At 38.9% G+C, this 70,000-nt stretch overlaps 2 protein-coding genes across 7 annotated transcripts in view; both read left to right on the forward strand.

Annotated features, from left to right (window-relative positions):
• The first annotated feature begins 34,701 nt into the window (after positions 1-34,701).
• c9orf72 (C9orf72-SMCR8 complex subunit) lies at positions 34,702-49,917 on the forward strand. The gene is made up of 10 exons (XM_041264539.1): positions 34,702-34,789; positions 36,567-37,079; positions 38,741-38,836; positions 39,650-39,714; positions 40,672-40,744; positions 43,460-43,576; positions 46,173-46,408; positions 47,246-47,303; positions 48,159-48,268; positions 48,356-49,917. The coding sequence occupies exons 2-10, from the start codon at positions 36,636-36,638 to the stop codon at positions 48,540-48,542; spliced, it is 1,386 nt and encodes a 461-aa protein (XP_041120473.1). The 5' UTR covers positions 34,702-34,789; positions 36,567-36,635; the 3' UTR covers positions 48,543-49,917.
• Positions 49,918-62,239: 12,322 nt separating this feature from the next.
• Positions 62,240-70,000, forward strand: part of pigg (phosphatidylinositol glycan anchor biosynthesis class G) — a 119,840-nt gene continuing 112,079 nt past the window's right edge. For 5 of the 6 annotated variants that reach the window (XM_041264575.1, XM_041264545.1, XM_041264559.1 and 2 more), the window contains exons 1-3: positions 62,240-62,522; positions 63,269-63,474; positions 65,419-65,628. In XM_041264575.1, the coding sequence (XP_041120509.1) occupies positions 62,240-62,522; positions 63,269-63,474; positions 65,419-65,628 (699 nt within the window). The remainder of the gene's footprint in view (positions 62,523-63,268; positions 63,475-65,418; positions 65,629-70,000) is intronic. The other variant, XM_041264549.1, reaches the window with a different exon arrangement.

Here is a 70,000-nt window from a genome sequence, read left to right on the forward strand (position 1 = left end):
TGAAAAAATGCTGTAAAGTAAGAATGCTTTCAAAAATAGACATGATAATAGATTATATTTATCAATTAAAAAAATGCAAAGTGAGTGAACCGAAGAAAAATCTATGTCAAATCAATATTTGGTGTGACCACCCTTTGCCTTCAAAATAGCATCAATTCTTCTAGGTACACTTGCACAAAGTCAGGGATTTTGTAGGCATATAGTCAGGTGTATGATTTAATAATTATACCAAACAGGTGCTAATTATCAGCAATTCAATATGTAGGTTGAAACGCAATCATTAACTGAAACAGAAACAGCTGTGTAGGAGGAATAAAACTGGGTGAGGAACAGCCAAACGCAGCTAACAAGGTGAGCTTGCTGAAGACAGTTTACTTTCAAAAGTCATACACCATGGCAAGACTGAGCACAGCAACAAGACACAAGGTAGTTATACTGCATCAGCAAGGTCTCTCCCAGGCAGAAATTTCAAGGCAGACAGGGGTTTCCAGATGTGCTGTCCAAGCTCTTTTGAAGAAGCACAAAGAAACAGGTAACGTTGAGGACCGTAGACGCAGTGGTCGGCCAAGGAAACTTACTGCAGCAGATGAAAGACACATAATGCTTACTTCCCTTCGCAATCAGAAGACGTCCAGCAGTGCCATCAGCTCAGAATTGGCAGAAAACAGTGGGACCCTAGTACACCCATCTATTGTCCAGAGAAGTCTGGTCAGAAGTGGCCTTCATGGAAGACTTGCTGCCAAAGCCATACCTCCGACTTGGAAACAAGGCCAAGCAACTCAACTATGCACGAAAACACAGGAACTGGGGTGCAAAAAAATGGCACCAGCTGCTCTGGACTGATGAGTCAAAATTTGAAATATTTGGCTGTAGCAGAAGGCAGTTTGTTCACCGAAGGGCTGGAGAGTGGTATACGAATGAGTGTCTGCAGGCAACAGTGAAGCATGGTTCCTTGCAGGTTTGGGGCTGCATTTCTGCAAATGGAGTTGGGGATTTGGTCAGAATTAATGGTCTCCTCAATGCTGAGAAGTACAGGCAGATACTTATCCATCATGCAGTACCATCAGGGAGGCATCTGATTGGCCCCAAATTTATTCTGCAGCATGACAACGACCCCAAACATACAAGCAAAAGTCATTAAGAACTATCTTCAGCGTAAAGAAGAACAAGGAGTCCTGAAAGTGATGGTATGGCCCCCACAGAGCCCTGATCTCAACATCATCGAGTCTGTCTGAGATTACATGAAGAGAGAGAAGCAAATGAGGCTGCCTAAATCAACAGAAGAAATGTGGCTAGTTCTCCAAGATGTTTGGGCCAACCTACCTGCCGAGTTCCTTTAAAAACTGTGTGCAAGTGTACCTAGAAGAATTGATGCTGTTTTGAAGGCAAAGGGTGGTCACACCAAATATTGATTTGATGTAGATTTTTTTTCTGTTCACTCACTTTGCATTTTGTTAATTGATAAATATAAACTATTAACATGTCTATTTTTGAAAGCATTCTTACTTTCCAACATTTTTTCACACTTGCCTAAAACTGTTGCACAGTACTGTATATATATATATATATATATATATATATATATATATATATATATATATATATATATACACACACACACACAGTACAGTGAAAAAGTATTTGCCCCCTGTTTGATTTTCTGCACACTCAGACCCTGAGTGAGCAAATGCAAACACAAAATGTTGATACTTATTTCATTTATTTATTAAAGTTATGGAACACTCAATGCCCCATGTGAAAAAGTAATCACCCCCTTAGACTCAATAACTGGTTACGCCACCTTTAGCAGCAATAACTGCAACCAAACACTTCCCGTAGAGGCCATTCCAAAACTTGTTCTTCAAGCATTCTGATTTAGACTTGCTTGTGTGTTTTGGATCATTGTCTTGCTGCATGACCCAGCTGCACTTCAGCTTCAGCTCATGGATGGATGGCCTAACATTCTCCTGTAGAATTCTCTGATACAGACCAGAATTCATGGTTCCTTCAATGATGGCAAGTCATCCAGGTCCTGATGCAGCAAAGCATCACCAGATCATGACACTACCACCACCATGCTTGACCATTGGTATGAGGTTCTTGCTGTGGAATGCAGTGTTTGGTTTTCGCCAGAAATAACAGGGCCCATATTGGCCAAAAATTTAAATTTTTGCCTCATCTGTTCATAGAACAAAACTCTTGAAGATCATCCAGGTGCTTTTTGGCAAACTTAAGAAGAGCATTCATGTTCTTCTTAGTGAGCAGTGGTTTCCACCTTGCTACTCTGCCATGAATCCCATTTTTGCCCAGTGTCTTTCTGATGGTGGAGTCATGAACACTGACCTTAGCCGAGGTGAGAGAGGCCTTCAGATCACTGAATGTTGTTCTAGGGCTTTTTGTGACTTCCTGAACGATTTTACGTCTTGCTCTTGGAGAGATTTTGGCAGGATGGCCACTCCTGGGAAGATTCACTAATGTCCCAAACTTTCTCCATTTGGACAATAAGGCTCTGGCTGTGGTTTGGTGGAACCCCAGAGCCTTGGAAGTGGCTTTGTAACCCTTTCCAGACTGATAGGCATCAACAACTTTTTTTTTTTCCTGAGGTCTTCAGGAATTTCTTTTGATCATGGCATGATGTGCCTCTAGAACCTGTGTGCTGACAACTTCACTGTGATGGTAAGGGCCAAAGTTAGTCAGATGGGCAGGGCTGGCCCAAATCAGGCCTGATTGTTAACCAAAGTATTCAAACAGCTGACCCTAATTATCCCTTTAATTGGGTTGAGTTAACTAGGGGGATGTCACAAAGACGGTCGGAGTGGGGGACATCCGACCAGAAACAGGTAAATAAACAAAGAGAGAGGTGGAGTTTGGTGGAGCTCAGTGAATGGTTTCTCTCAGCATTTAATGAGTGAACAGAACAGACAGAAAATAAACAGTTGTAACAAACAAAAACACAGGACACGGCACTCGTCGCCAAAACAAAAAGACAAACAAAACAGACTATACAGACAAACATGGTGAGAAGATACTTTAACTATTCTTTTTAACTTTAACTATTCTTATTATCTTTACCTCCGTCTCCAATCCCTTTCTGCACTCACCAAACACACAACCCGAGTATGTGAAAACATGCAGCTTTTATGCAGCTGTACCGAGACTCGATTGCTAATCAATCATTCAATTGGAGTCGTGGTACAACTGCACGTGAATTAATAAAGTGCAATTCCCCGTGCTCACATATTATTACATTTTACCTGCACGTGAAGTGCTGTGCAATCCTTGTGCCTAAATACAAATATACCTTTTAAACCACTTATGTTACACAGACCCATTTATATATCAATGACTATACACCAGCATTAACACACTACACGTAACATATAACACAAATAAATAGCCCAGGGGCGGGGCACTTTGCCACAGTTGACAAAACAGGTTGTCTAATCAGTGTGTACGATCATTTGAATAGTAAAGGTAAAAAGAGACTGCACCACACAATTAAATGAAAATTCAATTAATACTATGTTCATTGCAAAATCAGATTAGAAAACTCAACCTACTGTATCTCTTGCAATTTATTTGTAGTTGCTGACCCCATTTGACAGAAATATGTATTTTTCAATATAAGTAATAACACATGTATGTGTTGGGGAGTTTGCCCTTGTGAAAGTAATAAAATATAATTGACCTTAAAATGTCTTGAGCTGCCTCTCTCAATAGATGGAATCATATGAAAAATGTAGAAAGCTCAGTAGTACCTGATCAATGTCGGAATGAAAAATAGTTTGTTTTTTTTAGACACACATAAAAATAATAACCTTGTTACAGCTTGAAAATCTTCAATTCCCCGTGCTCACATATTATTACGTTTTACTTGTACGTGAAGTGCTGTGCAATCCTCGTGCCTAAATACACATATACATTTTAAACACTCGTGTTAAACAGACCCGTTTATATCCCGTGTACCAATGACTATACACCAACATTTAACACACCACACTCAACATATAACAGAAAATACACACAGGGGCGGGCACTTTGTCACATATAGCCCCCCTGTGCAAATCACACATGGCCTCAATGGCCACCTCCCCCCTTAAAATCCCAAAAGTCTCGCTCAAAGTCCATGGCCAAGAATAGGGACTTTAAGGGGTTGATGGGTGGCAATGTTGCCAGTAGCCAGGCTGCTACTGGCCATACTGTCAGTAGACGTGCTGACAGTGGGGCGAATCTCTTCTCCCCCTGTACCACTGGCAGCGGAAATGTTGCCAATGGTGTGGCTGTCAGAAGATGTGCTGACAGCTCCCAGGCTGACTCCTTCAGCCGGGGCAAGTCCAGCAGCGGAAAAGCTGCTGGGGTTGTTGGTCTCCAGACCTCTCCCAAGATCTCCTGCAGTGAAACTGCTGCAGGGGAAGGTGGTCTCCTGACCTCTCCCCCCTTTATAGCCAGCAGCTCGCTCTGGGGGGACTCCAGCCCCCGGAACTCCTGCAGCGAAATTGTTGCGAAGAGGGGTGGTCTCCTGACCTCTCCCCCCTTTTCCATAGCCAGCATCTCCCTCTGGTGTTGCTCTGGCCACACTGACCCCTGCGGCCAAGCAGGGCTGACTGCAACCCCTGGCGAAGCAGTTCCAGCGACCCCAGGCGATGCGGAGCGGCTGGCAACCCGAGGCTATGCGGAGCGACAGGCAACCCCAGGCTATGCGGAGCGACAGGCAACCCCAGGCGATGCGGAGCGACAGGCAACCCCAGGCGATGCGGAGCGACAGGCAACCCCAGGTGATGCCAGACAGACATCCTTGGGCAAAGTGTGACAGGCATCCTTGGGCGAAGCAAGGCAGGCATCCTTGGGAGAAGCAAGGCAGGCATCCTTGGGCGAAGTGAGGCAGGGAGTCAGGACAAGCTGGGGTGCGGGTGTTGGCCCTCTTCTCGGCCACTGCGGCCGGGTGGTTCTTCCCTGTGCTTCCCTCAGCATGCTATGCAAGGGCTGTTGAGGACCGCCAGCATCTAGTCCTGGTCCTTCTGGTGAAGGGAGAGGCAGCTCCTGCTCCTCTCCCCCTGATGGTGGTGGAGGCAGAGACAGCTCCAGCTCCTCTCCTCGTGATGGTGGGGGAAGTGATACCAGCAGGCATTCATCCTCTGCTGGTGGGGGAAGTGATACCAGCAGGCATTCATCCTCTGCTGGTGGGGGAAGTGATACTATCAGGCATTCACCCTCTGCTGGTGGACAGGGACCCAGCAGGCATTCACCCTCTGCTGGTGAACAGGAGATCCAGCAGACATTCACCCTCTGCTGGTGGAGGAGGCAGAGGCAGCTCCTGCTGCTCTGTTCCTGCCGGTGGAGGTGGCGGAGGCAGAGGCAGCTCTAGCTGCTCTGCTCCTGCCGATGGAGGTGGCAGAGGCATGTAGTCTCTTGGCAACGAAGGTGGGAGCGGCCTGTAGTCTCCTAGTGGTGGAGGTGGGAGTGGCGTGTAGTCTACCCTTGTTAAAGGGGATTGGTGCAGCTCTCCCTCACTTGCAGGGGACTGGTGTGGCTCTCCTTCACTTGCAGGGGACTGGTGCAGCTCTCCCTCCTACTCTGGAGACAGTGGTGGGACCTCTCCCTCTGGCACTGGAGACGACAGCAACGGCTTCTTTCCCTCTGGTGCTGGAGACGGCTCCTCTCCCTCTGGCTCTGGAGGCGAAACCAGCAGGCATTCTTCCTCTGCTGGTGGAGATGGGAGCTGCATGTCATCTCCCTTCAGCCCATTGAGGATGCAGGTAGACGTGGCTCCTCCCACTTGGAATGCAACCTGCTGAGGCAGTCCCATATCGGCAGCCAAGCAGTTTATCACTACGGCTGCCGGGTTCATGAAGGGCACTGGGTAGAAATGTTGTTCCCAGCATTCCCAACGTTCCCCATCTCTGGCCCACAGTAGGTCAACAACCAATGGGAGGTCCTCCCCACTCCACTCTGGGTCCGACACCCAGTCCAGCAGCTCCTCAGATGACGGGAAAGGCTCTGTTTCCTCCCCCCGGGCTCTAGTTCCTCCTCCTCCTCCTGCAGTCGTTGCTGCTGCTTTACTCTCCTGCTTCTCCCCATTTCTTTATTTATTTTTATTTTATTTTTTTTGTAATCCAAAAACACTTTTTTCTTTTTTTTTCCCACACACCAAAAAAAAAAACGTCTTTTTTTTTTCCCCAAAAAAACTGCAGTCCCTGCTCTGGTCGGCGTCTAGGTGGCGCTGGTAATCCCACTACTAACACCACGTGTCACAAAGACGGCCGGAGTGGGGGGCGTCCGACCAGAAACAGGAAAATAAACAAAGAGAGAGGTGGCGATTGGTGGAGCTGAGCGAATGGTTTCTCTCAGCATTTAATGAGTGAACAGAACAGACAGAAAATAAATGGTTGTAACAAACAAACACACAGGACACGGCACTCGTCGCCAAAACAAAAAGACAAACAAAACAGACTATACAGACAAACATGGTGAGAAGATACTTTAACTATTCTTTTTAACTTTAACTATTCTTATTATCTTTACCTCTGCCTCCAATCCTGTTCTCCACTCACCGAACACACAACCCCAAGTGGGTGAAAACATGCAGATTTTATGCAGCTGTACCAAGACTCGATTGCTAATCAATCATTCAATTGGAGTCGCGGTACAACTGCACGTGAATTAATAGAGTGCAATTTCCTGTGCTCACATATTATTACGTTTTACTTGCACGTGAAGTGCTGTGCAATCCTCATCCCTAAATACACATATTCATTTTAAACACTTGTGTTACATAGACCAGTTTATATCCCATGTACCAATGACTATACACCAACATTTAACACACCACACGCAACATATAACAGAAAATACACACAGGGGCTGGCACTTTGTCACAGGGTACAAATACTTTTTAATGGTTCACACACACACAGAGTACTGTGAAAAAGTCTTTGCTCCCTGTTTGTCCCTGTCTGATTTTCAGCATTTTTGCACATTTTCACATTGAGTTTGGTCAGATCTTTTTTTGGGTTGTAGTAGTGTATAGAGGTAGTCTGGGTGCTTCTTTCATTTGTTGGTGTACAAGGTAACCCAACATGCAATCTTCAGGTGTGAAAAAGTTATTGATTTATTTTTGATGACTTTACTACAAGCGTTATAATTACATTGTGTGCTTACTTAAAAAATAACATCAAAGTAAGTTAAACAATATCATATTTATACTTTTGAAGTGGTAGCAAAATCAGTTCACATACCTTCTCAGTAACACAATCTAAAACTGGTAGAGAGGTAAAGTTGTTAAGGCACAGATTGTCTACAAAGTGTGTTGATCTGCAAGTAAAGAATCACATATTTTTCCTTTGATGGCAGTATGTTGACAGCTTATAAAGTGACATTGGGCAGCAGAACTGGCTTCTCTGCAAGGGAACATTTTTGACTATCTTGTATACAGCTTCACAGGATTTTGAATACCGTACTCTTGCGTGCCAAAATTGGATTTGGTATAAAACACCAATATACCGGTACTTGTCTTTTTTGTTGAACTGTTGGATCACTTGCCTACAGTGAGATATGTATGAAAATAAAATATACTACAGAGTGCAGGAGACTTGACGTATCTGGAAATGCTACGTTAGAAATGTGAGTTATTCTGACTTTTTCTTAGAATTCCTAGTTGCCATCAACTCTCAAGACCCACCTGTTCTCTCTTGCTTTCCATGCTCTTTAAACCTGATATTTGCTATTAGCTGCTGTGTCGCTGCTACTATTTTATGTATTATGTTATTATCATGTATTATGCACTTTCCACTGTATTTAATGTATTATGCATTGTTTGTTTGTTTTATTTGTTTTACTGTATATCATGTGTTATGCATTTCTCTGTATTTAAAATATTATGGGTTTTCTTGTTGTTACTGCATCTTGTAAAGCGCTTTGTGATGGAGGTCCACTATGAAAGGTGTTATATAAAATAAAGACTGGTTGATTGATTTATTTCTATACTAAAGCTATGGGATCACAAAAACGGGGAAAAAAAACTTTTATATAAAGCAGCTTGTCCAACAGTTGGCTCTTGGGCCACATAGTGGTAAAGGCTGAACATTTCTTAGTTTGTGGTAGAATCAAGTGAAAGTACAAAAACAAATGTGACAGTATTAAACATTTTTAATGAGCTCAAAAATACTGAAGGGTTGTGTAGTCCAGTTAAACATGTTCTTAAAACAGCTAGAGGCTTTGATTGTCTTTTATATTTAACTTTTTTGTTTTTATTAATTTTAACAAAAATGTTTTCCTGTAATATAAAAAAATGCAAATACAGCTGCTGTGATTACTCTTAGGCTCCACTTATCGTAGGTATTGCTTTTTGATTCCAAGTGAGTGAAGAGAAAATTATTTACATAAGAGGAGACATAGAGGTCAATCTGACCCATAGATTATTCAAAATATGTCTAGTAATTGCCATGGTAAATCATTTAGACAAGAAAATGAAGCGATTTTTGTCACAACATACTGTATAATGAAAAGCGATGAGATTAACAACTAATATGCAAATATTTATCTTCAAGATGCCTTAAATATGCATGGATTTCATTAAAACACAGATCCCTGCTTTAATTCTACACAGGAGATGACAGGACTTACGTGGGCTCTTGCACATTTTTGTTAAAAGGCCATCACCATTTGCAGTAATTATGTAAATTTCAAGAACAGGATCATTAAGTATATCCTGCATGCTCTTTCACAATAATAAGATGAAGATTAATTGGTTCTAACATGTACTGCTCTCAGAAACATGAGTGCAACAAAAATGCATAAGAGCCCCTCCAGGACATGAACACAGTGCTCTGCAGGATAAGGGCTTATTATGAAAAAAGACAATTTACAGATGCCAAATTCTTATCCTTAATAAATGGATCTTCTGATTAGAAAGGAAGAGTGGTCCTTTTCTGCTGAAACACAATCTTACAATGCAATCTGTATTATTAGTTAAGGGATAAGCCCGCTTAACGTGATTGAATCCCTTTACAAGCAAACAATGGGCCCATTAAGATTTGCCTTGCAGTAATACGGCCAAAAACAGAACTGAACTGGAAGATGTCAGGGAAGCCTCTAGCTTTGTTTAATCTTGACCTAAAGTGCACATAAGGTTAAATGTCTAATGAAAATGATAAAGAAACAATTGAAATGATAAAGAAAACTAAATAAGCTGGCGTGTCTCAGAATCATGTTCAGTTTTATATTAAAATGTATTTGTTCAGTTGGTAACAGTACATGCAAATGACATATGCCACAGGTCCATCAGTTAATAGAGGGTTTGGTATATTGCAGGGTCACATGTAACAGGTTCTACTGTAAAGCCTAATTAAACCAATGAAGACATACAACTAAAAAAAAAAAAAGTTATCAGTGTTGCATCTAAAGGTAAATTTCATCTAAGCAAAAGAGCCAGAGAGAAGCGGGACTAAGATAAAAATGTTGTTATTTTATTATTATTATTATTAGTATTATTATTATTATTATTATATTATTTTTATTATTATTATTATTATTATTATTAACTATAATAATTTATTTATTCACAATACACAGCATTGCATTGTAAAATATCACAGTACAAAGCATGGCATTGTAAAATATCACATTACAGAATATCATAATACAAATAAGAGCAATTATGAAAGTACAGTAAGATCAAATTCAAGTAAAAGCAAAGTAAAGAATATAGTAGATTATTAGTAAGAGCGAGTTTGACAAAAAACAGTTAAAACATATAGTAAATATTTGCTATGAGTAAAGTCCAGTAAGAACACGTAGTAAGTATGAAATGGATGAGAATCATAAAAGCAATTACAAAAAACGTGAGTATGGTTACCTATAAGAGTAAAATCAAATACAAGATATGGTAAGTAGTTATAGTTATAGTTGAATGCAGCAAAGTATGGAGCAGTTCAGTGCAAGTACAAACTGATGCAAGTACTGGTACAACTGGGTGCCATGTAGTCCAGTATGGTCAAGAGTTGTGATGTTGGCAGTATGGTCGAAAGTTGTGATGTTGGCTGTGTAGCACACAGTCAAAACAGTGTTCTGTGGATGTTCTTTCATTTTTTTAAAATTATTTCTTCACAGTCTGAGTAGCACTACACTATTCAGCTGTAGTTGTACCACTGACTGGTAAAGCAGCACGCTTTACTGGTTAAGTGTAGTGTAAGGCTTTTCAAATATATTGCTTAACGTAGCCCAAACCTGTGAACCATGCAACTCTGCATGCACACACCCACGCATGCCAAGAGAAGCAAGCTGATTTAACAAGACCAAGATGAACGGATATAACTTGGGTCTTTGTTTCCATGTTACTGCTTCAACTACTGCTTCCTCTTGTTCTGCTTCCTTCCTATTGAAAGAGCACACGTCTATCATTTGAAACCAGACATACAACTTGTACTGCTGCTTAACTGATCTAAGGTCTCGGGTCAATTTGTTTAACTTGACAGGCTTGACACAGTCTAAAATAAGTGACTTTTATAAACCACAGTAAATTCAAAAAAATAATAAGAAAATTAAAATAAAAGGTACAGTAGAGGTTTGTTTGTTTACATTTAGCACAAATGAAGGCCAACTTAAACTAAAGCATCATTTTTGTAAACAGTGTTTGCCTGTACATATTCAACATATTTTATTTTCTTTTTTTTTTTTAACTGCTTAAATGATAATGCTGTAGGCCACCTCACTATAGACCCTCACTATAACGCCTCCTTCGCTTTATTGCCTGTTCTGCCAATGGCCTTTACCTGGCAGTAAAAAGAGGGTTGACTGTACTATAACTGGATCATTATGCAATATTGTTATATATACTTGTGAAAATTATTTTATACTGTGCAATTAACATTGAAATAATTTTACTTACCTGTCTGATGGTTCTTGTTAATCTGTGTGTGGTTTGTGATGCTCCAACAGAATCTAAAAATTACCTGTGCAAAGGAGAAGAGAAAGAAAGTTAACAGTATATTACAATGTATTTACCAGGGTTTCCCTGTAGTCATACATAAGAGCAGTGGTGACACTGTCTTCATTTGTTTCTTTTAAACTGTTAGTTAAAGTAAATATTGATAGGTATGAAAATTTACTAATGCTTTGCTTGCCTTTGTTCTTGTTGTTGCACGTTTCAACTTTTCTTGGATGTATTGTTTAGTTTCTTTTGGCCATTTGAACATTAAAATAGTTATATAACTCCTGAGCATTCAACCACTGTCAGCTTTGTTTATTTTTGATGTAATTTCCTGGTGGACCGAAAGTTGTCCACTAAAGAAACAGTTTTTCTAAGAGAAGAGCATGTTATGTGCAGACGAGAGTCACGTACCAAACTTTGCAAGACCACAACGATAAATCACAATGTAGAATAATTTGTTTCAAGTTTTATTTTAGATAGCACTTTGATATAGTATTGCACGACAAGCCCCATATAACGGCAATAAATAAATTGATTATTTTGATGGGTTAGGGTGGAATAAGAACCAGTAATAAAACCTTAAGCAAGAACGTTAAGTAACGCAGCAAATTTCACTGCTTAGGTATATAAAGTATTCTGTGTGACAATGTCTTATGCACATTTTGTGTATAAACATAAACAGTCATATGGTTTGAGGTACACCGCCTGTACATCTTGAATCTTCGCTTTAACCAGATGAGGGTCTGTAAAGTGGATGTTGTGATTATACATGTCATGCCTATTGATAAACCTGCTCCCACTCCTATGAACATGTGTCGGATTGAGTGGGGAAGACAATGAACCAATCAAAATGCTGAACTTTGGGAGAGGGTTCGAGAACCAATTACATGTTTCTAATTCGATGTTCTGAATGCTTTTACATGTTTTACATTTAAGAGGTAGATAAAAACAAACATGGTGGAAAGACACAGTTATTTTTTTATTCTAATGCTATTTTTCCATTTTTAAATGCTTACTGTAAATTTGCAGCCTCAGAAAATCCCCAAGGTTTTAAATGATTTAAATAAAAATAGGTACAGAGGCATTTTTCGAAGTACACATCAAACACAAAGACCTTTGGTCAGTTATCCTCTTCGGAGTCTACACATATTATATATAATACCAGCACAGCAGACAGTAATCGTATCTCTGAAAAATGTAAGTACATTTGTAGAATTATGCTGTGTCACCAAACCTGGCTTTATGTATGTTTTCAAGGACAGGGTTGCTCCCAGAGAGATTCATTGAGTTTCAAATTACACAGGCTTTGTAATGCCATTTCTTTCAGCTAGTTTAAGGTCAGATTGTTGTTCCTGTCAAACAAGGGTTTATGTTATTTCACAGATAAAGATAAACAGAGCCTCTGGAAAACCTTGAAACGTGTTTCTAAACTGAAAGTATCCATGGGAATCCTCACAGTAAACAGAAGTTAGAAAACAGCAACATTATTCTTACATGACATTGGTTCTGTTGACAGGTTTAATTACATCAATGAGAACATTTATTTTTCTTAAGAGAACTGTTGGGTATCACAGACCCTGAAAGGTCCATAATTCACAAATGTTTAAATAATAAAAAACAAAAAACTTAATCATTAATAGAAAATATATATGAAATTAAGGCTTTATTTCAATGTTACACATCAACATTTCGCCAGACTTTCCAGAGAATGCTATACACACTCTATGCTATTAAAATGAAAAGGGTTTTTAGAATGTGTGTTGAGTAAGCCTATGAGTTCTGGTGGAAAGAGACTCTTCATTTTGCAGAATGAGTTTAAAACACAGACGTAACTTGCCACAGTAATGTTAGAATGTCAGAAGGATCCGCTCACCGAAGTAGATGAGGTGCAAGTTCACAAGGCTGACGCCATCAGTCAATCTAGAGAAAGAGAGAATCGCACTCAACTGTGCTCCAAAATATCTTTAATTCATAAAAACATATCACCAGAGTTTTGACAAGGAAATACCTTCATCAGGGTGCCGGGTGATTTTTTTTTTTTTTTTTTTAACACTGGTTGGTTGTGAAAGTGGCTGGATGTGCGCTAAGCGGAATGATCAGTGTGTATACAAGTTAACAGAATTGAGGTGCAATTCATTTCTGTTTGTTCTTTTTAATTCTGTCAATGCAGTAAGTGAACGACATAAATTAAAATCAGGCTCTTAAAATCTCATGACAATAAAAAATGCAGTCGGGAGCGTAGGCTTGCTTCCTGGCTGTGTGAAATTGGAGAGCTTAGCTTTAAACTGTTAATGATGCCTGTAACAGGGAGAGATCTGTGCTGACTCTGCTGGCGTGTTCACGGGCTGCAGGAAGAGGGCGGCAGTCGCCCAACAACCGCCTGTGAGTCATGGCAGTGACACGGGGAGGTGGGAAAGTGTGAGTGTGGACTTTCCCCCTCTCTGAATGGCCGAGAGGCGGGTCTTGGGTGATTGTCGGTCCTATAAAGTAACGCTCTGTTGTTTCCTCAGGTCTGCCCACTTAGACGCGCTAAGGGTGCGGACCCAAAATAATTGAATGCTGCAGGCATATATCAACTGAACTGCTACACCATTGATTCAGGACCGGGAATCAGCGAGACAGAGAGAGAGAGCGGGGAACCCTTGGGCAGACCCCGGCGTATTGTAAAAGAGCAGGCTAGATAGCCGACAGAGTAGGACGGTGATCCGGGTCGTGCGGGTAGCGGCGACCGGGATAACGCTGCCGAGTGCAGCACCTTTTATTTGTAGTTTTATTACTGTTTTATTTTCCCTTGTTCTTTTCGCCTTCTGTTTTCATTATTATTTCTTTGCGCACCTGCGAGTGCATTTGAAGGTCGTGTACCAGCTGTGGTATTTCCGTGGTGCTGTCTATCATCGTTGATAGGCAGCCCACGGTCAACAGTGCCCTCTACCGGAGAGAAAAAAAAATTACAAGGAAAGAAAAAGAGCCGGCCTAAAATAAAACTGGGCACCTGTGTGGTGTTTTCCAAATACACCTGTCTGTCTCCTTGTCAGTGAATTACCCACACCCCTTCCACACGTGGTGTCAGAAGTGGGATTCACTGGCACTGCCCCAAGCAGTGCAGCTATAGAAGGAGCAGACGAGCCATGGATGCTACGCAGTTTGCGGCGATGATGGACCTCCTGCGCCAGACGCTCACCGCAGCAGTGCAGGGGGCGGCAAGACCCGCAGCTCCAGACCCCCAGTTGCAACGCCCCACAAAAATGACGGCCGAGGATCGACCTGACGCCTATTTGGAGGTGTTTGAAGCTATGGCGACCTCGGCCGGGTGGGATCCAGCCCAGTGGGCTAGTTACCTGCTTCCTCAGCTCACGGGGGAGGCGCAAGCAGCAGCGAGAACGCTGTCCCCAGATCGGATGATGGATTACCCCACGCTGAAAACCGTCATCCTTAATCGCGTGGGGGCCACACCGGAGGGGTATCGGAAGAAATTCCGAGAGGAGCAGTTTGCGGTAGGGGAGCACCCACGAGCCATCGCCCACCGTCTGAAGGATTACGCACTGGGTTGGTTGAACCCGGAGCTGAACACCAAAGCCAGGGTGGTGGAAAGAGTACGCACTACTGAAAAAAAAAAAAGGGTTGGTTGAACCCGGAGCTGAAACACCAAAGAAAGCCAGGGTGTTGGACGATGATCGTAGTGGGAGGATAGAGCGGAGCGCTATCGTGGTGGAGCGCTTCCTGGAATGTCTAGCCCCGGAACCTCGGCTGTGGGTCCAGCGGCAGGCACCAGACACGCTGGACCGGGCGGTCGAGCTTGCCGAGCGGTACCAGGCAGCAGAACCAACGCCCGCGAAACTGCCCGGGAGGAGTGCGGCTACTGGATCGTCCCCTCAACTGGCCCCGGAAAGGGCGAAGGGACTGGGGGGAAGGGGTAGTCTAGGATTTGGTCGGGGGGTGTCGGCGGGAGCTCCCGGCCCGGGTACTGGGGCAGGGTGGGGATACCCACGGGCTGCTGCAGTGTCGGACCGGGGTCTCGCGCGGACGCCTTATCGGCGAGCCCCTTTTATGGCTCCTGTGTTTCCCCCTCTTTTCAAAACTTCGGGGAGAGAAGCCAGCCCACCGAGGTGTTGGACGTGCAGGGAGGTGGGCCACCTCTCCCGGGACTGCCCCGTGATGGAGTGTGACCTCAGCCGACCAGGTAAGCACGTTCAATTACCTCAGTCGCTTCAGCACACGGGTTTTGTTATTCCGGTGACAGTGGATGGTACAAAAACCCAGGCTCTCCTGGACTCAGGGTGTAGTCAGTCTCTGGTACAGGAGAGCCTAATCTCACCGGGGCATAAACGTATATTGGGACGGGTGCATATTAAATGTATTCATGGGGATGTCCGCTCCTATCCCAAGATAAATGTGTGTATGACTATTGGCCAGCAGGTGACGCAGGTGCAGGTAGGATTATGTCCTCGATTGCCGGTACCAGTAGTTCTGGGACGGGACTGTGAGCAGTTTAAAGATTGGTTGGCTGCTCTGACAGCCCCGTCTTCTTTATTGGCTAAGAAAGAGGAAGTAATTGGAGAGATTTTTCCCTTTCGCGATCCAGAATGGTTTTGCCATAGATTTAAACCCCGTAAAACTAAACGGGAGCGTCGGATCGCTAAGAATGAGGGCTGGCAATGGAGGGAGTCGGAGAAGTTCCAGGTGGGGGCGGTTGGTGAAGAGTCCGGGGGGGAGGTCGCGGAGCCAGCGCAGGCGTCTGGCTCGGCTGCCTCTGCTCGGGACCGACCTGACCCCGAGTTGGAAGCCATGGGAGCTGATTTCTTAGCTCGCTCCCGTGACTTCCGACTCGAGCAAGGGCGTGACGACGTGCTGGGCAGGCTCTTTGACCAAGCAGCGGTGGTTAATGGTCGGGTGGTCGAGCCCAGACGCGCCGCCACGTACCCCCACTTTGAAATTGATCGAGACCTACTGTACCGTGTTGATAAATTACCCCAGACCGGTGAAGTGCGTCATCAGTTGCTCATTCCTCAGCCCTTTAAGGAGGATTTGTTGCAGCTGGCTCACGCTATTCCCCTGTCTGGTCATTTGGGAAGGGATAAAACTAAAGCAAGGCTTGTGTCACGGTTCTTCTGGCTGGGGCTGGATGGCGATGTTAAGCGGTTTTGTGAGCGTTGTGGGGAATGTCAGAAGGCCAGCCCTAGAGCCGTTCCACGAGCCCCTCTGGTGCCTTTGCCCCTAGTGGAAGCTCCGTTTGAGCGTATTGGGATGGACATAGTTGGGCCACTAGAAAGGAGTGCGGCAGGATACACCCACCTACTTGTCATTCTGGATTACGCTACGCGTTATCCAGAGGCAATTCCCCTCCGATCTATGTCCGCTAAGTCTGTTGCCAACGAGCTTGTGAAGGTTTTTTCCCGGGTGGGGATTCCCAAGGAGATACTAACCGATCAAGGCACCAATTTTATGTCCCGGCTAATCCGCGGAACATGTAAGCTTTTGGGAATTAAGACCATTAGGACCTCTGTGTTTCATCCTCAGACAGACGGTTTGGTGGAACGCTTTAATAAGACCCTTAAGAACATGTTGCGCAGATTTATTCGTAGTGATGTGCGTTACTGGGACCAGCTGATTCCTCCCCTTCTCTTTGCGATCAGAGAGGTTCCCCAGGCTTCCACGGGGTTTTCACCATTCGAGCTGTTGTATGGGCGGAGACCCCGGGGCGTGCTCGATCTGGTCAGAGAGATGTGGGAGGAGCAGCAGGACAATTCGACCAATACAGTCCGGTATGTGTTGGACCTGCGCAAACGTCTTGAGTCTGTTGGGAAATGGGCGCATGACAATTTGCAGCAGGCGCAGCACAGACAGGAGACACAATATAACCGAGGAGCCCGGTTGCGCACATTTCAGCCGGGGGATAAGGTACTTCTTTTATTACCCAGTTCTGAGTCGAAACTCTTGGCTAAGTGGCAAGGACCCTTTGAGGTTACACGCCAGGTTGGGAAGGTGGACTATGAGATCTGCCAGCCGGAGCGACGGACAGAGAAACACATTTACCATATCAATCTCTTAAAGCCTTGGTTACAGCCAGAGGCGTTGTTAGTGGCGCATGCAGATGACGTCACGGACCTGGGACCTGATCTTTCTGTGTTGGCAAGAAAAGGATCGGTACAGATTGCTGAGAATCTGACACCAACGCAGAAATGTCAGGCTCACGGTCTGGTGGCGGAGTTTCCTGACGTGTTCTCTTCAGTCCCGGGGCAGACTCGAGTAGCCCATCATCACATTGATATTGAGCCGGGGGCGCTAGTTCGCCAGAGGCCGTACCGTATACCTGAGCGTAAAAGACAGGTAATAAAAGCGGAAATTGACGAAATGCTGAGACTGGGGGTAATAGAAGAGTCCCAAAGTGACTGGAACAGTCCGATCGTTTTAGTCGATAAGCCAGACGGGTCAACTCGATTTTGCATTGATTTCAGACGAATCAATGAGAAATCGAAATTTGACGCTTATCCGATGCCCCGGGTAGATGAGTTGCTGGAGCGTCTAGGCACGGCTCATTTTATGACGACACTGGATTTAACGAAGGGGTACTGGCAGATACCCCTGACTCCGGAATCTAGAGAGAGGACGGCGTTTTCGACTCCCTTCGGGTTGTACCAATTCAGGACCATGCCCTTTGGGTTGCACGGAGCCCCCGCCACTTTCCAGCGGATGATGGATCGCATCTTGCGGCCCCATCAGCAGTACGCCGCTGCTTACATAGATGACGTGGTTATCCACAGTGAGGATTGGCCGAGTCATCTGTGTAAGGTAGCGGCGGTGCTGCAATCCTTGCGGGAGGCGGGGCTCACTGCTAACCCAAAGAAGTGTGCCATTGGGAAGAGTGAGTCGGAGTATTTGGGGTATCGAGTAGGGGGCGGCCAGATCAGACCGCTAGTTGCTAAGGTGAAAGCCTTGGCTGACTGGCCGGTTCCTACAACCAAAACCCAGGTGCGCTCTTTCTTGGGACTAGCGGGCTATTATAGAAAGTTCATCCCGAGTTTCGCTACGCTCGCTGCTCCCTTGACAGACCTCACCCGGAAGGCTGCCCCAAATACGGTTCAGTGGACGGAGTCGTGCCAGAGGGCCTTTCTCGCCTTGAAGCGGAGGCTGTGTAGTAAGCCAGTACTATGCAGCCCGGATTTTGGTAAGAGGTTCACCCTGCAGACGGATGCGTCAGAGACAGGTCTCGGGGCAGTGTTGTCGCAGGAGGTTCGGGGAAGCGAGCACCCAGTCCTGTATATCAGCAGGAAGCTCCTTCCCCGCGAGAAAAATTATAGCACCATCGAGAAGGAGTGTCTCGCGGTAAAATGGGCAGTCGAGTCACTCCGGTACTACCTCCTGGGGCGACACTTCACCCTGGTTACAGATCATGCCCCCTTAGCATGGCTTCACCGGATGAAAGATAGCAATGCCAGAATCACGCGGTGGTACTTGGCCTTGCAGCCCTATGCCTTCAGGGTAGTCCACCGAGCAGGAAAGCTGCATCAAAACGCAGACTTTTTCTCTCGGGAAGGCATGGGGGTGTAAGATTTTCGAATGAACCGGTGGTGTCATTCTGAGGGGAAGGATATGTAACAGGGAGAGATCTGTGCTGACTCTGCTGGCGTGTTCACGGGCTGCAGGAAGAGGGCGGCAGTCGCCCAACAACCGCCTGTGAGTCATGGCAGTGACACGGGGAGGTGGGAAAGTGGGTGTGTGGACTTTCCCCCTCTCTGAATGGCCGAGAGGCGGGTCTTGGGTGATTGTCGGTCCTATAAAGTAACGCTCTGTTGTTTCCTCAGGTCTGCCCACTTAGACGCGCTAAGGGTGCGGATCTTTGATTCAGGACCGGGAATCAGCGAGACAGAGAGAGAGAGCGGGGAACCCTTGGGCAGACCCCGGCGTATTGTGAAAGAGCAGGCGAGATAGCCGAGAGAGTAGGACGGTGATCCGGGTCGTGCGGGTAGCGGCGACCGGGATAACGCTGCCGAGTGCAGCACCTTTTATTTGTAGTTTTATTACTGTTTTATTTTTCCCTTGTTCTTTTCGCCTTCTGTTTTCATTATTATTTCTTTGAGCACCTGCGAGTGCATTTGAAGGTCGTGTACCAGCTGTGGTATTTCCGTGGTGCTGTCTATCATCGTTGATAGGCAGCCCACGGTCAACAGTGCCCTCTACCGGAGAGAAAAATTACAAGGAAAGAAAAAGAGCCGGCCTAAAATAAAACTGGGCACCTGTGTGGTGTTTTCCAAATACACCTGTCTGTCTCCTTGTCAGTGAATTACCCACACCCCTTCCACAATGCCATTTCGAGAATTTCTACGCAAAATATGATTGAATGCTGCAGGCATATATCAACTGAACTGCTACACCATATTATTCAGAACGAAAAGTTTGATCTGAATTGAAATTATTATGTACACTATGGCCAGAGGTTTTACATCACCTAGAATTGTAGGATTAAGACATCATTTAAAAAAAAACACTACATGAGCATAATTTAGATCTTTTATTTAACATGTAATCAAAGAAACTACAACATGATTTTGCAGAAGTCTACTAGAAGCCATAATAGTACTACAGTATTTCATGTTAGATTTAAAAATGTCACATTTTTTCATTTTTGTCAGTTTTTCGTGACGTGTATGGACAATCACAAAGCGGTATGTAATTCAATATGTTAACGTAACATTATTCAGCAGGCTACATTCGAATTTAGGAGGCAAAATTAGTTAATTATATAGAGTGATGCAAAACTTTTGGCCATAGCTGTAACTGAAATTAACACATGTCAATGTTATTCAACCTTTCGGGAGAGCTTTGCGAAGCACCATTCTTTCCCGAAACTGGTGTTGCAGTGGACTTAGGAGGTTACATCTTAAATTTTTTCAGATACTGTAGATGCACTCCAAAGCTTGTCAATTAATTTCAATATATCTACAGTCCTTTCTCATCAATGCAAGTCCTTAGTGTGCCATTTTATGATAAAACCTCATACCGACTACACTTTGGTAGAGTTCTAACAATGTGCTCATTTGAAATTAAATAAAATAACCAATATTTACTTTTTTGTATATTAGAAAAAAAATATTTTAAAGTACTCATATTTGTCTGCACTGACAAAATCCTACTCTTAGATGACTTCAACATTCATGTTGACTTGCCTTCCTTGAAGTGACCGACTTCAACACGATTCTAGACTGTCTTGGACTTTCTCAATATGTCAATGTCCCAACTCACACCCGAGGACAAACCCTGGATCTGCTCATCACCAGGGGCCTTAATGTCTCCAAACTCTCTGTCTCAGAGGTCTCTCTCTCTGACCATTTCTTGATCACTGCTAATATTAATCTCCCTGCTCTTTCTTCTGCTACTGATACTGTTGTCTCCTTTTGTCCCAAGAATCTGCTGAATCCTCTGAAACTCTCGGAATGTGTCTCTGCATCCCCTCTAACTGGTACTCTCCCGTCCTCTGTTGATGATGCGGTGACCCTCTACAACTCCACCCTTACTCATATCATTGACACTGTTGCCCCGTTTACAACCAGAACCATCAAGAAAGATTAGAACTGCCCATGGTATACGTTCAAACTTCACCTGCCACAAGCTTGAGCGCAAGTGGAGATCATCTGGACTAACGGTTCACAGAGAGATCTGGACCAACCTTCTCATGAGCTACAGATGTGCGCTTGCCGCGGCCAGAGTAAAATACTTCTCTGAAGTCATAACTATGGGACACGGTAAACCTAATATTCTCTTTAGGACCATCGACCAAATCCTACATCCAGCCACCGACAGATCCAACTCCCTTCCATCCTCCTCTCTTATCTGTCATGATTTCTCCTCTTTCTTTTGAAATAACATCTATTCTACGCTCACCCACCACAAACCCAGTTTACTACTTGACCACCTTGACACTCTTCCAGTTGCCTCTGCTGCCCTCTCCTACTTCTCTCCTCTCTCCATTGCTGATGTTTCCAGCTTACTGTTGAAATTAACTACTGCCACATGCCCCCTGGACCCCTGGTTGACTAACCTTGTCCGTCTCTGTGCTTCTGATCTTGCTCCCTCCATTATGTACACTCTCAATTAGCACCGGGACTCTGGCTCGGTTCCTGCTGCCCTTAAACTTGCCTGAGTTACGCCGGTACTCATAGAACATAAGAACATAAGAAAGTTTACAAACAAGAGGAAGCCATTCGGCCCATCTTGCTTGTTTGGTTGTTAGTCGCTTATTGATCCCAGAATCACATCAAGCAGCTTCTTGAAGGATCCCAGGGTGTCAGCTTCAACAACATTACTGGGGAGTTGATTCCAGACCCTCATAATTCTCTGTGTAAAAAAGTGCCTCCTATTTTCTGTTCTGAATGCCCCTTTGTCTAATCTCCATTTGTGACCCCTGGTCCTTGTTTCTTTTTTCAGGTCAAAAAAGTCCCTTGGGTCGACTCTGTCAATACCTTTTAGAATTTGGAATGCTTGAATTAGGTTGCCGCGTAGTCTTCTTTGTTCAAGACTGAACAGATTCAATTCTTTTAGCCTGTCTGCATATGACATGCCTTTTAAGCCCGGAATAATTCTGGTCACTCTTCTTTGCACTCTTTCTAGAGCAGCAATATCTTTTTTATAGCGAGGTGACCAGAACTGAACACAATATTCAAGGTGAGGTCTTACTAGTGCATTGTACAGTTTTAACATTACTTCCCTTGATTTAAATTCAACACTTTTCACAATGTATCCGAGCATCTTGTTAGCCTTTTTTATAGCTTCCCCACATCGTCTAGATGAAGACATTTCTGAGTCAACAAAAACTCCTAGGTCTTTTTCATAGATTCCTTCTCCAATTTCAGTAACTCCCATATGATATTTATAATGTACATTTTTATTTCCTGCGTGCAGTACCTTACACTTTTCTCTATTAAATGTCATTTGCCATGTGTCTGCCCAGTTTTGAATCTTGTCTAGATCATTTTGAATGACCTTTGCTGCTGCAACAGTGTTTGCCACTCCTCCTATTTTTGTTTCGTCTGCAAATTTAACAAGTTTGCTTACTATACCAGAATCTAAATCATTAATGTAGATTAGGAATAGCAGAGGACCTAATACTGATCCCTGTGGTACACCACTGGTTACCACACTCCATTCTGAGGTTTTTCCTCTAATCAGTACTTTCTGTTTTCTACATGTTAACCACTCCCTAATCCATGTACATGTGTTTCCTCAAGAAACACTTCCTTGATCCAGTTGACTTATTTAATTTCTGTCACATCTCCAAGCTCCATTTTCTCTCAAAAACTCTTGAAAGGGCTGTAGCCAGTCAACCAATGAAACATCTCACGGACAACAATCTGTTTGAATCTCTACAGTCTGGTTTCCGGCCACAACACAGTACTGAAACTGCTCTGCTCTGGATTGTGAATGATCTCCTGCTCGATCCTGGTGCTGGTGCTCCCTCTGTGATTGTTCTCCTTTACCTAACAGCTGCTTTTGACACCATAGATCATGGTATTCTTTTTGACTGCCTTCAGAAGTATACCTCGGAAACTGTCTGCTGCTGCCTTCAACCACAGTACGAAGTCTTGGTGTAGACAGCAACCTCTCCTTAATGCCCACATCTCCTCCATGGTAAAATCTTCCTTCTACCATCTTTGAAACATCTCCAAAGTCCATTCCTACCTTTTCCTCCCAGATGCGGAGATAATTTGTCATGCATTTGTCTCCTCTCAACTTGACTACTGCAACTCTCTATATGGAGGTCTCCCGGCACGCACCATAAACTGACTCCAGCTAGTTCAGAATGCCACTGCCAGGATCGTTACTAGATGCAAAAAATGTGATCACATCATCCCCCATCTTGCCCAACTGCATTGTTTACCTGTGAAGTTCAGGATTACCTTCAAAACCCTCTTGCTCTCCTACAATGCCCTTCATCACACAGGTCCCAAGTACCTCCTGACCCGCTATGTCCCTGCCCACAAGTTGAGGTCCTCCGACTCTGGACTGCTTGTTATCCCCAAGCAAAAGTGCACCACACTTGGAGAATGCTTGTTTAGCTTCATGGCTCCGACTCTTTGGAACTCTATCCCAGCTTTGGTGTGTGATGCTCCCATAGTCGCTCGCTTTAAATCAACTCTTAAGACCCACCTGTTCTCTCTTGCTTTCCATGCTCTTTAAGCCTGATATCTGCTATTAGCTGCTGTGCTGCTGTTACTATTTCATGTATTATGCTACTGCCATGTATTATGCACTTTCTACAGAATTTAATGCATTTTGCATTTTTAATTTTTTTTTTTTTTTTTTTAATGTATAGCATGTATTATGCATTTCTCTGTGTGTTAAGTATTACAGATTTTCTTGTTTTTACTGCATTTTGTAAAGGTGGTTCACTATGAAAGGAGCTATATAAAATAATGATTGATTGATTGATTGATTAATTTCTATAATATGACATCATGAGAATATACATACATTGATCTCCAACTGTAACACATATAGCAGCCTTTGAAATTATTTGTATCATAAACCGCATTTACTGTACAAAGAACTGTATACTGTAGCTAAAAAAAAACAGCTTACCGTGCTGAACTTTCAGATTGTTGGCTGCCCTACAAAACAGTGGTGTGTCAATCAAGAGATTCGTCATAAAAATATTACTGTCTCCATCAAATATACAATAAACAAAAACAATAAATAAAGGAGCAAACATTATTAAGGCAAAATTAAGTAATGAACATATAGTCCAAAAACCATTTAAGGAATTCCCCAGGACGCACTTATGGTGTGGAGAGCCATCTGCATTGGAGGTTGCACAAATCTTACTGTATTTCCTAGGGGTGGATTAACAGCTCTATGGTACATAAACACAGTCTTGGATTCTGTTCTAAGACCAGTTGCTGGTGTAATTGGCCAGAGCTTGATCTGATGTAAGATAATGTCTGTAGTTATATTGAGAGCTCCAGATAAGGGTTTGGGTCCGGGAGTAACTTACCCTCTAACTGTAACACTGAAAGAGTAAAATGCATTTTCAGGGGCTCAAGTGCAACATTACCTTGAAGTCCTGAGTAATCTCGATAAATATTACACAATCTCTATTGGTCATGGGGTAGGCATTAGCCTTCCATTTTAACTGCAATGTTACTTTGATCTACTATACAACATTGTGTGTATTCTACAAGGTTCTTTATCGGCTTAACGTATTTTTTTTTAAAGTATCACTTTTTATTTCTTGTGTACAGTTTCCTAGTAACTGAAGACAAGTACTTGCTTTGCGTATTTTCACACATTAAATAGAAATGTAGTGCATAAATCATAAAAATGACACCCTGGGTAAGGGTGTCTTGTAGTTAGTAGTTATGAACTGGCCAGCTAGAAGACTGGACAATTCTATAAAACAGTGTGACATCAGAGAACTTGGTGAAGAATGGGACAGGTTCCCAAAGATGTCATCTGCCACCTAATTATAAGCATCCCCTGTCGGTGTAGTGATTGTATCAATTCTAGAGTAGCCCGTTCTCTACATTGAGACATTCAATTGGCAAGCCTATAGGCATTTTGGTTTCAATGGTCTCATGTTCAGATGTGTGTCACTGATGTTATAATGAAATTCATTCATCTTTTAATTTCCATGTGTAAAGACTGTGCCCTTGCCCTTCCTTTAAATACTTATGTGTTTCTTGTTGTGGATTGTGTTTTGGAACAATTTGAGAATTAGTGCCTCTAATGACATGATGGTTAAGGAAGGAATAAAAGCATGGCCTCGTACATGGTAAGATCACAAACCCTGAGAATATATATATGCAGAAAGTCCCAGCAGCAGCAGCACTAGCTCTAGCAGCTTTAAGTAAAGATTGTACCATTAGCACAAAGAAGGAGGGGACTGTCAAGCTTTTAAATAAACGCATTTCCTATGTGACCAGTTTGCTGAGAATGTTTAGCAGTTACCAGCACTGTTATAGTCATGAGGAACTTTGGTTTACTGACCGTTCTTACAGTTTGTTATTATCAGCAAAGAGGCAGTAAACCTTTGAGGAGTTTCAGCATTCCTAAACTGATGCACTAGTATTAATTGGCAAGACACTATCTGTTCACGTAGTACTCCCAGAACAGCAACTCAAGCAGTACTTCAGCAGAGATTGGTCTCATTTGAGCTGAGACTGATCTATCTGAAATTATAATACTGTTCAGCCATGCTTATATTATCTCAGCTCATGAATCAAGAGCATCCCTCAGGAGAGGTCTGTAGTAAGATTCTAAACCCATATGGGGATCACTGAATAGCCTCAGAATGCATTTAGAATTAAGAACTATTACCTCCCCGGTGAAAACCCAGCTGCAATAGCTCTGCACACACTGTACTGTAAACCCTGGGTAATGTTATAACAATATAAATTTTGTCTTGAAAAAGCAGGATGCATAAATACACCTTTACCAGTGTCCTTTTCACCACTGAAAAGAGCTGAATTTCTGAAGTGAGGCAGGTTCAAACAATCGGAAATTCAGCTTTAAACCTGGTAAATAATCACTTATTCAATTCATGATTCCAGCCACATTCTCATGTGTTTTTGCAGGGAGGATTTTAACTCCCTTGCTGCCACCCAATAGTCTCCACACACACACACACACACACACACACACACACACACACACACACACACACACACACACACACACACACACACACACACACACACACACACACTCACTCACACACACACACACACACACACACACACACACACACACACACACACACACACACACACACACACACACACACACACACACACACACACACACACACACACACACACACACACACACACACACACGCATGCGCGCACTCACGCACACACACACACTCTCAAACAGACTTACTCACACACACACACACACACACACACACACACACACACACACACACACACACACACACACACAAACACAAACTCACTCAGACACACAAACACACACACACACAGACACACATACTGGTGCAGCAGCAGGGCTTTCACCAAGCCACAAAGCCACTCAGATCATGATATGAAAGCTTAATAATAATAATGAGCTATTTGCATACTTAAATGGAGGGAGTGTATACTAATTATCCTTTTCAAGAAAAATTATCATACTTAAGTGGGGGAAGTGTTTGTGTTTTTACATGTTGCAAGTGAAAACTGTCAGGGCTTGCTGTCATATATCAGGTACAGAAGCACAAAAGCCCATTCTGCTTATCAATAACAAAAACACACAGGCCATTGCATTCTAGCAGCCCTACATTTGTTAATCCTTTTGGTAAATGCATTTAAATTATATTAAAATATACTGTATTAAAATAGGCTATATAATATATCAATTCTGTTTATATTTGCACATTTAGTGAATGCAAACAAAAACATCTTTAAAAAAAGTATTAGAGTCATTTTTGGACCCAACACCCAACACATTAAAAAACATAACAAACCAACATTAAAGTGTACCACAAAAAAATCATGAAAGCACAAATAAACACATCTGTACAAAACTACAAACATGAAAAATAATAATTAAAATCAAAACACACACCAATACCAGTGGTAAGTAGAAAATAAACACATTAAATAACAAACCTGCCTGACATACATAAAGTTAGTCATCCCCTGTGACAAATGTCATAGTCAACTTTTTCTTCATAATAATAACTACATTTTTTTAACAACTGTGACAGAGGATCTGAGTTAATGACATACTTGTTTTGTTATTTCCAAAAGGTCTAGTGTCTATTTTCTGTGATTAAAAGCCATTGTCCTTTAGTTTCATTGCTGGATTGATTTTGTGAGGTTACACTGAAACTGTCACGTGTTGTCTAAACCTGATCAATCTAGATTTTGTAAAAGAAAAACATTGAAAAAATAAAGGTCTGAAACATTTGTCATGTTTATGGTACCATACTGACAAGAAAATAACCTGTGTGTGATTTAGTGACCTTGATTACATGTTACTTAGTTTTTTTTGTTTGTTTGGTTTTTTTTTAATAGCTTTTGTAAAATCAGATACATACTGGCATCAATTGTAGCATCATGTTACCTTAATATAAGAGTACAAGTTTATGCAACTGTATAAACTTTGAAATAAAGAGCAAAGCAAATCACAAATAGTTATGTGCCAATGTTGTGAAGTATCATAAATCTGAAGATATGGAGATATACACTCCATTTAGATAATCAATTTGTTCAGAAGACATGATTGATGATATTTAGCACGTATAATAATGTGCCAAAATTATGAACGATAAATCCACTTGCATTTTCAGCACAAGCAGCTGCAAAGAAAGGGTGTTAAAAGCCCATTTTATTATCTTCAGATAATAGATGTCTTTAGGGAAGATGATGGATGATTTTTGGCAGATATAATAATAGACCAAAATTGTTAAGTGTCACACATGCAATGGTGATTTGTCAGGATGAACAATGACTGGCAGACAAAATCCTAACTCAGAACATCTTTTTCTAGTTTTTCATTAATATGCACTTGTGGCCTTTCAATACAAAATGCTGTGGGAATGATTGTTCATGGGGTTAAATGTAATTGTATTATTTATTTATTTATTTATTTATTTATTTATTTGGCATGCGTCGTTATCCAAGACAAATTGTATAGTACCTAGTTATAGGGGCTGGTGGATTGATCTGACATGCATAGGTACAGCAATGACAAGCTTCCTTTTCTGGTAAATGTTATGTGTTGCATGTCCAAAAGTACAACTAAGAAGCTAAGGTGTCAAATCTGGCCCAAACAGGACGTAGTTTGAAGTTTATTAGCACAGGCTATGATTAGCTTTGTACATGTTTACAAATGACTAATCTTAAGACGGAAAAAATGATTTTTGTAGCCTTGTAACAACTTGAGGTAGCAAGTCAGTGGTCATAGATGCTAATAAGATATAGGACATTAGAAAATGATCCAGTACTATTAGAAAAGTCTTCAGTATCATCATCAACCAATCAACTTCCAGCTCTAGTGGGCTTCTATCAGACAATAGATGCCCGCTGGAATGTCACAGCATAACTGTGAATCAAACTTAAAATGAATCCATGCAAGTGCTGGTATTTTTATTTTGGCTTGCCATAATGAAAGCTCAGTTACACCTATTAGACAGCAACTTGGTCCAAATTAATTTGTTAAACAGCAAAACCAGCCTATCAATACAAAAATAAAAAACAATGTGGAAAATCATTTTGTAGTGCCCTCAAGATAAAGGCTTTACCATAGTGGTAATAGACCACAAATGGAGTCCCAGAGCCTTCATCTTCCTTCAGCCTTCAATTGGACGTAGCCTGGAAGTTAAAAAATGATGTTATTATGGATGTATTGTATTCATTGGGACTGGCCATTGATAGAACAAGCAATATTTGTCGTGTAGTACTTTAAATGCACAATTTAATTTACACTTTTACTGGGGTTTCAAAAAAACACATGGAAAAGTCTCTAGAAAGACCCTTAGCAGAGTATTGAAACCCCTCCACTGAGTGTTGAGAAACACTACAAGTGATTCCAAACAAATAGCAGGAAAGTGTAAACAAATGTTATTGGAAAACATTCTACTGGGTGTTTTGAAGAAGTTGCCACCAGTGTTATAGAGGGGTTTGAAGGCTCCTCATTTTGTTCCAGTATTGCTGGTATGTGCACACTTATATTATTTCTCTAGTTACATATTCAACTTACCTGAAGCAAGTAAGGCTTTTAGTGTTGGAATAGAAGCTTTTACTAAAATATTCGTAGCCACTTGTTTCTCCAGCAACCACACCAGCAAGGACTGGTTTGTTGTTGGTTTGTCATTTGGACATGGCAGTGAAACCTCCTGTTAACATTGCACTCGTATTTCTCTGTCTTTTTACTGGGGGAGAGAGTAGTATGCAGATGGTCCCTCCACCACTAACCACTGCTGCCGTTGAGGGTTTTGCCACCTCCAGATAGCGGCTCCTCTGACTGAGCTCTATCCAGTGGTCCATTACTTTAGCCAGTATGATGTCACTCTGAGCTGTGCTGAATTGTAATCTTTTCAGATAATAAAATGTACAGCATTACTAGCATACTTTGTTTTGTTTCTTTTATACAAAAACACAACCAAAACTAAAATATATATGTGACAGCCTAGCTTAAAAGCCTCATCAATTCACTTGCATGATAAAGTAATTGTAGCTAACAGAATAGTTCCATAAATTTTCACCGTCATCCATTTTTGTATAGGTCTCAAATGTACAGTTTTGAAAGAAACACGTGTTAGCACACAGTTACACTTCACTGGCTTATTTCCCATCAATAACCAATCTGCTGCTTCCCATAATGACTGCCATACTTTCAGCCATGCATTTACCCAGAAGACACACAGGGGTGAAATGACGAGGAAGTAAAGCAGTAACAGACGTTTGGGTTGAGTGTAGTACCAGATGTCTGTTTTAAAATGAAAACACATGCTTGCTATAACGTGTTTCTGTAAAAACTGTATATTTGAGAACATGTGCTTACCTAGCTAATAGAAAATGTATGGAATTATATTGTTAGCTATATTACTTTAATTCTTAAACACACACACACATCAGTGAAAAATAATATAATTTCTACTTTCCCTGTATTCTCTTTCTGTTTACTAGGAGTATTACACCTGCAGTCCAAGGCTTACTTGTATTTTATGAGGTGATTTAATAGGTCATTTAACCTGTGTTATACATATCACTAAAACGCATACTCTGAAAAGTCTTCGTACATCTATATCAACACCTATTTTTGAAAAGAGCAAAATCCTAGTTACACAGTGCTTTGAGACTGAATTTACTGATTTAATGTTTTAGTTTTTTGTGTTTCTGCTTTCAAAAAGAGTACTATTAATTTAAAATTAATCGTCCATGCTGTCTGAAAACATAACTTATGAAATGCTTCTGTATGGGAGTTGTTTACTATTTTCAAGAAATAATAATAAAAAAGAATCCATAGAAATCGGTCGCCTCAGTTTTCCTAGCCCCAATTCCATTAAAGAAAAAACATTGGAAGACAAAATCCTTACTTTGCTATATTGGTCCCCATGTTGCATATGGACTAGATAATGGATCACATACATCTTTAATGAAAATATAAATCTGGCTGCAATTTCCTTCCTTAAAGGGTACATAAAGACTTTTTTTATTGCATTGTGTTACATGTTCCCATATGTTGTTACAACTGTTTACATTGTGACCACTTTTTTAAAATTTTAACTTTCATTCTGTCTCATGATGGCTTCATATGTACGAGGAGATCAAAGTGGAAGACGAAGAGCAAGGAGGACTTAACTGTGATTGTTAATCTATCAGGTACTAATCTATCCCATGATCAAGAATCTGTACTAAGTAAAGGCTTATCTTTTGTTTCATCTAATGATTCATTTTCAACCAGATTAGATCTTTTTAGGTCTTTTAGAGGTTTTTTTCTTTGCTCAGAAGTCTTATACATATGTAACTTCACAAGAACGAAAGATTTTTAAACCTAAATGTAGCTTTATGCCACCTAGTGCTCCCAGTTCCTCAGTTGATACTTTTTGTCGTTTACTGGAAAGAGATTCTCATTTTTTGTTTTCTTCACATTTATGAATATATTCTAACCTTTCTGCATGAGAGCAAAAAGCACTTAATGATTTAACGAATGATTCTGCCATTGTTATTAAACCTGCTGAAAAGGGAGTGGCGATTGTTGTACAAGATGTTCAATATTATCGGAATGAAATTCTTAAACAACTAAGTGACACTACATTTTATTTACCATTACAACGGATCCTGCTGTTAGATTTTCAAAAGAGATTCTGGAGGTTCTAGAGGACAGTAAGAACAATAATTAGTTAAATAAAAATGAACTTCACTCAAAGCAAGCTGTGTTTCATACATTACCAAAAATACATAAAGATGTGGTTAATCCACCTGGTCGACCTAACGTAGCTGGAAATGACTCTCTTGCATATATTGACAAGTGATCCCAAAGTGGGTCATTTATTTACACATTCTCCATAACATTTTATGTCCCTGTGGAAGGGTGGTGGGTAATTCACTGGCTCAGGAGTTAGACAGATGAACTTGACAACACCGCACAGGTGCCCAGTTTTATTTTAGGGTGCTTTGGGTTTCTTTAGCCCACAGAGGGCGCTGTTGGTCTGTGGTCTGCTTACCAACTATGGTAATCAGAACCACGGGAATACCAAGCAATGGTAAACAGTCCAGGCGCACTCGCAGGTGTTTCAAAACAATAATACAAAAATCAGAAGGCACAAAGAAACAGGGAAAATAAAACGGTAACAAAACTACAAAGAAAAGGTGCTGCACTTGACAGCGATATCCCGGTCGCCGCTGCCCGTGCGACCCGGATCACCATCCTACGCTGCCGGCTAACTAGCCTGCTCAGCTACAATATTCCGGGGTCTGCCCAAGGGTTCCCCGCCCTCACTGTCTCGCTCTGAAACACTCAGTCTCGTTCTCTCCCGACTGGTTCTCGGTCCTGGACCAGCGCTTCTGCACTCTCGGCGCGTTTAAAAGGGCAGACCTGAGGAAACAGCAGAACATTATCTTGTAGGGCTAACAATCTCCCAAGACTCGCCTCTCAGCCATTCAGAGAGGGGGAAAGTCCACACACCCACTTTCCCACCTCCCCGTGTCACTGCCATGACGCACAGGCGGTTGTTGGACGACTGCCGCCCTCTTCCTGCAGCACTGTGAACACGCCAGCAGAGTCAACACAGATCTCCGCCTGCTACAGTCCCGCATTCCATCTGGGAATTTTCCTTGTCACTATTGTGCAAACTGTAATGCTGTGGTTAAGGGTGGTTCTTTTACTCATCCTCATTCCAGTAAGAAATATTATGTTAAGGGGTGTATTACATGTATTACTAAATATGTTGTTTAGTTGTTGAAATATCCTTGTGGGTTATGTTAAGTTGATAAAACCATTAGAGAACACTATGTAACACAATTTTTGTTCCTGGGTAGTAAGTGTTATTTCCTAATTGCTTATGCCTCAAAAGTATAGAAAATGGCTATTATTCCCCACAAACTTTGCTTTTGTGACCAGGACAGTGAAATTTTGAAATTTACCTATTGTCCAGAACATTCCAGATAGATTCAGTGCTGAGTAAACTTGGAGTAACTTCTAGAACTTTCTAGAACTTTCCAGTTATATAAATAGTAGTATAAATACAGGGGCTTAAGCCCACCAGTTCAGTTTAGTTCCAGCTGCCTAAGTGGATACATATCTGCATTTTTCTGAGATGGCATCAAGAGGCTGCAATGGTGGCATTCCTGATGGGTCTCCAAGGCGGTTTTACCAAGTTTCCCTGCTATCTTTGCCTTTGGGACAGCAGGGACACCAAGGCGCACTACCACAGGCGGGACTGGCCACAGCGGACCGAGTTCTCTGTGGGGAGGAACAACGTCAAGTGGGAGCCACTGGTGGACCCCCGGAAGGTGCTGATGCCACCACTGCACGTCAAATTGGGCCTTATGAAACAATTTGTCAGAGCTCTAGATAAGGAGTCGGCACCCTTCAAGTACCTTCAAGACTTCTTCCCTAAGCTGTCTGAGGCAAAGGTCAAAGCCAGTGTCTTTGTCAGACCACAGATAAAGAAGATCCTGGAGTGCAATGAATTCCCCAAGAAGCTCACTAGTAAGGAGAAAGCGACTTGGAACAGCTTTGTCGCAGTGGTTCAGGGCTTCCTGGGCAATCACAAGGCCGAAAACTATGTGGAGCTGGTTGAGACTCTGGTGAAGAACTACGGCACAATGGGCTGTAGGATGTCCCTCAAAGTATATATCCTTGATGCTCATCTTGATAAATTCAAGGAGAACATGGGAGCGTACTCGGAGGAGCAAGGCGAGCGCTTCCACCAGGATATACTGGACTTTGAACATCGCTACCAAGGACAGTATAACGAGAACATGATGGGAGACTACATTTGGTGGCTGATTCGTGAAAGTGATTTACAGTATAATCGTAAATCCCGAAAAACTACTCACTTCTAAATCTTTTGTAGTCATTTTTGTATTACTTTAGTATAAATACACGTTAATTTGGATTCATATGTTGTTTTTTTCTGACTTTATGTGAAAGAAAAAGATCGTTTTCTCATTGGAAATAGGTAAATTTCAAAATATCACTGTCCTGGTCACAAAAGTAAAGTTTGTGGGGAATAATAGCCATTTTCTATACTTTTGAGGCATAAGCAATTAGGAAATAACATTTACTACCCAGGAACCAAAAAAAAATTAAAAATTGTTACACGGTGGAATTAAAGACTAGAATTAGTGAACATGAGAGTGCAATATGTAATGGAGATCAACGTTCATCTGTTGCAAGACACTTTAATGAACACAGTCATAAAGTTTGCTCGCCCGGATTTCTGGGCATTGAAATGGTTAAAAATCCTAGAAGGGGTGGAGACCGACCAAAATTATTGCTACAAAGAGAAGCCTATTGGATTTACACACTTACAATTGAGGCACCATTTGGTATGAATGAAGAATTGTTGTTGTCAGTGTTTCTGTAATTTATTTTATTTATTTTTTATATGCATTTTTTTGTATGTTTACAAGCAGATGTACAGCACAGTTTCTGAAGTGGTTTTGTAATCTAATAGATTGGTGTGATATTTACTGACATTTTAATAATGGTTATTGAGGCTGTTTTAATTTGATGAATGATTCTCCCTTTGGATGTTCTGTAAAAGTGGTTTGAATTTTCTATATAATTCTATATATGTTTTATCAGTAAAACAAAGTATACAGACCTTTAAAAGTGCTAGTTGAATCTGATTGAAGGTTTTTGTCATTATATTAATTATTTTATAATTAATTATATTTACTATTAATTAATATAAATTGTTTTCACTAAATACACTTTAATAGTCTAATTGGTATTGCATAGAGAGTCTGTGCTCATTATGTGTATGCACTGGTGAAGGCTTGGTTGCCGCAGTGTGATTGTTTGTTATGTTTCTGCCAATATTATTATTTATTTATTTATTTATTTTAATTTAAAAAGTTATTTTATAAGGAGTGCTGGCATCGTTCTGCTTTTTTACCAGGAGTATTACACATAACTTAGATTTTCTGTGGTGATTTAATAGGTCATTTAACCTGTGTTATATATATCTCTAAAATGCATACTCTGAAAAGTCTTTGTACATCTATATCAACACCTATTTTTGAAAAGAGCAATATCCTAGTTAGACTGTGCTTTTAGACCAAATTTACTGATTTAAGGTTTTAGTTTTTTGGGTTTCTGCTTTCAAAAACAGTAGTAGTAATTCAAGATGAATCTTTCACACTGTCTGAACACATAAACTATGAAATTCATCTGTATGGAAGTTGTTTAATATTTTAAAGAAATAATAATAAAAAAAAAGGATCCATAGAAATGTGTTGCCTCAGTTTTCTTAGCGCCAGATCCATTAACGAAAAACCTTGGAAGATAAAACCCTTACTTTGCTATATTGGTCCCATGTTGCATATGGACTAGGTAATGGATCACATAAATCTTTAATGAAAAAATAAATCTGGCTACAATTTCCTTCTTAAAGGGTACATAACATAGTTCTAGCAACACATGGGAACATGTAACACAATAAAATACAAATGTACTTATGTACCCTTTAAAATTGTATTCTCTACAGAGATTTATCAGAGACATTTTCACAGTAAGTACTACAACTAGCCTCAAGGCGGAGCTCTATAATTTAGCAATTTGGGAAACCGAAACGGAGTTCTTCCCACTGTTTCTTTGTTGGCATCTTGTTGGTTTGATTTCAGGAAGCGATTGAACAAAATATCTGTTTTTCATGTTTATCTGTTTATTAGCCTTGGAAATACGGAAAATGTAAGTAATTAGAAATATAGATTGAAGTTACATATATTGGCTTAACAAAAAAATGAATGCATTTATCACTGTAATGTTTATTCCTTGTATTTAATAAATACAAATATCTCAGTATACTAGTACTATTCACATTTGTGTGGGATACGTTTGAGTCTGATTTTACGTGACTTAGTTCGGGAGAAATTAATTTTTTGAAGAAACAAGACAACTTAGTATGTAATGTTGCATGTATACATATTTAATTTGTTAAATACAATGGAAAAGGAATCGCTTTGCTATCACTATCTGCAGTGGAAAACTAAACGACAGCCAGTGTGTGTTTAAGCAAAATCGACGTTCTGTGTGGTGGTTAGGCGGGGGATTTGTCGTTGCTGTATATTGTTTCCTCTGAAAACAAAAGCCAGATAAACTAAACTGATTATTTATGTATTAATTATGAATGGTGGTGTTCATGTTTGTTACGGGTTATCTGTACAGAGTGAAAATAAACTTTAATGTGATATGTTCATCCTGGCCCTGAAACAAAAACCATAGTAGTTCCGTTTTCACTGTCTTCCTTGGTAAACACGGTAATCGCACACCCAACTTTATGTTGATTCATACAGCTACCTGCACGCGTCATAAGTAATCAACTCTGTCATTCACCAATCACACATTTTCAAAGTAGGACATCACAGCAAGTTGTTTAGCAAAGGAGCTCATGTACTAATATGGACCAAAGTGGAGAAAAGGGCAGTTCTGTTGTTGAATTTTGTCTTAGGAATGTGTTGTATAAAGCAGCGAGTCAAGTTTACATTTTTTTTCTTATGTCTCCTAACAGAATTTGTTGCTCACTCAAGTAGAGACAAATGTATCGGTTGTCAGTGTCACAACATTTTCTGTTGCTCGCTCGCCCTCCTTCAAACGATTGCTTGTCTGCCCATCTTTAGGAAATGTTGAAAACAATTATATTTTAAAACTGAAGGGACCACACATTAAATCACACTGCTGAACTGGGTATATTTCATGTGTTGCCATTAACCTTACGAGACCCCTTGTTTACTAAATATATTTGTATCCATAAATGTCCCTTCACCAAACACCAAAACTAGGCAATCTGTAACTTTGCTGGCATGTGTATGTGTGTTTTCTTGAGGAGGTATTGTGATTGAAATGTCACAGTTTCAGGGTGTTGGGTTGTTTACATGATGCATTCTTTCAATGCTTAGGGACGAATTATTTTTCGTAGTACCAATTTGTTATTCTGTGTCCAGTTTTTGCAGTAAGTAAAGTCTAAGTAACATTCATTGTTAAGTGAGTGAAAGTACTTAAAAATGCCCACTTCTTTATCTTCACGGATTGACATTGTAAGAGTTAAAAAAAAATATTGATATGATTAATACTTTTATACTGCTCTGAGGGATTTAACAAATAAAACTTGACTTTGCTGTGCCTATGGCTTAAGCCACTAGCCTACCGATGACACATATCTTGTATTTATATATATATATATATATATATATATATATATATATATATATATATATATATATATATATAACATTTTAAAAAGCTTTGATTTTAAAACTTCTTTCATTGGCATTTTAATGAAAACATTGCAAATTATTTGAAAGTGCATTTAAAAGGATCTGTTTTTTTTTGTTGTTTTTTTTCCTTCAGATACTGAATCCCGACTGGAAATTCCACAATGCCTATAAGAAATCTATTTTTCTTTGATCTAAGAAATGTAACTGAAATGTTAATTTGATCATTTATTTGTGTTGTTTTTTTGTTCCAGAGTCATTCTGTCTGAAGTATTCTGTTGTATTAGTCGTTGGACACTTGGTGGATACTGTAAGCTGCGGAGATGTCTTCTGACTGTCCCCCACAATCCCCAGCAGTTGCAAAGACTGTGGTTGCCTTGGAAGGAGAGTCACCATTGTTAGCTGCCACCTTTGCCTACTGGGACAACATTCTTGGTCCAAGAGTCCGACACATTTGGGCTCCAAAGTCTGAGCAGCTGCTTCTCAGTGATGGGGAAATCACATTTTTAGCTAATCACACTCTGAACGGAGAAATCCTGAGAAGTGCTGAGTGTGGAGCCGTTGACGTAAAGTTTTTTGTGCTGGCCGAGAAAGGTGTCATTATAGTGTCTTTAATCTTTGATGGGGACTGGAAAGGAGATAAAAACACATGTGCACTCTCCATAATCTTGCCACAAACTGAGCTGAGCTTTTACTTGCCTTTGCACAGAGTCTGTGTTGACCGTCTGAAGCATATTATTAGAAAAGGAAGAATATGGATGCACAAGGTTAGTGTTCTTTGGAAGCAGGAAAACACCTTCTTCTTTTATTTAGCACTGCATGCTTTTGGTAGGCATTTGCTCATCTGATGCCAATTTTGAATGGTTACCGCACACGTCTGTGTTGCCTAAGCAATTATAGCCCATCAAAACTGCCCACACTTTCAGATAAATTGCAGTTAAAATGTATTCCATTATTATCCACCATGACTTGCATAGTTTTAAAACTACTGTTAAGCAAATTAAGAGTTACAAGCAAAAAGCAATGTGGTGGCTGACCTGCTGATATTTACCTGTCCACTGCTTTTGTGTAATTCCTTAATCTGCAAATATAGTTTGTTTGGTGGGGAAAATATATCTGTTTTCACAGCTTTCTTTTTTTTTTCTGGGGCCATGCTCTGCATTATTGTGATCTCCCAAAGAAACTATTTACAGTACAGGAATTACAAAAGAGCAGTGAAAGTGCATTATACTTTTTTTTTTTGTTTTGTTTTAATTATCATATTATAGATAGAGCAGATAGAGAGGAATGAAATGGCAATTTTTGGGAGGGTTGAACACTACCACCATGAACCTGGACTCCATTTTCCTGAAGATAGTATTGAAATTACCGAAATGCTTTTGTTTCCAGTTTTATTTTATTTAATTAATTTTTTTAGAATCTTTTGATGAGTTCTGAAAGTTGTAACCACCTTAAGCTATTTTGATGCTGAGGGGCAAATGGGTCTCGGGAGAAGAAAGGTTATACTTACAGCATGAAAATTATCAAGACACTTGATCTTGAAAGGTTTCCTTAAGAAGTTTAATGTGTGTTTTAATGTGTGAATAAGTACATTTTGGAGTTTGTTTTATTTAGTTTTACAAGGGTTTTAAATCATGTTTTGGAGCCTGGTGCTCCATGTTTGTTTTAATGTACGTGTGAGCCAGTATGTTTACTGTAAGAGTCAATGGTTCATGAATTTGTGTCCCGGCACTGACAGATCTGTGTGGATTTGAAATAACCTTACTGTGGTGCATATTTCTTGGCACTGGTGTTAAAACTAATATTAGCACTTGCTATTCAGTTTCTAAATCCAAAGGTCTTTCTAGTCTTTAAGAGTTCTCTATTTGTACAGACAATCTAGATAAAGGAACATGACGAGTGTCACTGCCTTGAATTGTAAAAATAACAGGCATCCCTCAGGGCACCCTGCACTATGATAGATTAATGATCTGTTATGATTCGCTAACCTTTGCTTTGCCCTGGGAAATAAGTTTGAATCTAGCCATGGTAAACCTAAATAAAATTCAGATTTAGACACCGATTACTCGGGGGTCTTACATTGAGTTCCTGTGTGGTGAAAGCTGAGAGTTCCCAGATGAGAATTGGGGTGAGTTTTGGGTGTGTGGGGGGGGGGGGGGGGGGGGTAGTTAGGCTGTAGTCCAGAAAGCTCCCCCGTGAATAAACTTCCCTGGGGAACTGTAGAATACTTAATTTTCCCGCTATATAAGTACCTGAACTTTTACAAGCACTGCATTCACCAGAAAGCATAACAATCAAAAAGGGAGTACATTTAAACCCCAGCCTTTAAAATGTATTTTGAGGACTCCTTATTACGCATTTGTGAATTGCAGAATTGTTGGTTTATACTGCATGTTGACCTTATGCAGCTATTTTGATTTTTTTCCAGGGACACAGCATTGTATCTGTGCTTACAACTGAAATCATTCCAATAATGGATCTGCTGTCTTCCATGAAGTCGCACAGCGTCCCAGAGGAAATAGATGTAAAGTTAATTTAATTTCAATAACCATTGTAACATGACAGCAATACTGCGCTTTACTGAATTATATGAATATATATACATATTTAAAAAGTAAAACTTGTAATGTTTGGTCAGGGGGGGAATGTTGAAAGGCACCTTAGGTGGAATTCAAAGATGAATCTTCAGTTTCATCTGAGGTTCTCATTACAATTCATGATCCATGTCTGTTTGTTTTAAATGAAACATTACAAATATGTTAAACAGCGTGTTACTTGTTTATCTTGTACCGTTAGCATGGGAAATAATGTAAATCTGAGCAAATTATGTTTTAATATTGCTTGTTCTGATTTAAATGCAGATATGCATTTTTAACACTAACACTGTCAATGTGGTGTAGGGCCAGCATGGATATCAAGTAGGTTCTAATTGGACGTGACAGTTTTCAACATGAACATTACTCAACTAATACAACTTACAATTACTTTTTTTTTTAAACTGTCCATCATGAAAGACTAATAGGTGCAGTGAAGGACTCACTGTACATCTACTGTTAAAATTTGACCAGATTTCAGAAACTTACAGTAAGGAGGTATGCAGAACATGTATTTCAGAATAACCCTTTCAACACAGTCTACAGCGCTAGGAAAGTCAATTCTACTCAGAACAAACTGCCCTAGTAGTAAAGTAAAGGTACAGGAGAGTGGTAGACTACTATGTATATCTGTGTCTTGAAACGGCACTACAACTATTTACTTGGTAATCTTTCTGTTTAGCTACTAAGTGCTAAATGTCCAAATTACATTTCCTGTTGTGTATTTTCTTTTTGTATCCTAGATTAAGGACACAGTGTTAAATGATGATGACATTGGAGATAGCTGCCATGAAGATTTTCTACATAAGTAAGTATTTGCTGTATGGGGATAAAATATTTGAAATTTATGCCTGTTGATACCTCAGATGGATGCTGATAGATGCTTAAATCACTGTGTGAAACGTTTTCTTACTGCACGTTATTGCTGTTTTTGTTATCTGTGATTAAAGCTGACTGTGCTTGCCATTATGGACAGATCCAAGTTTTTACAAATTATCCTGGCTTGTTGAAGCTCAGAATAGATCAGCTTGCCTTTAGCAACGTGCCTTTTGGCTGAATCTGAACATGAAGTTCATTTTAAATTGAGCCTGTCCTGTGGTCATCAGTTGTTTTGTATGAGGCTTCTCTGTCCGTACCTAGCTGTCTAGTCCTACTGTAGTAAGTTTAGTAAATTAGAATATAGTGAGTTCATTGTAGTATTGTGTTGATAGTGAATACAATTGAAGAGCATTATTGTTAGAAGTTAAAAAAGCCTCTTTTAGTAGGCACTTGCCAAAAACCTAACTCCACTACTGGGGAATTTGTGATGGTAGAAAATCTGTATGCTGCTAATCTCTTCTTGGAGGCAATTTCTGCTGCGGAAGGATGACTCTTAGGATAGAGTAGGGTTGGATCAGCTCCAGGCTTCCGTCTAAGTGGTTTAGCATAGCAGGGACTTGCTGCATTTGTCTTGCCATTTTAGATTTGAACTTCCAATCCCATAAGCAGTACTGAGCCTGCCGAGCCTGCTGTTTGTATGATGAACTTATTCTCTGACTCATTTTAAAAGAAAGTCAGCATGATTAACATTGACCTTTTAAAAGTAAAGAAGTTGAGATGCAATCAAAACAGAGCCACAGCATTTTATCACATGACCAAAGTGTGTACATTAGTTTATTCAACGCATAACCCTAAATAAAACATGTGTAATTAACTACAAAATTAATTGAAGACAAAAGTATGGTAAAAATGCTACCACGCTTATATATATTTTTTTATTTTCTAGGGCTATTAGCTCACATTTGCAAACGTGTGGCTGCTCTATGGTGGTGGGGAGCAATCCAGAGAAAGTTAACAAGGTAACAGTGAAGTGTTTTTTTTTTTTTTTTTTTAACTTTAAAAGGATTGAAGGCTAAACTTTGCGTTTTATATGAAGATAATCCACAACAGTTCATTGTGTATAAAAGGAAAACTGGAGATTTGCACATACAGTTTAAAAATATTTCCTTATTAGAAAAGTGCCGTGTGTTGGTGTAAAGGGCTTATTTGGCATGTGTTTCTGTTTTCAACACTATACAAATTACAAATGTTTCACAATGAAGTCTCAGGAGTGATGCCTCTAAAGGGCCACTCTGAAGAACAGTGCTGCAGACTTCCATTCATACTATCTTTATTAATTTAATTGTAGTTGTTTAAGATTCAGGCTGTCTGTATATTCTGATGTACAGATCACAGCTTCAGCCCAATCGCTTACTTTACCCCACATGGGAAATCTCCCTGGCATGAGTACATAGTGGAAGCAGCTATATGTATGTACATTAGGGATGCAGCGGTTTATGATTTTCCCAAACAGAAGCTTATTTGTTTATTTGTTGTATTATTATGATGATCTGTTGTTTAGTGTTTAAAAACACAATGTTTGTTATTATTGTTTTTCCTCATGGATGGGGTTTAAAATCCCCCATCCAACAAAAACTTGTGTGTAACTTGGCCATCTCCCAAATTAATGAAGTAATTACCAATTGGGAGATGGCCACAAATATAAGAGCAAAGCAGCCTCTCATAGAGGGTTGATGAGAGTGTAGAGTGGGAAAGCGAGAGTGGAGAGAAAGTGACAGTAAGACAAAACTTTAAAAACAATTGCTACGCATGCTGGGTCAAAACCAGCACTATACTTGTTTGTTTACCTCTGTTTATTATTTGTTAAGACCAACGTGCCTTTTGGTTTGTTCAGTGTTTTGTTTAAACTGTTTGTTTGGCCATCAAGCCCTTTTTGTTTATTATGTAAAATTGATTTTCATTTAATAAATACGAGCGCAGTTGACTTCCCCCACAGTACTTGCGCCTGCTTCTTCCTTGTCTGATGTTGCCACCAAGCCATCCTGACCACAGACTCTGTAACAATTTTTTTTTGTACAATTAAAAAGCTTCAGCAGTCTCAGCACTAAGTCTGTGCCATTTTCAAGAGTTCATCACACACTTTTCTGCATGTAAACATATTAACACCCCTTAATAATTGTACTGTGGTAACATAAATCAAAAGTTATGACAAGACTTACCCGATTGATTCTGACTGCCCTCAGTAGGGATAACCGCAGTTTCATGCTTAGTCTTGGTGTTCAGGTTTGTTGATAAAAGGTGCTGGTGCTAGTAGTCATATGCAAATACATGGCTTGCGCAGCCTAACCAAACCTTTTGTTAAAATGATGCTTCCTAAGAAGAGAAAAGCTGAAGCTGGAGGTTCTTGAGTTTAAAAAAAAAAAAAAAAAAGAAGTGGTGAAGTCCGTTAAATTACTATGTCTAGACCTAATTAAACATTTAATAATGATGCTAATTGACTGAAAAAGCAAAATACAAAAAAAAATGTTAGTTGAGGTCTGGAACCATTATGAATCTGGAGTAGTAAACTGGGCGAAGCTGAAAAGCAAGTCAAAGGGATACTGCCGAGAAATATCTGTAAGGTGCTTTAAATCCGATGCTTCTGTGTGCTAATCACTTTATTTTTTACTTAGGTCGCTTCATTTACAGCGCAGGTATTGCAATTAGTTTATTTAACCAGGAAATTTCTTCATTGAGACCAAGGCTTTGTTTACAAGGGGGTCGTATTCAAGTTCAGTCTTAAGCCATTGGCATTATAGTAATGGGCTATAATAAATCGGTGTACTAAACGAGAACACTTTGTGTAGTGTTTTTTTTGGGTGCTGGCAATGAGCCTGAGTTCTAGCTTTAGTTTATTCTGACATAAGTGAAGGTGGCATTTTAAATTAGAAGTGTTCCTTAGCAGAAACAATTTTAAAATGCTGCCAAACATCTCAGTAACTTTGAAGCCAACATGTTGATTGCAATAATTGCAATTTCAAAAACCATGAGCTGCAGTTGTAGTCAGTCGTGATTTGCCACTTAGAACTGACCACGATGACAGTGGGGGTACCAGGAAGATAATACATAAAGCTGAATATCTCTTAATACCTTATTGTATTCATTCTGCATTGTGTCTGATTGTATAACACAGTGGTATTAGTAATGCAATAATACTGTATTCAACTTTATCACAGTTAAAAACAACAAAAACATGTGTAATAATGGTATGTCCCGTTCCCTTGGCTGCACAAATGCAGTTCAGTTTTTTGGTTTTGAACGTTCATTTTGTTTTTTACGAGAAACCGTCTGGATGTCAAAAACAACTGAGTGTGATTAAAAAAAAAAAAACAAAAAAAAAAAAAAAAAAAAAAAAAAACGATCATAACCAACTTGCATCCCTAATGTACAGCCATCTGTTCATGCATAGTCACACTTGCATTTTTACAGATATCAAGGGAAACACTTTAGCACAAGCTATTGAAAGTATCAGAAGCTGGTCTGTCCTGTATGTATGTACTAAATCACATGCTTTTAGTCAGAATCTGGGGAAATAAGGCATCTGTCATCTTTGTTAATCCGATTTACATTTTTACAAGTCCTAGTGAACTGCTTTTTCATTTTACTTTATTCTAATTTAGCTTTTATATCCAGGGCAGGGGTTATTAACCCAAGGATCTAATGATTTCTATTTTTGTTTTGTTCTCCCCTAACAGATGGTCAGAACTCTTTGTCTTTTCTTGACTCCTACTGAACGTAAATGCTCACGGCTTTGCAGAGCAGAATCATCCTTCAGATATGATTCTGGCCTCTATGTGCAGGGCTTATTAAAGGTAGGATTTTTGTTAAGTTCGAATTGACAAATAACTCAAGATTGTATTTCAGAATACAAGTTGACTTTGAAAACTCAATTTACCAAAAAGCTTGGAAGACTCGATTTGTCTGCTTTCCCCGCAACCTCTGTCACCATCACATGAATAAATATACTTTAGAATCGCTTTCCTAACTTCAAACAGGAGTAATTAACAGGAGATGGACGGACAGCTACACATTGATCAGAATGGATTAGTATGAACAACTCTAGATAGGAATGATAAATGTGGAGTGTGTCTGTGTGCTCAGATCTCTGTTCCAACTGCAAATCTGAAAATGTGTGCAGCAAGTCAATATAATAATCTGTTTAGCAAAGTGCTACAGAAACAATAATTGAATAGAAATACTGGCAACTTTAAACTAACTGCAAATAACGTCTTTGTATCTGTATAAAGACCTGAGCAAGTTTTTTTTTTCTGTGTGTTGCTAAGAATTAAAGAGATAGTGTGATAAATGGTTTTGTCAGCATGTTGCACATACAGATTGATATTTTACTTTGTTTAAAAATCAATTAATTACGTTTGGTTTTATTGCTGTTTATTTAGATATCTAAATAAGCAAGTATGTACAGTGCCTATAGAAAGTCGACACTCCCTTGAACCTTTTTCACATTTTGTTGTGTCAATGCCTCAGAGTTGCATGCATTTAAATGAGGATTTTTTTTCCACTTATCTACACACCATACTACACTGTTAAGGGGAAAAAAGATTTTATTGAGAAAAAAGTTATATATTAAATACAAAGCTGAAAGGTCATAATTGAATAAGTCTCCACACCCCTGAGTTAATACTTGGTGGAAGCACCTTCGGCAGCAATTACAGCTGTGAGTCTGTTGGGATAGCTCTCTACCAACTTTGCACATCTAGATTTGGCAATATTTGCCAATTCTTCTTTACAAAACTGTTCAAGCTTTGGAGGGTTGATGGACAGCAATCTATTATTATTTGGTAATCTATTACCAAATATTATTGATTTACTGGCAGTACAGAACAATTCTCTGGGGACATTTTGTTTTTGTTTGACCCCAGTAAATGGGTTTCAGGTGGAAAACCCATTATTTCTTCTTTTTTAAACTCCCCGATTGCAACTGTTATGTATGTGTACATGTTAATTAAAAACCCTAGGGTACCACAACTATTTTAACCCTCAGTTTATATTTATGCAAATACAGTGCTCCCCCTTTATAATGCTTATAAAATAGCCACCCTTTGCCTTAACAGCCTCACAAACACGAGACATTCGGTTAACAAGTTTCAGCAGGAAATCGCCCGACATGTCTTCCCAGCTCTTCTGCAGCAATTCCCAGAGATGTAGGGCACTTGTGGATAGCTTTGCTTTGACTCTTCTGTCCAGTTTGTCCCATACAAGTTCTATGGGATTGAGGTCTGGAGACAGGTCAGGTCATTAGATTGAGTTGTCCTTCGCTTTCCTTCTTCGCCAGATCTTTGAGGTGTGTTTCGGGTCATTATCTTGCTGAAGAATGAAGGACTGCCCAACTAGGCGTAATCCTGATGAAATGGCATGCCTCTGAAGTATGCTATGATAGCCATGCTGGTTGAGCTTGCCATGGTCAAAGCAACCCCAGACCATGACACTGCCTCCCCCATGCTTGACAGTGGGAACCACACATGCAGAACTCATGCGCTCACCCTCTCTACGTCTTACAAATACTCGGCGGTTGGACCCAAATATTTCAAATTTTGACTCATTGGTCCATAAGACCAACTTCCACTCCTCAAATGTCCAGTTTCTGTTTTTTGGCCCAAGCAAGTCTCTTCCTCTTATTCTGCACTCTTAACAATGGTTTCTTTGCAGCAATTCTTCCAGTTAGGCCAGCTTTACGCAATCTCCTCTGAACAGTTGATGTTGAGTGCCAGTTTCTTCAAATCGTTTGATAGTCTTGGCCACAGCAATTACAGACACTTGCAAAGTTCTTGCGATTTGTCTTAAAGATTGACCTTCATTTCTTAAAGTAATTACAGACTGTCTTTTTTTCTTTGCTTCACTGGGTGTATTTTGCCATTTTCTGCTCCCTTACATTCAGGAATTTAAAACTTGTGCCTATTCTACCTATATTTGTAGTAATCATGGACCCTCACCTGTTAACAATAATTGGTGACAAAAGATAATTTAGGTAACATGCTAGTTAACTCAGAGAACATCTAACAAAGACACTTTTATACAGTGTTCTAACACCGTGTTATACACATTTGAGACTTTGGCTTCAGACTGAAATCCCCTTGCTTTGGGTGACCATTTCATTGAAATAGACAAGATTAACATTTTCATTTAAAAATTTAATTTTTGAATACAATTCACTTATGATTATCAGCTTATATAAGTACACATATCATATAATGAAATATTAAGAGTTTATAGACAAGTTTATACAGTTAAAAGCATAGATAATCATGAAAAACCTGGTTTCAAGCAGGTGTACTCAATTTTGACTGGTACTGTATGTCTCAACCCCAAAATTCTAGGTGGTGCAAAACTTGTGGCATGGCTGTATCTTGCACTTTGTAGAGTAATATGAATGGCCTTCTTTCTTTTTAGGATTCAACTGGCAGTTTTGTTTTGCCCTTTCGCCAAGTGCTATATTCCCCTTATCCAACCACACACATTGATGTAGACGTCAATACCGTAAAACAGATGGCACCTTGTCATGAGCATATTTTTAACCAACGGCGCTACATGGGATCCGAGCTTACAGCACTTTGGAAAGCTACATCTGATGAAGAAATGGCTCCTGATACAATTATACATGCAAATGAAACTTTCACTCCAGATTTGTAAGTAGTCTAGCATTTTTTGTTACCATTTACATTATAATAGACGTTAAAAGAGGACTTAAGTGCTGGTAACAAAGATTTAAAATCCTGCAACAAGCTAGTAAATATTTTGCACCGTTTTTACAAACGACGGTCAGCGTTTTGTTTTAATGCAGACCTGCGCCTTCAGCAACTGCATATATTTTATTACTATTTAAGTAAGTCATAAATTACCTTTTTTTTTTCTCTAGTTGTACTGAGGTGCTTGCAAAATGTTCATTCAATCAGTGAAACAAAATAAGAAACCAATTTTACTGGGCTTCTGTTACTTACTCGTACTGATTAAGAAACCACATTACTGCTGACTTACTGTATCGAGGGACTGGGTTCCTTTATTACAGGACATCCACAAATGGAGTTGAAAAACAGTGCTCTTAAATGAAACAGCTCTTCACATGAAAAAAGGGCAGCTTTGGAAGGGAAAATCTTGTCTTGCATACTTACTGCAACATTTATCACACTATTTGCAGTTTTTTTAAATCATTAATCATGGATAACTATACAATCTATCTATGTTAGCCTATATACAGTCCTTTTATATATATATATTATATTTTTTATATATATATATATATATATATATATATATATATATATATATATATATATATATATATATATATATATATATATATATATATATATATATATATAAAAGTCAATACATGTTTAACCCTCTTCTATCAGCAGTGAGGTTGTCAGCTTGAGGGTTTTGTGTCTCTTCACAGTTTTTTTTTTATGTTTGTTTAGCTTTAAATTACATTTTCAGATTTCAAGATTTTTTTTTTTAATGTACAGGAATGTGTTTCAGGATGTAATGCATACAGACACTCTGGTGAAGTCCTTCTTGGATCAGGTGAGCTCATTTTCAAATGTGCAAATACAATCAACTTCTATAAATAGCTTTAAACCCCTTAGCAACCTGGTTGAAGTGGTTTTTCACATTTTACGGAAATGCACAAATGTAATATGTCAAATAAGTATACAGTTCATAGAGTATCATAGTTTTTTGTTGTATGTTTTATTTTTTTTAAAGCTGCTATAAGGGTAGTAGTGTCATTATTCAAATTTAATCCAAGAGCGTTACAACACAAAGATTTGCTGTCATTGCGCTCTAGTGGTTTCTGTTGGGATTGACTCCATAGATATAAAGTTTTAAATGTACAGTAGATGTAAAAATGCAAGTGTGACATACATACAGATGACAAGGTTGCTTCATAAGCTCTAAAGAGTCATAAAATCATAGATTCTGAAAGCAGTATTTGAGCTCATTTGCTAAACCTTGTGAGAAGACTTGTAAAAAGGTCTGGAAATCCAATTCTTCATGGATTTTTTTGGGGAAAATGCTTCTCACTAAATTTAGTTGGTTTGAAGCTGCCTTAGATTATCATGTCCCTGCAAGTGAAATCTATAGTTGTCCTTCTCTTTTCTGGAAGGATTTGAGTGCTATAAAAAAATTGTTCTGACAACCTACTATGATGTAAATATACTATTCATAGTATATTTAAAAAATATAGAGAACATCAAAACACATTTTAAAGACAAAATTTAATTCTTTGATTGAATACGTCAAATCTGTTCCAAAAAATCTGTTGCAATCAGGCTCCCCCTCTGAAGTTTGTGCAAGTCTGTCAGCCAGTTTTAAAACACCTGGGTTAAATACACAAACAGTTTTATTAAACTGAAGCAGTAAATGTTTTCTTTTTTTCAGGTCTTTCAGCTGAAGCCTGGATTGTCCCTCAGAAGCATGTTCCTTGCTCAGTTTCTGCTTGTCCTTCATAGAAAAGCACTAACACTGATAAAGTACATAGAGGATGAAACGTAAGTGCAAGATAAACGTATCTCACTCTTTAAACAATTATTACTACACGCAGTTTATGGGTTAAATCTTTTTTTTTTAATGTTTAGACAAAAGGGAAAGAAGCCTTTCCGGTCCCTCCGCAACCTGAAGGGAGATCTGGATCTGACAGTGGAAGGAGATCTCAGTATTGTGATGGCCTTGGCTGAAAAGCTGAAAGCTGGCCTACACTCATTTGTGTTTGGAAAGTCATTCTTTACTAGCGTGCAGGAACGAGATGCCTTAATGAGTTTTTAATATTCCACTTTAGTGTTTACATAAAATAATAATAGTAAAAAAGGATAAGTATTGCTCTCCTGGGTGGAACTAGTGGACAGCATACAACATTTTCTAATTATTATTATTGCTTTTTTCAGCCATGACTTAAAAATGCTCTTGGATATTGTTTAGACTTCCGACTACTATTAGCCTTTGCGTTCAAATGTTACATACTTACTTTGCATCATATTAACAATGCCTTTCTGTTATATCTTGTTATGAGCCATTTTTCAGACTTTTCTTAGATTGGTACACTCTGTACAAGTAGTGATTGCACTGTAAAGAAACGAAGTTATGATGATTAAGCAGCGTTCCAATAACTAGTCTTGTAACGTTTAGGATATACTGTAAAATGAAGTGCACTTTCAGATTATGTACCAGTTTGAGTTTTAGGATACTCTGCACGGCATTTACTTCAATGGGTGAGCTGTATTGTGTTTACTGTTCAGTAAGTGGGATTGTCCAGGGTTGTTCTCTCTATAGGTGGGGTATTTTTAGTATTCCTACATCTCTTCTGGGAGTTCTATCACAATTCCAGTACAATGTTGTACAAATACTAACAGATGTTTAAAATGGGTTTATTTATGTAGAACTGTTACATATTAAACAAACTGCACATGTAAAATCAATCTACCGGTAATTTTATATTCTCTTTTATGTGTAAATGTTACTGTACGTATGCAAATACTCCCAAAGAAAATTGATATCCCAAACTGGCAGTTCAGCTTCTGGATAATTAGCTATAGAATTCTGACCCTTGAAGTGGGTACATCAGAGAACGTAATGTGAGAAAACTAAAGTTTATTAATTTTCTCAGCTGGCCAATACCATAATCTATGCATTATTCAACTATGGTAAACTGTAACACTACAATTATTTTACCTGTCACACTCAGTGCCACCTCATTGCAGTTACATACAGTTGTACTGGTCATGCTGCAGGATCCCTTGCTTTGGCAGATTTGTGATGCAGGCAGTAATTCCCTGGACTATTTGTCGAGCTACCAGATGGAAGTCAAATATAAAATACTGGCAGGCAAAGCAGTAAATCATCCTCCTACATGATGCTAAATTCAGTATAAAACATGAGCAGCCATTTGTAGGGTCCTGCTTGCAAAGGTCAGGTTTAAACTGTTATTTAATACATGCTTGCTCCACTTGACTTTAATAAGAGTACTGCTGAAAAGTACTGTACAATTTTGTTGAATGTACAGAAATGGAAACATACTACCATGTGTACCTCGTGATTCGATGCATGCATATTAAATGTGCTATAAGTGTTTGCTCTTAATTTAAAACCTGTGAAGTGCCATACTTGATGCACTGAATAATGAAAATTAAAATGTGAATATGCATTTTCCTTGTGGTTCAATCAAGTAGGCTTTTATTACTATGTAGTTTTTGTGTTACTATGTTCTATAGCTTTAACCTACATACTCCTTTATTCAGGACAAAAAAGGCAAACAATAAAATAATTTGCAAAATAAACAATCCAGTGTTCTGCACTGCGTAGCATAGAAAAGCTACAAAATAAGCCCATCAGTCTAGAAGGGAAATGGTGGCAGCAAACACAAATAGATAGATTGGCTGTATTGCTCTTTTTATTTGATTGTACAATGCATATGAAAAAAAAAAACTCAATTACTGTCCTTTCAGTGGAATAATGTACTTCGATAGCTATAACCAGGAAACCAATGGAAAAAAAAATAAGTTTAAAAAGCCCTAAATTCAAATTGGCTCCCTTTTTTTCAACGAGTTTACTAACTACAGACCAGTAAGCCTGACTTCTATTATATGCAAACTTATGGAAACTATAATAAAATCCAAAATGGAAAATTACCTAAATGGTAACGGGGTCCTGGGAGACAGTCAACAAGGTTTTAGGAAAGGGAGATCGTGTCTAACTAACTTGCTTGATTTTTTTGAGGATGCAACATCGATAATGGATAATTGCAAAGCATATGACATGGTTTATTTAGATTTCCAGAAAGCTTTTGACAAAGTCCCGCACAAAAGATTAATTCTCAAACTGAACGCAGTTGGGATTCAAGGAAACACATGTACATGGATTAGGGAGTGGTTAACATGTAGAAAACAGAAAGTACTGATTAGAGGAAAAACCTCAGAATGGAGTGTAGTAACCAGTGGTGTACCACAGGGATCAGTATTAGGTCCTCTGCTATTCCTAATCTACATTAATGATATAGATTCTGGTATAGTAAGCAAACTTGTTAAATTTGCAGACGACACAAAAGTAGGAGTGGCAAACACTGTTGCAGCAGCAAAGGTCATTCAAAATGATCTAGACAAGATTCAGAACTGGGCAGACACATGGCAAATGACATTTAATAGAGAAAAGTGTAAGGTACTGCACGCAGGAAATAAAAATGTACATTATAAATATCATATGGGAGATACTGAAATTGGAGAAGGAATCTATGAAAAAGACCTAGGAGTTTTTGTTGACTCAGAAATGTCTTCATCTAGACAATGTGGGGAAGCTATAAAAAAGGCTAACAAGATGCTTGGATACATTGTGAAAAGTGTTGAATTTAAATCAAGGGAAGTAATGTTAAAACTGTACAATGCACTAGTAAGACCTCACCTTGAATATTGTGTTCAGTTCTGGTCACCTCGCTATAAAAAAGATATTGCTGCTCTAGAAAGAGTGCAAAGAAGAGCGAACAGAATTATTCCAGGCTTAAAAGGCATGTCATATGCAGACAGGCTAAAAGAATTGAATCTGTTCAGTCTTGAACAAAGAAGACTATGTGGCGACCTAATTCAAGCATTCAAAATTCTAAAAGGTATTGACAGTGTTGACCCAAGGGACTTTTTCAGCCTGAAAAAAGAAACAAGGACCAGGGGTCACAAATGGAGTTTAGACAAAGGGGCATTCAGAACAGAAAATAGGAGACACTTTTTTACACAGAGAATTGTGAGGGTCTGGAATCAACTCCCCAGTAATGTTGTTGAAGTTGACACCCAGGGATCCTTCAAGAAGATGCTTGATGAGATTTTGGTATCAATAAGCTACTAACAACCAAACGAGCAAGATGGGCCGAATGGCCTCCTCTCGTTTGTAAACTTTCTTATGTTCTTATGTTCTTATGTTCTTAAATGAACTATTTTTAAAGGAGAATCATCCATTATGTTATTTAGTAGTTTTTGGTTTTAGTTTTTTTTTTTTTTTTTTTTTTTTTGTATAATGTGTTTTCCTTTCAAAAAGTAGATATTAATTAAATACTGGAGTAATCACTTTGAAAGTATATCCTCAAGTTTGTTATTACCACATTTTTCTCCTAAAAATACAATTTACAGACACTACATTTTCAATTTGCCCTTAACATTTTCACTTGGTTTCTCATTTATGACATTCTGTTACTGAATCATTACAAAATACATTACCGAATCCAAACTAATTGGAACCAGGTGGTTTCCAATAGCTGACCAAATTATTACTGGCATTATAAAATTGAAATATCATCTTCCAATCAAGAAACAACTAAACAGTACAACATTTTAAAGATACATGGTTTGTATGCTTACTCAGGGAAAAATAGCATTAAACACAACATGATTAATTACCAGTGTTGTTTGGAGAAAAACTGCAGTCTGGACAATTAAGATTTTACAGTACAGTACAAACCATGGTTCAAGTTGTTTTCTATTTCTTTTTCTTGAGTGACACGACATGGATTTGAAATCTTTTACTGGCAGTTAGAACTTGCTGCATCTGCTTGCTAGTGTCTTTGTCATTTTATCATTCTTAGAACACGCGTTAAAATAGGGCAGGTAAGAATGTCTTTGCCCCTCGCAAAACTTTATCTAAACTATTACAGAAGCTTCATATACTGTACTTGCATTGAGAAACACAAATTGCTTAATTGAGGTAAAGACATTAATAAAGTCTAAGCTGTTTAATATTTTACTTAAGCACTTCAGTACTTCTATAATTCATGTGACAGTGAAGGTGGTAACTACTCTTTGTAGTCAAATAACACATTTGTAATACTGTATTAAAATACAACTCTTGTGGCTACAACTTGTTTCAAATAAGGATGCTACTTGAATACGACTAATTGAGTGCTTCATTACCAGGTCTTTATCAAGCAGCATTTTTTTGTAGTTCATTCAAATTGAAAATACATATACAATAATAATACTAATAATACAAAACAATGATGTTTTCAGTTTGATTTATATTGTAAAAAATATATTCAGCTGTAAAATAAAATAGTGCCCAACATACATCAATCTAATAATTTCAAGTTAAAAGATTTTAAAGTAAAAAAAAAAAAAAAGTATAGACAACCAGGTTGGAAAACTATACACAAAAATATGTGCATTCACTGACTCTTGGGGGGAGGGGAGGTGGGAGTATATACCAGTATCACCTATATCTGATTCCTAACATCACATTTTATTATTGGAAGCATTTTTTGATGATTCCAAATCTAATGTAACACTTAAAAATAAATCAAATTATAATTACTACCAGACAAAAATGCTTACAAAACTAAACAGATAATTCACATTATGGTACGTTTTATTTATTACTTCATTATTCGTTTTTGTGTTACTGTTACTATATATTTAACCTACAAACTCCTTTATTCAGAACAAACCAGGCAAATAATAAGAAATATGCAATGTCCTGCACTGAAAAAAATAAATAAATAAATAAACACAATAAGCCCATCAGTCTTGAAGGAAAATGGAAGCAGCATTAAAAGTGTATGTATGCACAATGCCTGACTATGAATATTGAAATGCATAGAATGATGAAAGAAATCAAGTCAAAGCTTTCTCTTTCCTCATTATTACGGACTGTCCTCATTAAATTACTCTAGGCACTGACTTAGTGCATGTAAAATAAAAAAAAAAATAAAAAAAAACATCACGCAAGTCAGATAATGCATTTCAGATTTGAAGCTGTGCTACATGCAGTAATCTGTGAAACAAAAAATTGTTTTGCTGCCAAGTGTAAGGGTAGATGGGTTATGGAGGTGTCTTTACAAAATAAGAGATACACACAGACCTATGCAATCACAAAGGATTTAGAACATGTCTTATTGTCCACAGCAAATCCTTTTGGTTGTAGAGATTATCTGTTCATTTGGTCAGCTTTGTATTTTTCAGAGTCCACCAAGAATGCTGATAACTTTCTGGAACATCTAGCAAGAGAAAAATACATTCCATTCAATTCATGTTTAGCGCAACAACATCAACTCCTTGCCTGTAAAGTGACAATAGTTAATACAGTATACTCTTCAAATCCCACATCATAATCACACTGACTGATGCCAGTAAATAGTTCCATTTTCACTCATTTTGTTTAATTCTATATGTTCGCACAAAACAGACTGAACTGTATTAATATCAATGGAACATATCAAAGTAGCACAACAATTATACCTAAATGTTACGTGGATATTTGTAAAGAGAAATGACAAAGCAATTAAAAGTTTCTTATCTTGGCCATCATATCGCCAAAAATGAATGACTTGACTGAAAAAAAACCTATAAGGGGGGATTTATATATATTTATTATATATATATATAATATATATATATATATATAAAATAAATTCAGAACCAGTCTTATTATTTAAATTAATTAAAAAAAACAACACACACATTGCTTCAACATGTGTTTTTTTTTTTTTTTTCGAAAGTGCATATTGCACAAGTCTTGTGCAGCAAATGAATCAAAATATTAGTACATGACAAGTAAGTCTTTGAAATTATTTCAGATCCAATTTTAGTAACTAGATTGGCATCATGTTCACTCTGCAAACATTCTCTAGATTCGTCTCCAATGAAAAAGGATCCTTCCTCAAAGCTGATCTGGTCAAACTTTTTCATGTTCACTAACAGATTGCTTGTAACCAGCAGGTACAGTGTGTTTCCATTTGGTTTCCAGCATTCTGATTATGCAAATAGAGGTGTGTATCAAATTTATACAAATGAACTTCCTGAAAAAAAAAAAACAGTCAATTTAAAGGCTAATAATCAAGACATATACAATCTTTTAACTCTTACTGCCACAACCCTTTTTCTCACAAGTCCCCCTTCTGTGTAGAACAACTACATTAAACATCAGCTAGTGGTCAATGTGCAACAGACACAGAAACAGTCATACTGGAATAACCCAATAGACCAACGCATAACCATTTCAGTAATTGTAGACACTTTCATTATGGGGATTAACATGTCTGAGCAGGGGGGGCTAAGATTAATTAACCTCAACGGGCACAAGCCTGGAGTTAAATGGCCAAGAGCTTGTGTGAGAAAACTGTTTTACTTTGGAAAGGTTAAATGGAACAGTTGAAATGAAGCTGGATAAATTTGGGGACATCATCTACGCATATGGAAGCGAGAGGTTTGGAATTAAAAAAGGAAGGAAAAAGTACAAACTATTCCTGGAAAGTCTAGATGGCAGCAGGAGATTGAACGCTTAGTTAGAGAAAGGATGCAGTTGAGGAAGCAATGGAGAAAAACAGAACAAAGTCAGAAGGAGGCTCTCAATCTGTTACAAAGGGTCATAAAAGATAAGCTTGCAACATTGCGCAGAGCTGAGCGCCTACAGAAACACTACAAAAAGAAAGAGCGTGTGAAAACTAACTTTTATAAAGATCCATTCAAATTTGTAAAGAAGATATTCACCAATGATAGAAATGGCACCTAAAATCATCTAAGTTTGAGCTGGAAAGATATTTGGAGGAATACACATACAGATTAAAAATGACAGGAGACTATGTCAATTCCTTGAGATATCCCACCTATCAATCCACCTGAATACCAAATGGAGGACTGTGCACCTAAGTGGAAAGAAGTTGAGCAAGCTGTGAAAAAAGCAAGGGCATCATCGTCTCCAGGGCCTAATGTAGTTCCATACAGAGTATACAAGAGTGCTTCTGGAGTTCTACGAATCCTGTGGAATTTGATGAAAGTGGCATGGGAAAAACAGGTTGTACCAAGAGCATGGCGCCGAGCAGGTGGAGTCTTTATACCAAAAGAAAAAAATTCTACAAGCATTTGTCAATTTCGTTCTATTTCTCTATTAAACGTTGAACAAGATTTTCTTCAGCATTATTGCTCAGAGATTGTCAACCTACCCATTAAAAAACTGCTTCATTGACACTTCAGTACAAAAAGCAGGCATTCCAGGTTTCCCAGGATGCTTAGAACACATCAGCGTAATCTGGCAACAAATTCTATCAGCAAAAAAGGAGAGGAAGGAGCTTCATGTGACATTCCTGGATTTGGCTAATGCATATCGTTCAGTGCCACATGAACTTCTTTGGGCAGCATTTGATTTTTTCAGTGTACCGACAACAATAACAAATTTAGTGAAAGCCTACTTTGGAGATTTGCAATTTAGCTTTTCAACTTCAGAATTCAGCACTACGTGGCAATGCCTAGAAGTTGGAATAATGGCAGGATGTATCATTTCTTCACTGCTTTTACCATGGCAATGGAAGTAATTATTAGGGCATCCAAATGGGTAGTGGGAGAATGCTTGGCTTCTGGAATGCGACTACCACCAATTCGAGCATACCTGGATGACATGACAACAGTGACTACAACAGTAGCCTGCCCTAATCGGTTATTGGGCAAATTAACCAATAACATTGAATGGGCATGAATACAATTCAAGCCCACTAAATCAAGGAGCATCTCTATAATTAAAGGTAAAGTAGTAGATAAAAGGTTCTACATTAATGGTGAGGCAATACCAAGTGTCCGAGAAGCCAGTGAAAAGTCTAGGGAGATGGTACGACGGGGATCTAAAGGACACAGTTTGTAAAAAACAGTAATAACAGTAATGATGCGCTGGGGAGGTAAAATGAGCTGATCCCTGGAGCCAGCATTACACTTCAGCAATCAACACCAGACAGAAGGATATCTACATCATCAGATGGAAAACAACACAAATGGATGGAGATGCAGATGGATCACATTAGTTTACTGCAAAGCTATGTCTTAGTTGGTGCTTATCTTGGCGAGAACCGAGTTCAAATCAGCATGAAGTTTAACATCTACTCTCAGTAATGGAAATCAAAATCACAAAATTTCATTTATCTCAGACAGACAACATTGACGTTCAGCAGGAAGTCAAAATCACAATAATGCTGTTGATTTGCTAGCCATAGTTCTAACTGTAGAACAATTAATCATTCATACTAAAATAAATTCTGCATATTAAAAAACAAAAATACCCTTCTTCTTATATTGGTAATTCAGAGTGCTACTGCTCTAATTAAGTCCTTAGTAAATTATCTACATAGGGACATCTGACATTCAATGTCAGTTAATGTAAGCATTACAGGTATTTTATGTTGATGTACTATATTTTTTAAATGGGGCCTTGTACCTTACAGTTAATCTCTTCTGAATTAGATCCCCCAATTTCCCCCCCCCCCCCCCCCCCCCCAAAAAAAGAGGATTTACTACATAAACTGACAGTTTCTTGAGCAGCAACCCTTTTCTCATTGCATTTGCTTCACAGGGACATCCAGTGCTGTCATTTGCTTGCTTTCTTTTAGTTGGCATGTCAGAAATCTGGACATCTGACACTTTATCCCACACCATGTGACATGTCCCATTTCCACTTGACAAAAACATGTTTTCAAATTCCATAGTGTTAACTGAAATAAAAAAAAAAAAAAAAAAAAAAGGTTTGCATTTGGTAAAAACTACATAAGATACACATGCATAGCCCACAGAAAACCTTTAAATAAAAAAACAACAATTAATAAAACATTAAAGTGAAACTGATATTTTGGTTTTGGTTTCATTAAATATAATTATACAATTTTAGTGATGACTGTCACTTGATTTTCTTTACAAAAAAATGAGTACAAGTTTTTTATATAAACATTGAGGAAAAAGGATGCAATTTTACCGTTATTTATTACATAAAATACAAAAATTTGACTGATTACTCTTTGGAATCACACTTTCAAACTTAATGTACTACTATTTTAACATGCCAAAGAACATTTTTGAAACAGTTTTGTAAAACAATGTTTTTAATAAGTTAAGCGGTGTCAACTTCTCAAATACTGTTAAAATGGGACCCATTTTTTTTTTTTTTTTTTCGGGAGTGTCAGCCTGGGTCTCTACGGCACTTTTTTTTGCTGCCGACGGACAAATGAAAAACAAACTGACCTCTTTGAAATTGTCTGTATGCAACATGGACAATGGAAATGCCCTCCTTACATCCCATGTGGCACACACACACACACACACACACACACACACACTCATATATATATATATATATATATATATATATATATATATATATATATATATATATATATATATATATATATATACACACACACATATATATTTCTTGAGCAGCAGCCCTTTTCTCGTTGCATTTGCTTCACAGGGACATCCTCAACAAGGCAGAGGGGTGGTACTGAGTGACCCGGAGGGAACTACTAGCAGTGTTCACGGCGTTCCAGCACTTCGGGCACTAATTGTGTGGTCTTCACTTTATCATCCAGACAGTCAGCACTGCAATAGCTCCTGACCTTGAAGGAGCCGGAGGGACAGGTCGCCCGCTGGATTGAGCAGCATAGCCCTTCCACTTCAGGATCCAGCACATGGCTGGGGCTCGCCAGACCAAAGCAGATGCCTTTTCCTGCCACCGCTGCAATGGAGAGGAGTGCAACCACTGCCTGAAGAGGGAGGCCCGGGAGAGGGAGCGGACGATGGCCCAGACAGGAGAGGGCCATGACCTGGAACCGAACAGAGAAGCAACGGTAAGTGGGGCCGGAGAAGTCGCTTGCCGGGAGAGGAACACTGTCGGTCACGAAGAGGGGAAGCAACGGCAGGGAGTGGAACCTGATATTTGGCCCGTCCAACAGTGGCTGGTGGACCAGCGACGGCCCCCTGGGAAGAAGTGGCACTGCAGTCCCCAGTGACGAAGAGTCTGTGGTCGCAGTGGGCTGGACTGGACACTCGGTTTCTACACCCCTACCAATGCTTACAGTAAGTATTTTTTTTTCTTCTTCTACAATGTGTTACAACTATATACCCTAACTTTATAATGCTTAGGCATTTATTGCTAGTTTTACAACAGTTAGACCCTGTATTCTTTAAATACATGTAAAATATTCAATATAATACTAGTGCTGCAATCACAAAACAATGTCAAGCAGAAAATCTTAGCACAGATAGTAGGATAGGTGGGCACAAAAAACTTGAGTAAGTTGAGACAGTATGAAGAACTTTTTACAGTTGTAAATGCATGTACCATACTGTAGTATCATATAACACCATAGTCATTAAAAAAACGCCATATTTTATTATTCATTCAACACATGCATTGATTGAATAATTGTTTGTGGCCAATACTTCAGATGTCATCTGTGTTTCATTAAGTTGATAGCTGCACACTTAACTGTTAATAATTCATCATTTGCATTATTGATGATTTACATCATTCATCGGAATGATTCATATTTTTGGTTCTCAAGGATATAAATCATATTAATGTCACAATAATGAAGACAAACTGTTCATTCAAACTACAATTGTAATGTTTTTTAATATTTAATGGCCAACACACTTTTATTAAATTAATTGTATAACAGTTATTATGTTTTGTTTATTTCAATAAAGACACGTTTTATTTGTTGTTTGAGTATTATTATTATTAACTCATATATTTAGCAGTGAAAGCAGCTGATTTAATTAAATGTAAACACAGTGGGACAAATTTGTCAAGGCCTTCACAGTAAAACCCTTACGCTCCACAAAAGCATCTCAGAGGTACAGCCGCAATATATAGTTAAATACTGCATCTTCCCAATTGTCCCCAAATTTTATAGAAAACCCCTAACATGTGATTAGTTTTGAAGTATTAAAGTGAATATTGACAGGTATGAAAGTTAACTAATGTTTTGCTTGCCTTCGTTTTGTGCACGTTTCAAAATTTCTCGGATGCATTGTTTCATTTCCTTTTGGCTGTTTGAACATTAAACAATTATTTAACTCTCGAGCATCTAACCATACCAGTATTCTTAATGCAAGCTTTGCTTATCTTTTTAAAAACTGTAGTTTTTTCCTAGTGTACCAATTTCCTTATAGCATTTAGCTTAAAATAAAATGCTATTAAAGCTTTATTTTGCTTGGCATTAACATGTTACATGTTAATAAACAAACAATTAAATATACAACAGGTATTCTTATGAAAGCAAATGCATATTAGAAAGAAAAAAAGTTCCACCACATTTTTATGGTAAGTCACAAAGAATGACTATAAATGTGAGTTATGAAATATGAATGGTCACCATTGTACATCTAAAGTAGCATTCTCTCTACTGTGTAGAGTGGGGGAATTAGAATTAATTTGGCTGTACGCCATATCGCACACAATGTTCCTCATAATTGCTTTCCAACAGCACATTACAGGATGATTGCCATAGCAACATGTTATCTTTTTTTAGGTGATGTGTCCAGAATAGCCTAAAATTTGTATTTGTTTATTTAGCATATGCCTTCATCCAAGGCATTACAGAGACTAGGGTGTGTGAACTATGTACCAGCTGTACAGTCAGTTACAGCAACGTCTCAAATGAAAGACAGAGCACAAGGAGGTTAAGTGACTTGCTCTCGGTCACACAGTAAGTCAGTGGCTGAGCCAGGATTTGAACCGGGAGCTCCTGGTTACAAGCCCTTTTCTTTAACAACTGGATCACACTGCCTTCTGTAAAATACAGAACATAATAGGATTCTAGGTCAGCTTGTACACTATTGTGATGGTTTTCTAGTTGGGCAAATCAGTATTAATTATTCTGTTTCACAATGGATTGCTTATAAATACACAAGGCCTAGACACTTCATTAGGTCTGTCTACCTGACTGGATTTGGGATCACATTCAAGATGCAAAATAGGTTTATCATGTGTTGTGATTCCTGCAGCACTATAAAGCCGTGGAAGCAGCACACTGGCAACAGTCTACCAGAACCGGGGGGACAGAAAACATCTAACAGCATTCAAAAGCTTGTAAGTGGGTATGTTATCAACAGGTGCCACAATAGCAAGAACAGTCATGTTGGTAAGTGTGGTATATTGATATTTAGACAAAATACAGAGACACATACTTTACTGCTGCTGAACCAAAATGTGTGTAGTTCAGACAGACCTGTTACCCATGTATCTGTTTGCAATAGTGCCATCTGCTATATGTACAGTTGCACTAGCACTGAACAGTGCTAAAGAGTAACTGCGAACTGAAATATGATCCTTAATTAACTGGAGTCACAGCATTCTAGTAGACTGCTCCAAGACATTGATCATCAGAGAAGGGTACATTAGCAAGGGACAAACAAAAAGACTGGCCGCAAACAGCTAGCAACACAGGGGAAAAGACTACTACAGAGACTTGTCAAATCACTCAAGATCACCTTCCTCTCCCTTGAGAAAGATATGTACAACATATCGAAATGTTGGGCAGCTGGCTCAATATATATATATATATATATATATATATATATATATATATATATATATATATATATATATATATATATATATATATGCCACATATTTAAGTACTTACCTTGTGGGGATAATTCCATGTTCATAGCAGAAAAAAAAAAAAAAAAAAAACTCATCTATGAAAAAGGTTCCCCAAAGGCATTAAAATAGATACTTACTGCAGAGAAGCATCCATTTACAGAAGCTTAAAATTATCCATATGACATTATGAAGTTTTAATTCTGTCTGCCATAAAAACAATATCCAACAGCTCCCAGATGGATACCTTGTTAATCCCATGCATGCCTGTATCCCTTTCTGTAATTGGAGTAATGTTTTTTGGAAATGGGAACCATTACATATTTTTCAGTGTTCAGGGTAAGAATGAGATGTTGACAAAGAACGACAGCAATTCTGTCAAACTGTCAAAACCCCTCTCCCAGTCAGAACGATAAACTAAAGATAATACAATGTTGTTGTGTATGGCTGTAAACATCATTAGATGTACTCACCATAGCAGAAACCAAGGAGTCTGAACAACTTAAATTGGAAGCATACATCCCTCACTTTCTGCCCTCTTTGTAGCCTTTTTAACACTGTGTCACTCTATGTACTAAACGTGCATGATGTTTCTTTTACTTACAGTGCAAGTGTTTTTAATGTTTTTTTATGTTTATTTTCTTTTTAATGCCCATATAGTTTTTTGATTTTTTTTTTCCCCTAATGTTGGCGCTCCACCTAGTGGATGCAAGCATCTACATACTGTTTATTCGTACAGTACTATGCTACATAATTTGTAATTACTTGCTGTGGATAAAAGATTAAAAGGCCTCGTTTTGAGATGCTAATCTAGCCTCCTCCAAAGCTGTGGTGATTGCAGTATCTGGGTTTTGAAATGACTGTGTTGTGAGTCGACGTCAGAGCACTAGCTGCATAATACTTCGGTAGTAATCGCCGTGGTTGGTCGCCTTGGTGACCCGTAGTTGAAGAGAACCCGGAAGTTCCGACAGTTGATAATGCTGCTGACACAAACCAAGTCACTATATGGGGTTTACATGTTACTCATTTTGAAGTCGTGCGCTTGTTTTGCCTTATTTAATTAATATACTGTGAAAAGGTATATCAAGCGCAACTTGCGCATGCAGGACATACTTACAGAATAAATACGTGAAATGCAAATATACATGCGGAAATTGGTCGTCGTTATAGAGTGTGGTTTAAAAGGAGTTTTTTTTTTTTATTCCAGTTGTTCTTTTTTCAGTTTTTTTTATTTTAATTTCTGCATACAATTAATCCAGAAAATGAGAATCCGTTCGTCTGTTTTTGCTTCTTTTTGTTTGATAATAGAAGTATTTGGGATAGCCCTTTTTCTCCGAGGATACTTCCCAGTTCCTGTCAAGTCTTCCATTTCAGCAAAGAGCAAGGTGGCAGATCTCCCGACAGAACCTTTGGCAGGTAAGAAGTAAATTAAAAACAATACGCGATAACACACCAGGAGTTACTGAGCAGTATAGAATAGAGACGTGTTTACTATGATCTCGCACTTCCCATGCAACCTCACAAAGACTACTGCCTTTTTAATGCAGTGACTGTGAGCCCATAATAATAACGATACTGTTTTGCCAGTGCTGCATAAGTCACGATCCAGCTTTACATTCAAACTATGTTCTCTTGTTTCTTTAAATGATCTAAAATCCACAAGAAAGTCTAAAAACAAAATCAACACGAAGAATTAAAATAAAACTAGTCTTGCTGTTATTTTTGAAAAAAGTGTTATGTTAAGCAAGAATACTTCCACTTTTCCCTCATTGGAAATCGGCGGGAGGTGCAAAAAACAAAGTCAACAAACTATGGTGGAGCATTTGATTTATTCAATCTGTAAATCCATACTTTACCTTTGGTGGTGCTCCCAAACAGAATCTCAAGGTGAGCCAGTTTGGTTAATAAAACGTGTATAACATGTGCATTGCAGACAAAAAAAAGGAAACTTGCTTCAACTGAGATCTTTTCAGTACAATGAAATGTTGTAATTCAATACACTTATTTCCTTTGGGGAAATAAATCGGGTTACAACACAGGACATACTGTACAGTTGCTTCTTGTGTAGGAACATATGCATATTCTTCAAGTAAAAAGGATTTAAAAACCAAAAAGAAAGTGCTTCTCTTTATTGTAATTTTATTTTGCCTCTGTTTCTTTAGGTAATGTCGCAAACTGGACCAAGATTCCGCCTCCATTGTTTAAAAGAGTTGTCATTATGTTGATAGATGCACTCAGGGAAGATTTTGTGTTTGGACCCAAAGGAAAACAGTTCATGCCCTACACCAGACATCTGGTGGAGCGAGGGACATCTCACAGCTTTGTTGCCAAAGCAAGGGCACCCACTGTCACCATGCCTCGTATCAAGGTAACGTTAATTTTGAATCGATGATTCACATTTGGTTAAGTTTAGTAAGGCATGTTGACTGTAATAAGGGAGCACTGTACAACATTTCACTGCAACAACTACAACCAGAATGTTGAGGTTGCGTATCATTTCCATGGGTGTTTGACAACACAATATTCAAAATCCTGATACCTCATTATAATGTTTGCACCTGCTTAGTATTCCAGATCCCTGCCCAATTCCATGCTCTTTTCTTAATTTGATTATATTTTTTAAATTAATTAATGATGGCAAAGTGATAGCGGGTGTACCACGCCAGGTGAAAAACATTCTTTAGTGGCCATTAAAAATTTGGCTTATATAAAGTCCCACTTTACGGCCGCTAAACATAGTTTGCCTGTGCAAAACGCCAATTATGGGTGTTATGCAGACGTAAATAACTTTGTACGTATTCTTACATCAGCCCCACAACATGGTATAGCAATATCCCTAAGCATAATTTAATCCATAATGATGATCTCAGTTATTATGAAGACAGTCTGGCACTTTAAAACTGAATGTCTCAAAGTGCTATTTTTAAAGAGAAACTCTCAGTGTTTTCTGTGATTTGCCAGAAGGTGGCATTGCAACTCAACTTCCACTTCGGATTATAAAGCTTGCTTATAAGCTGAAAACTAATGATGCAATATAAAATCAAGAGAACACAAAGAAACATTCCAGGAACCAAATACTTTGTTCACTGATAATGAATCTATGCTCACATTTTACCTCAATGTGGTTCTTTCTGCCTCATGTCGTAATAGCCTGTTCTTTTCATGGAGAATGTCCATCTGAACATTGTATAAATTAAAATCAATGTTGTTGGAATAAAAGGGTTAGCTTAAGGCAGTTGATCTGCATAAAAAGTCATAGTGAGATTTATAAAACCTGGCTGTGAGACTTATAAAACCCTTGTTTAATGAGACAGATTTTTTTACCTGTAACGTCAGAAACATTTATAAGGTTCTAAGGGGTCAGTTTATTCAACCTATACTCCACTGGGGTAAGCCAAAGCTGAATTTATAAAAGCAGTTTTACAGTGCTGTAGAATCCAGGTGAATTTCCTGGTACTATAAAATGCTCTTGAGAAATCCAGCTGTAGTAGGTAGACAGTGTTTTGGTTGGTGTCTTCAGCAGTGTAATGTAGACTCATTTTAAGTTTGGCTGTAGCTCTGTCTTTTCCCTGGTCAAGAAGAGAAAGCAAACATAAATTAAGTGCAAATGTATTTATTTGCTCCTACAGATAGGTAAAAGATTTGCAGTAAATGCTATCCATGTATTCATGTAGAATGATTGAGAGATTTGTTCTTCATTTTGGGTTGCCCCAGTGGTGACTGCCAAGACTGGTTTCACATGTGAGTGTTCTATCAGTCTTGCATGGGCCATTGCAGGGGCCTCAACTGGTTTAATGGGGAAAAAATGGCCCACTCCGTCATTTGTTTTTCCTAGGAGTAACAGATGACCCCTAAGCACAGCAAACCAACAGAGGTGGTTCAGTCACTAGGTAGTACTGAAAAGTTTATTTCCTTTGTACTGTCTTTTTTTTTTTTGGTCATGAGCACTGATCTTGGATGAACCAATATATTTTTAGTTTTTCAGACAAGGTGGCTTTTACTTTACTGCCCAGCTAACATTTGTGCATTTTGCACATTTTTATTGAATCCATTTTTTTATTTTATTTAATTTGTTAAGGACAGTAAGCATGTACCATTTCATTTACAAAGTGATTTACTGACATGATTGCATAGCTTGAAATTAACGCCTCTGGCCCCATGCACATTTTACTGGCCCGGTGTAATGTTTATTGATAGTTCATAAATGTGGTAGATTTGAGCATTTATTTGGTTTGAGTTATTGTACCAATATTTCTGTGAACTTACCCGTGATATTATTATAAATCAATTTTTTGTTTTGTTTTTCTGGTAGGCACTGATGACTGGAAGTATTCCAGGTTTCATTGATGTAGTCATGAACCTGAACTCCCCTTCACTATTGGAGGATAATCTGATGTGGCAAGCCAAAAACGCAGGGAAGAAAATGGTGTTTTATGGAGACGACACTTGGCTGAGACTGTTCCCAAAGCACTTTATGGAGCAGGATGGGACAACCTCATTCTTTGTGTCCGATTACACAGAGGTAAGATATTTCACATAATAGTAACTGGGGCTCAAAGTAAATGCTGTGCTTTAGGACGTTTTTTTTTTTTTTTTTTTTAAGGTTATATAAAATGTAAATAATCTGTCAGCTTTGCTTTTGTTCAGTTCTAGAAAGTTAACTTTTGTTCAAATTTGGATGATTTTCTCTGAAAGGTAAAATGAGTCAAGCAATTCAATCACAGCCATAGAACTGAATTTAAATCCTGCCCAATCAAAATGTAGAGCCGTCCATGGTATTTGTTTCTTCGGGCAGTGTGACCCGGGTGGCTTGTGGGTGACCAGGAAATGGAACACACACAGGACTGAAATGAAGCGCTGGTCCACATATTTAATAAATAAAATAAGAAACAAAAACAATTTAAAATAAACAGTTACACAAAACAAACAAATGTCATGCTGGTGTAAAACCAGCACAGGTAGCAATTGCTTATATTTTTACAGATCTTGCTGTCTCGCTGTCTCAATTCCACCTCCTGAACACTTCACCTTGATGAGCAGCTGATCTACTCTTTTATGCAAGCTGTGCCTGGGCTTGACTGCTTGTTATTCATTCGATCGAGCCCAGTCACATTCTGCACGTGAACTGATTTGGCAGGGAAGGCAGTTAACCCTTCCCTGCCGACCTTAAAAATCTGCACAAGAAACATTCATTTTAAATAATAACAGCACAAACACAAAATAAACAAAATAATCACAGGGGCAAAGTGTACCCCACCAGAAGAAGTGACAGTTTGTCAGATTTCAAGCAAATACATTAGCCAAAAAACAACTAATTCCCTTGTATTCCACCCTTGTATTCTGGAGGTGATCTCTTTTGAGTGAGATTTATGATAAAACAATCCAATGCCACTTTTGAGAAAAGAGGGCATGGAGATCTAATGCTGGTGTGCACTCAGACCTCTCAAACCTCTAATAACCAATGTTGTCCATGAACCTGAATGTTTAGCAATTCTTATGTGCTCATCATGGCCATCCTTGATTTTGCAACAAGGATCCTGTTAGCACACATTTTATACATATGGCGGAGTAAAGCTTGTTGTTTTTCTTTTTATATATTTTAAACTTTTCTTTGGCCGATCAAGTTCCTTTCTGATGAAATGTGTTTAGCAGTGAAACACAATAGTGTATATCGTGAGTGATAATTTGAATGGCAAATGGTATACAGTACCACTTACGACAACATTAAATATGATTTATTGTTCAGTGGGTGAAAATTGTGTTTTTACTGTATTTGTTGTACTGTATTCCCACAGTGTGCAAATAGATGCACAGTTTATACAAATAAATACAATAATATTTTGTCTAAAAATTTGTTTGGGATGCTGTACTGTACAAATAGCAGCGAGACATCATACGCTACAATACAAATAACTTCTGTAAACTAGGTGCTGCAGTACTACTAAGTGTATTACAGCTGAACACTTGCTATGCTTTAATGCAGCCACAAAGTATTGCAAAATATCTTTTGTATGATGATGTTTTAAGCAAAAGACGGCCGTCTGGGTTCTAGTGCTATCAGAAAATGGCTGTGATTTTATGCAGCACTAGTTTCAGTTGCTAATGAAAACAAACATTTTCCTGAATATTTCATATGTGGTCTGGTAGACTTCAGGCTTCAATATCCCAGTTAGAAATGGTTACGTCAGAGGCTTTTGCAATATTAAAATTGAGTTTCACCTGTATTTCTTTTTTCTTTTTTCATGTGCTGTAGCTTTAGCAGTGGACGTGTTGTGGGTATTTCTAATAGCCTTAATAATAACTTTTACTTGCATGCAGCTTTTCTTCAGTTCACGTTCCTTGTACTCAAAGGCAAACATGGTTTGTGATTTGTTTGTTTTTAGCTGCCTATAACATTTTTTTATGAAGAGTTTGTCGACAAATTGATAACGTAGTGCTTCGCTATCGATGGTATCAATCCATTAATTGTCCCAAACCCAGTATTCCGTTACCCCTGCACCTAGTCCTTGTTTCAGAAACCCACTTTGTCATGTACACCCATCCCTTGTTATCGCCTCTCGCTATACTGCTGATTCAGATATATCGCAGTCCTGGAGTTGGCTCCCCATTTTTACAGTCTAACTTAGTATGCATTAGCTACAATGTACATAGGCAATTTCACTTAGAATTACTGTTCATTGTATTTCGTACTGCACATCACAAACAAAAATGTACAAAACAATTAAAATATATCATACTGTTACACACACACATTGCACAATAACACAAAGCAAACTAAGCTGAAGCATTTTTTTATTTTAACCAACGAGGTGTTCACTTGTGGCAGCAGCAGTGCACTAGCAAAAGTCACAGGGCAGTGACGTCAGCTGCCTAGCAACAAGCCTCTTATGTTGGGAATGGATTCTTTCAATGCAGCGGGTTTGTGCATTTGAGAAAGGAGAGGAAGACTCTGCAGTAAGAATTAAAACGGTTTGCTGCTTTTTATACAAAAAAATGAGGAAAAACGGGTTGTGTAGAGGATTTATATTGGACCCTGATACCCATGATAAAATGAGGGAGTGGTTGTACAGAATTTGTTAGCCTATTTGTTTTACTATGGGTCTCTCGCTATGTCGTGGCCCTCGATATATAGCAGATTTATATTGGACCTCGACACCTATGATGTATCGAGTGGGTGGTGTATATTGAAATGACCAGAAACAAGCAATAAGCAACCAGGCCTGCCTGTTGTTTTAAATCAGATCTGAACTTATCACAACATGAATTTAAAGTCACCTATTTTACATTACAATCTGATTATATTTTAGTAAATTGAAGTTTTTATCTATCTCTATCTATCGGTCAAAAGATTTAGAACACCTCCATTTTTCCAGTTTTTATTGAAATTTACGCAGTTTAATGTCTCAATGTACTCTGAAATTAAAGCATAGAACAAATAAACAATTGGAGATAAAAAAGGAAATAAATCATGGAATCATTTTGTTTAACAAAATTTAATCTAAATTTTTGACTCCTCAAAGTAGCCACCTTTTGCAGATATAACAGCCGAACCCACTTGTGACATTCTTTCTACAATGGAAATCAAATATTGTTCGGAAAGTTCTTCCCAACACTGTTGCAGAAGTTCCCACAAATGTGTTGCACTTGTAGGTTGCTTTGCTTTCACCCTTCTGTCTAGTTCATCCCAAAACAGCTCGATGGGGTTTAAGTCTGGAGACTGTGCTGGCCATTCCATGATTTGAAGCCTACTGTCTTGTTCTTTTCTTCTAAAGTTGGTCTGACATAGCCTGGAGGTATGTTTTGGGTTATTATCTTGCTGTAGGATGAACCCCTGAACAACTAGGCGTATACCAGAGGGTATTGTATGGCGCTGCAAAGTGCTGTGGTAGCCATTTTGGTTCAGGGTGCCACTCACTCTGTGCAAAAGAGCCCTAGACCATCACGCTTCCTCCTCCATGTTTGACAGTTGATGTCACACACCGAGGAACCATCCTTTCGCCTACTCGACGGCGTACAAAAACCCTGCGTGATGAACCAAAGATTTCAAATTTTGATTCATCGGTCCATAAGACCTTCTTCCAGTCTTCAGTAGTCCACTGGTGGTGCTTCATGGCCCAGGCAAGCCTCTTTTTCTTATTTTGCCATCTTAGCATGGCTTTCTTACTGCCACTCGACCTGTCAAACCTGCAGCTCGAAGTCTTCTCTTCACAGTTAAAACTGAGACTTGCTTACTTCGACCAGTGTTAAGCTGTGCTTGAAGCTGTTGTCCTGTGAGCCGCCTATCACGCAAGCTGTTGACTCTCAGAAACTTGTTTTCTGATTCTGTTGTGGCTTTGGGTCTGCCAGACCTCTTCCTGTCAGAGTTTCCTCCAGTTTCCAAGTGCCTTTTGATGGTGTAGGAAACTGTACTCACTGACACCTTGGCTTTCTTTGCAATTTCTCTAAAGGAAAGACCTACACTTTTAAGGGTTATAATGGTCTGTCTGTCTTCCTTTTGTTAATTGCCTTTTTCTCGCCATTATGATAGCAATATACTACTTCCTGCAGTACAGTACTGTCCAAATAATGCTTAAGAGGGTGTAGTAACACAGTCTGTTCCAACACTGCTTTTATACAGACAGAGGGTTTGTAAGTAATCAACAAAAGTTGGGACACCTGTAGGAATTGTTAGCATCAACTTTCAAGGCTTAATTTACTTCCATTGCTGCAGAACAGCTGTAAGTTGTTAACCCATTACTTGTTCCCTGAAAAAGGCCTTTTTGTATAACTCTGAAATGTACATTATTTTTCAGTTTTTGGTAACCTAAACTTTTTTTTTTAACCTCTGGCAGTTTACCACTTACCTTTGTACCATTTCAGGTTATTCACTGGACTTGAACTGCTTAAATTTCAAT

Source organism: Polyodon spathula, chromosome 1, assembly GCF_017654505.1.
Source record: "Polyodon spathula isolate WHYD16114869_AA chromosome 1, ASM1765450v1, whole genome shotgun sequence".
NCBI lineage: Eukaryota > Metazoa > Chordata > Actinopteri > Acipenseriformes > Polyodontidae > Polyodon > Polyodon spathula.

Bases quoted from the DNA above. Each gene is read 5' to 3' on its own strand.
- c9orf72 (XM_041264539.1), top strand. From the start codon at position 36,636: ATGTCTTCTGACTGTCCCCCACAATCCCCAGCAGTTGCAAAGACTGTG. The intron at 39,715-40,671 runs GTAAGTATTTGC...TTTATTTTCTAG, and splicing joins CATGAAGATTTTCTACATAA to GGCTATTAGCTCACATTTGC. The intron at 47,304-48,158 runs GTGAGCTCATTT...TCTTTTTTTCAG, and splicing joins TGAAGTCCTTCTTGGATCAG to GTCTTTCAGCTGAAGCCTGG.